The 71174-nt window shown below is 46.9% G+C and overlaps 1 protein-coding gene across 2 annotated transcripts; it reads left to right on the forward strand.

Moving 5' to 3' along the window:
• The first annotated feature begins 6328 nt into the window (after positions 1-6328).
• Positions 6329-28721, forward strand: GATA6 (GATA binding protein 6). 2 transcript variants are annotated; one of them, XM_063326695.1, is made up of 8 exons: positions 6356-6437; positions 6838-6960; positions 7851-8782; positions 12340-12506; positions 15829-15954; positions 17372-17459; positions 17553-17659; positions 26115-28721. In XM_063326695.1, the coding sequence occupies exons 3-8, from the start codon at positions 7870-7872 to the stop codon at positions 26280-26282; spliced, it is 1569 nt and encodes a 522-aa protein (XP_063182765.1). In that variant the 5' UTR covers positions 6356-6437; positions 6838-6960; positions 7851-7869; the 3' UTR covers positions 26283-28721. The 2 variants fall into 2 exon arrangements, with proteins under 2 accessions (XP_063182766.1, XP_063182765.1); XM_063326696.1 differs by lacking the exon at positions 6838-6960 and having other exon boundaries at positions 6329-6437; positions 26115-28720.
• The last annotated feature ends 42453 nt before the right edge of the window (positions 28722-71174 follow it).

Raw genomic sequence — 71174 nt, forward strand, 5'->3', positions numbered from 1 at the left:
ATAAAACGTATGTATGTAAAAAAAAGTACGAAATTATTAAAGCATGAAAAAAAAATCCTCATGTCTAGCAGACTACACTACTTCTTGCTCCTATTTATCCAATAGGAATTAAAATTAAGTCGTCTGACTCCTTAAAATTCAGTCATCTGTGACCTTTTAAAATAAGTCAATAGCAGTGGAATGATACATCATAGCCACCTAACTATAAGCATCTTTTGGGACAACCGACTTTTCAGTTGTTCTTTTAAAAGTTTGAAAATACTGGTGTACTTTAACAATGAATCATAAATTCAACCCGACCAGCAATAACGGCTGCACAACACCAACCTTTTCCCAGAGTAATCGAAAAGCGCGAATTATTTGCATAGCCCTCTTTGGTCCTGGAGGCTTAAACGAAATGGATAAACACTGCCGGCGACGAGACGGACGAAATGGAAATTGAGGTATTCACACGGCGAACGTATATATTTATACTTTTAACTGCAAATAGAGGGCTGTGTCCGCGAAGCCATTAACACCGGGGAGGGAACAACAAAAAGGATAAGAAAAGCAAAAAGGGAAGGGAGGCGTCTCCCCCTCGGAGGTGAATTAGCAGCATCTCTTATCTGCGCGCCGGTGGGGATGGGACCCGCCTGGCCGGGACCTGCCTCCGCGGCTCCCTCCGAGACCTCGGTGAATCAAATGAAGGGAAAACCCGGCGTCTGCGGGGTGTTGGGCGGGGGGGGGGGGGGGTGCAAAGCAAAGTAGAGGGGGGGGTGTCGCACATTCTGCCTGTCGGTGGGGCCCCACGCACCTCGTCGGAAACCTTCCTGTCCCTCATCTCCCCGGTCTCTATCCTACCTCCCGCGGTATGCTTGCGCATACCTTCCCAGGCAGCAGCCATCCACCTACTTTTTATAGCAGCGGGGAGCAAGGCTATTAATAGGCTATCTAATTACTCCGAGCTGTTAACTCTGAAGTCTCTAATTCTGTGATGTGGTTGTTTTGATTTGGTTTTTTTCCAACGCAGTAGGACTTGCATTTACAGAACTGGTCAGACTCGCTCTGGAAGATGTTATTTTTAATGTTTTAAAATCAACTTTCATTCCAAGCAGGAACAAAACCCCCAATTTTTGACACTTCTCACGAAAGCAGCAACTGAAAACACTAGTAGTTCGGATCAAGAGAAGCGTTATGCTTAGCTAAGATTACGAATTTCGTTTTTTTCTATTTTGTTTGGCATTTGGTCTCAGACCTTTCGGTAAGGCAGGTAAATGGCAAGAAAAACGGTTCCAAGAGAGGAGGAGAGGGGTTTGCCATGAAGCCAACAGACACGGAGCGGCTCCGCGGAGCTCAGCAGGGACACGCGTGAAACGGAGCTACTCCCGCAAGATGCCTCCAGGAGGACGGGTTCATTTTGTGTTGTGGAAAACATTTCGCTGGAAGGTTTTGACCAGCTCTGATGATTTATTTTCTTTCCTGGGTAGAGAAATAAGAAGGCAACGATGCGCGGGGGAGTTTGTCCGGCGGGTTTCGGTGCAGAAAACGATATTTTCTTAGCGGTTTGCGGTAGCGGCGACAACCGGCCCAGGGAACACTTGGTGATGGAGGGTTTTGTTTGTGCGTTGTGTTTTATGTTAAGCGAAAAAGAATTAAGTCTCTGCAACCTCTGCTGTGGGGATGGGGGCGGAGGCAGAATAGCTAATCGCAGATCGGATTTGATATTTCCTAACATCCGTGATAAGGAACGGGGGAAGGATGAGGAGCAGCCTTACTCTGAAGCGGTGGGGAGGAGAAGCGTGGCTCCACCGTGCCCCGCGTCCCTCTGTATCCAGCTCTCTCCAACAACAAGCTGTCCCAGCAAGAAGCCCGAGAAACTTTCCCCCGGGCTTTCCGTGCCCGACCCAGCAGAAGAGACCCCTGAAAGCCTTCGCCGCCACCCAGACAGGAGCTGGCAGGGACCCCGGAGGGTCCCCCACCGCCCCGGGCGCCGGCGGCTCCCACCCGCCCCGCGGCGAGGCCTCGGTGAGGCGGGGGGGCTTTCCTTCTGGCCTCACCCTGCAATTAAAAATAATATATAATATAATAGTCGTCACAGCAAGGAACACATGAAACGCAGCCCCACCGCTTCGTACCAAGGACATTAAAGCAACCTTAGTCAAAAGCATCAGAAATAGGCCATTTTCATCACTTAAAAACACAGAGTAGGTCTTCATTTTCAAAGCCTCTGGGCATCTGTTGGAAAGAGAGACAAGTTTTTTTTTTTTTTGAGAAAAGCAGCTAAATAGTAACCCACGGGTGCTGCGTGGGTCCCGTCTGTCGCCGGGTCACCCCGAGAGCTGGAGAGCATCGCCCTCGGCCTGCCCGCCCCGCCGGGGCTCGCCGTGCGGGTACCGCGGAGCGCCGGCTCCGGGAGTCATGTTACGCGGCAGCAGGAGCCTCTCCTCCGCGCGTTTTGTTGATTTTAATACTTTTTTTTTTTTTTTTTTTTAAGGCTGAAATCATTAACCAGGCGGACCTCGGAGACTGGAGGGAGGGCAAATAAAAAGAAGCTGCAGATCATTATTTTTTAAAAAAATCCAACACAAACTCCCCACTCTTAAGCACCTATTGCATAAAAGTCTGTGCGGGCTCTCTGCTGCCTGTTGCTTGTTTGAGCGTCAGGGGTTGAAAGTCACCGTGGAAATCACCCAAAAGCACGGCGGCAGCAGGTCACCAGTGACGGGGTGGCCACTTACTGCAGGGGGGAATAACCTCCTGCCCTGCTCCCCGCTGTCGGGCACGGCTTCAACCCGGGGGAGAGCCAAGCCCCCGGGCGGGAGCGGGTAAGGCTCCCCGGAGCCGGGGCAGGGTGTCCTGCCCGGGTAGGGGTAGCTGGGAGGGAGGATGGGGGCCCCGGAGCCTGCTGTCTGCAACCAGCAAGAAAGGCTGAAGCTCAAGCCCGGCCTCTTGAGCACCCGTGAGTCCTTTTCTAGAAGTTTTGGGGAAATAAAAAAAATAAATAAAATAATCCCTCCTCATCCTTGGGAACTGGGGGCTCCCCCGCGCCATGTGACACATCTGATCGCTGGCGACGGGCACCCCACCCATGCCCCCCTCCACCCACACCTCACCCCCCCGCTCTTCTTTGCTGTGGTGTATACAGGACCCTCCTGCTTTAGGGGGTCGAGTTTCACGAAAACGCTGCCCCGGCTCCCGAGGCTGTCCCGCCCAGCCGGACAGGGAGGTGATGAGCGGCGGCAAAGGCCCCTCTCCCTCGGCTGCCGCTGAAATCTCCCCTTCCCCCGGCTGGTTGCGGATTGCCCCGCCGGCTCCGGCCGCCGTGTCCTGCGGCGGGGGGGAAGCGCAGAGCCGCCCGGCCGGCACCTCCCCGCTGGGCTGGGCGCGCCTGTGCGCTGCCGATGCCCCGATCGATAAGTCCGCTTCAATGTCACAGCCGCTGGGGAATGGAAACACTCCATATCATGGGGTGGCCTTGATAAAAGCATATTTTAAGTAGCGCGGATAAGCGAACGGGAGAAGAGAGGGGGAGAGCTGCCGGCACGTCGCCTGTAATAACGGCTGCGCTTATCAGCCTGGCCTAAACTCCCCAGCAGTTTCTAAAGTACATTAAGTTACATAAACACGGGTCGGAAAAGAATACACTCCATCCTGCGATAGTCACCAAAGTGACCCCTCGTACCGCCTCGCACCGAGCCCCCACGGCCGCAGCGCCCCGGGGGCACCGGGACCCGGCCCGGCAGGCGATGCCGGACCGGAGCTTCCCCCCTCTCCCTAATGCACCCCTGGTAAGGGATCACATTTGCAGAGACCCGGGAGTGGGGCAAGGAGCAACCACACTGCGCCTGCACACGGCTTTCCCCCAACCCTTTTTTGGGAGGTTGAAGTGCCCATGAGGAAATTTGCCTTAATTGGATAAAAAAACTTTTTTTTTTTCTTTTCTTTTTTTTTTTTCCCCTCCCCCCCGATCTGTCTCTCTGTCTTCTTCCCTCTTTGGCCACAGCGAGCAGGAGCGATGGTTACCTCGCCTGCACCACCTCCCTCCCCAGCGGTTACTTTCCACGCCGAGCATCCATCCCCTTCGCCCGCCTTTCCTCTGAAAAAAAAAAATGCCTCTGCGCCCTCCCCGCAGATACTTCCCCTGGGTGCCTACCCCAACCCCGGGGCAGGAGACACCCGCCAGGCTCCCGGGGTGAAAGTTACGTCAGAAGAGTGGGATTTGGGAAGGGAGTGACGTCATGAGGAGCTAGGAACCGAAGGCTATATGATTTGAGCGGTTCGGGCGCAAACCTGCAACGACAAGGAGCGGGGAGGAAGGGGGTGATTTAGAATGGTTTCTCACGCAGGTCCCAGTTCAAGCCGAGTTTTCTTATCGGGTCTATCGGAGGAAATAAAATGAAACTTGTAGCCCGGCTATAACGTAAACAGGCTAATCAGCGGTGAAAAAACCCGAGGCGCCTGAAGTGTAAAACACAGGTCACTTTGGAGCCAGGGAAAGAGGCGCCTGCCAGGCCAGCGCGGCCGTTCTTCCTCCCAGCCATCCTCACCTCTCGGGCAGGCACCTCCCGGCCCGGGCAGGGGCTCTGCCGCCCACCGCGGGGGCACATGGGCACCCGCACTCTCCTCACAGCGAGCAAAGCCTGCCTTAGAATGCCCGTCCCTTGAAAAAAACCAGACCCAACACGGTATTTCTCGCACTATATCCACCCAGATCTCCCCTTAGACGTGTTTGCAATACCCTCGGGTTTAACTCGATAAGGAGCATTCAAAAGCCTTAAACGAAATGCGGGGTTTAAAGCCGGTAGGTCGGCGCTTTTCAGCGCAGAAATTTGCAGTGGCAGCACCCAAGCGTTGGGAAGAAGCGGCGTGGGCATTTTTTCCCGTGGCTTCCCCTGCTCTTGACGCGCTTTTGCAGGTAAAAAAAAACCACACGGGAAAATGTTTTACGTTGGAAGTTCGGGTCGGAAGGCACGCCGGTGCGCTTACAGACAACGATTCGCTGCCTTCGTTTGCAAAAGCTTGTTTTCTATTTAATATTGCACCCACTAAAATATATCTAAAAGTAAAAAGAAAAAGAAAATCACTTCAACCTGGCAGGGTGACCAAAAGAAAAATATTACTGACAATTGAGAAGAAAGAAGTATCGCCTTTAATTATACAATTTAATAGAGAAACGGTTTCTCGGGAAAGCGGCTATTTCCCGATCAAACCCCTGCCGCGCTATACTGCGAAAATTAACGAGCACAATAGAACTGCGAGGTCGCAATCAGTTCACCCACGCCGGCAGAGCGGGCGCCTCTAGCCGGAGTTTTACCGTACCCCCAGTATTCCAAATTCTTCACCTCCTCAGCACCTTGCCTGGAAAGACGGAGAGAAAAGCCGTGCCTACCCCAGGAGCGACAGCACCGCGCATCAGCAGCAGGTTTGGGCTCGGTTTCTGGCCGGAGGGCTCATGTCCGCCGGCTGCCGAGAGCCGGGCTCTGCTCTAGTCCAGCCCTTTGCCGCAGATGACTCTTTCTGTACAAACTGATGATGACAGATATCCAGCTGATAACCTCTGGTGAACGAAGTTATTTTAATTTCCAGTCACTTTCCTGCTAAGTACCATATCAGTTTGTACACAGCTGAGATAAGAGGGGATGGGGGGGGCAGGGGGTGGGGGGAGAAGAATAAGAAAGAAACGGAGGAAAAATGCCTACCGCCTGCTGCTGGGGTGGACACATCCCACAGCTCGCTTTGGCTTCACCTGACGGTTGGGGCAACTCAAGGAGGAGCCACATTTTTTCCCCTCGGATGGCTTTGATTTTAATAAGAAAAATACGGAGATTTAACACGGGGTGGTGGTGGGGGGAGACGTTCATCTGGTTGCTTAGGGAGACAGCCAGGCACACATCCTGCGGCGAAAAAAAAACTTATAAAAGGTGCATATTCACCCTAAAGAAGATATTATCGTGAGAGGGCGGGGGGAAGTGTGTATTATTTCTGGGTTTGAAAAAATAAAGAAAAGAAGAAAAATGTCACGGGCATCTGGGAGGGCGAGTCCCCCTCCGCTTTTTCGTGCTCCTCGAGCAGGGGGTCCTCTGCCGGCACCCCAAGGTGGCCCCCCCCTTCCCCTCTCCCCCGCCTTGCCCACCCCCCCCTCCCCCTGCGCCCGCTCCCGCCCCCGGCGCGGCCGCGCTGCGGGGCCGGCTGGCCGCGGGGACTGGCACCCCTGCGGAGCTCCCTGTTTGTTTAGGGCTCGCCGAGCCCAATCAGGGCCGGCTGCCTGCAGTTTTCCGGCAGGGCTGCGAGAGGCGCCTCCTCTCTCCTTTTTATACATCGGCCGCCGGGAGCAGCCGCCGGACTCGCCGCCGCCGCTCGCCCCCGCCGGACTCGCCGCCGCCGCTCGCCCCCGCCGCACTGGATTTACCGCCCTCCGCGGCCCCGCGCCCCGGCCCCATGCGGGGCACCGGCAGCAGGTTTGGCCCCTTCGCTTCTCGTTTCCATCCTCCCCCACCCCCCGCCCCGATTTCCCTTTTTCTTCCCCGCTCTTCTGCTCCTGCCTCTCTGCCGCTCCGGGAGGCGAGCGGCGCGGCGGCGGCTGCGCCTGGCTGGGGGAGCCCGAGGGAGACTTTGTGGGCAAACATCCGACGCCTGGAGCCCTTATCTGCCGGAGCCTTATCTCCCAGTTATCTCGCAGGAGGGAGAGACGTATTTGGTGCCTATCTGCGAGGGGGCTCTGTGTGTGTGTGTCCTGTATTCCTGTGCCTATGGTTATCTGGAGAGCCCCGAGATGGGCTGAGAGCGGGGAGACTCGCCGCCCGCTTCTCTTGCTGTCACTTCTCTGCCTCCCCTTTCGCTTTCTGTCCCTTCTCCCAGGGCACCGCGGGCTCTGTGTCTGTCTGTCCGGCCTCTCTCATGCTGGCAGCTCTGGGATGCGACCGGTCTCGGCGAGGGTGCCTGCGCCGCGGCTGGCTGCGAGATGGGTGCCATCCCCCAAAGGTGTGCTCGGTCTCGGGTGGGGTGGGGTGGCCAACCAGGGCTACCGGCTGGCACCGGTCCCTGCGGCAGCCACAGCCCGCCCGGCCCGGCCCTTTGCCGGGTCTCGCTCCCTGTCCCGGCGCCGCCGCGCACACGTCGTGGCCCGGCCCGTGCGCATCTCACGGCTCCCGGGTGCCTTTCCCTCCTCCTCCTCCTCCTCCTCCTCCTTTCCGTGACCTTGGGCTGGAAACAAGCAAACAAGCGAGGCGATGCGCGGAAAAGCTAACATCGCTCGCCGGAGAAGTAACCTTAAAGGGATCGCCTTACTAATTGTTTTCTCCGTGGAACCGAGTCAAATGACTCATTCATTGAAATAATCATAGTAACAACAGCAGCAGTAGACAAGGAAGGGGCTTTGTCACAGACCGGGAAAAATGCCCCTTTTCCCCCTTCGTCCTCCTCTCTCCCCTCTCCCTCTCGTCCACCTTCCCCCAGCCGTGCTTCATGTTCAGATCCGCAGCCCAAGATGCGGAGGGAGAGGGGAGCAGCCCGGGAGCAGCCCCGGGGGCGGCGCGGGGAGCGGGGCCAGAGCCCGCAGCCCTGTCCCCGCGGGACCGCGCTCCGCGGCCCCCGGCCCGTGTTGACCTGGGCTGCCTGATCCCATTCCGCCGGGGCGAGGGACAACAGCGTCGAGGCGACATGACTGATTAAGCGCTCAGAGGGTCCAGATAAGCCCTGATGAATCTCATTAAGGGAGGGAGACGGGCTGTCCTGTTTGCTAACTTTGTTATTATTATTTCTCTCTCCCCCCCCTCCCCCCCCGGTCTTTTGTGTCCTCCTTCCCCGCCCTACCCTGCGGACCCCCCCTCCACTCCTCCTTCTCCTCCTCCCCCTTCCCTATCCACACCCAGAGCCTAGAAGGGGACCTGGATGGCCGTGGCTGAAGGCGGCTGGTGCGCGGTGAGGCGGTGCGCTGCGGACGCCGGCGGTTCCTCCTGCCCCTTCGCGACCAGGGAGCCGGGCCCGTCTCCTCCTTCGCCTTCCTCCTCCTCCTCCTCCTCCGGCGGCTCCCAGGGCGAGCGCGGCTCCTCCAAGACTCCTCAGCCGGAGCCCGACGGCAGCCACCGGCCGGCCCCTCCGCCACCCCTCGCCGCCGAGGGCAGGTCGCTGCTCGCCCCCTACGTGCACTTCGGGGCCCCCCACCCCTCCGGCCTGCCCAGCTGGGAGGACATCCTGCTCTTCGCGGATTTAGACCAAACCAACAAGCTGATCTGGTCCAGCCGCGGCTCCAAGCTGAGCGCCCTCGGCGCCGAGCAGCCCGAGGAGATGTACCAGACCCTGGCCATCTCGGCCGCCCAGGGCCCCACGCCTTACGACGGATCTCCGGGCGGCTTCATGCACTCCACGCCTAGCTCGCCCGTCTACGTGCCCACCACCCGCGTGGGCTCCATGCTGCCCACCCTGCCCTACCTGCAGGGCAGTGGGGCGGCCCAGCCCAGCCACCCGGGGGGCGGCCACGCCGTCTGGTCCCAGCCGGCGACGGAGAGCCCCTCGTACAGCACCGGCGGCGGCTCCCACCCCTCCGGCCGCTTCCCCTACTCCCCCAGCCCGCCCGTGGCCAACGGGGCCTCCCGGGAGCCCGGCGCCTACAGCAACAGCCTGGGCGCCAGGGACCAGTACAGCCCCCTGGCCCGGCCGCTCAACGGCTCCTACCCGGGGCCCTACACGTCCTACGTGGGGCCGCAGCTCACCCCCGCCTGGCCCACGGCGCCCTTCGAGAACTCCATGCTGCACTGCCTCCAGGGCCGGCCCGCCCCCATCCCCGTCCGGGCACCCAGCGCAGGTAGGACCCGCCGTCGGGGTGGGGGGGGGACGTGGGCAGGGCAGGGTGGGCAGGGGCTGCCCGCTGGCCGGGCGCCCGAGGGTGCCGGGGGGCGAGGAGGCGAGACGGCGGGGCTGCCCCGGGGTGCGGGGTTCGCTGGCGGGGCGGTACGGTGCCCTGCCGACGGCAGGACGGCGGCGCCGGGAAAGTGGCTTTTCTGGAGTGGAGGTGTCTCTCGTCGTTTGCGTTGAGTTGTTCGGGGGGGTGGGGGGAAACAACACACCCCAAAAAAAACAACGTTGTTTGAAGTATAGCACTCGGTGTTGCAAACCCGCCTTTCCCAAAACGAATCGCCCGGTGTAAACCTCGCTTTTAAGTTTCCGTACATTTCTGCTTTCCCTAAATGCAATAATCTGGCCGCGAAATGGTGACAAATTCACTGCGAATTAACCTTTCTTGTAGCGTAGAGGAAAACTGCAGGGGTTCGCTTAACCCAATTTGGAATATTTCAGCTACAAACCACTTCACTGCTTCGTTAAACCAGAAAAGCAGCTAAGCAAAACCTCTGACATGAACGAGAAACCCTTTTTATAAACTGCTGTTAAAATGTGGCACCTCCTGATGGGATTTTACTTTCACTTCCGAGGTGTCCCGTCTTTTTATTTATTTATATATTTATTTAAAATTTAGGAAATTCTCGGTACCATTAAATTAATTGTAGAAATCGAGGCTGAGCTGCGGTGATTTAGAGCTAGAAAGATTAACGATTATTGCAGTCTCTTCAGCTTTAGAATACATGTATGTATATATAAATACAGATGTATAGAGAGGGGTGTGTGTGGGTATGTGTGTGTATATGTGTATATTTATATATATATTTATGTATATTTATATATATTTATGTATATATGTGTATGTATACACACACGCGCACATACATTTGATCAGCATTTGCTTTAATCATAAACTACCCACCAGGTAGGTATATTTTATATACACTGTGATTTTCTCGTTCAGTGCAGTATTGCAGAAAATTACTTTTCATCTTTCTATAGGGGTGCACACAGTGCTCCTCCTGTCTCTCGTGATACCCGGTAGATTTAAGCATTTTAAGCCTCCCACATGTTTACTAGCATGACAGAGGGAAGAAGACTCAGTTGTAGTGGTGGTAGGAGAAGGGCAGAGCAAAGCCGACAAGCCGCATCTTAGGGCGACACGAAAGTTGAGGTTTTTAACTCAATTTCCGAAAGTTGCAGTGTAAAACTAGATGATGGAGGAAAAAAATCCTGTTTGTTTTTGGATTTATTTTTTTTTTCGTGAGAGAGGTGGGGTTGGAGAATCTCAGGGAAGAGAGAGGAGAGGGGTGGGGGAGAAAGGGCAGAGGAGAGAAGGAGAAGGGCGCTGGAGGAGGCTGGGGCAGGAGTGCCGAGCCAGCCGGGGAGGGCCACGGCAGCTTCCCCTGCTCCGGGGGGTCTCTCGCCCACCCCTGGGTCTCTGGAGCCGCTCCCGCTGAGCCCCGGCACGGCTGGAAAGGCGCAGGCAGCGGAGGCAGCGCGGGCAGCCGCGGCGGCGCCTTCCTCGCGTTTCCCTGGACGGTGCCTCCGGTCCCCAGTGACGGGAACCGGAGGGGCAGGCAGGCAGGGGTTGGCCCTTTGGGGAGGGGACGGAGGGAAGAATGGGTGCCGGGGGAGCCGCATCGCGCCGTAACGTGGGGCGAAGCAGCCCCGGAGCTCCCGGGACACGCGAGTTTTCTGCTCCCGCAGGACAAAATGCGTCAGCAAAGACGAAGCCACGCGTGCTCACGTTTGAAATAATCGTGCCAGCGGTCAGGAGCTACAAATTGCTGCCGCAGTGTATTTTTATAGCAAAACTTTAGACGGTTTGATACAGCTTTCTTAGCGTTACTCGTAGAGCTACTAAAACAATACCTAAAATTGAAATTTTAATTTTTCTTTCCTTGGAGATAAATATATTCCTCACGCACTCAGGGAAAAAAAAATATTTTAAAATGCCCTAGAAATATTGTCACGGCAGAATTTCTTTCTGCAGGCACGAAGGCAGTGTTCTAAAGTAAATAGCTGAGACAAATAACTGTTTAACTTCCAGCGTCCTTGAAGCCTTAAGTATTTTCCTGATTACAGTCTTCAATGGCGCTTTGGGTGCAAAGATTAATAAATCTTAGCGATGTGCTAAGACCTATAAGCTGACAACGTAAGTTGAACTGTGCTCTCTGGACTCTGCCGTATGCCCGTTCCTGTTTAGCGCCTAATTTGCAAACGAAAGAAGGAGAGAAATGTATTTCGGTGGGTGCGGGCCAAAAGGCCGTTTCTTCCTCAGCTCAATGCCCGCCGTGTCATCGCAGCCCTGTCCCCAAAGCTGCCTGACATTTCCGAGCTCTCTTTCGCTTTCCAGAGCAAAGCTGCTAAGCGAAACGTAAAAGAATAACCCAATGATGAATTAAGGCAGGTAGTGGAGGGGATGGAAGGAGCAAAAAAAATCGATGCCGAAGCTGTGAGTCTGAAACAGACTTTCCCAGCCTTGACTCGAAAGCTGCTGCAGAAATCCAAACACCCCCTTGAAATTATTTCTGCACAACGTGGCACGGTGTTTGTAAAACCCGTATTTATTTTTTTTCCCCCCGAAATATGGGGAGGTTAGTCAGAACAAGAATTCGCAGGCGTGAAGGTGTTTGCTTTTATAGGTGGGTTCTCTTTATTTTTTTGCCGTGCATTTAGACCCTTTTTCCCCCCCAGTGTTCAGTAGCTATGGGAGCAGGAGGCAGAATACCGCATATTTTTCCATTTCCTCCGTTTCCTACCAACCAGCTCGAATTTGTCCAAATAGCCGTGGCGAAGTGGTCGCTCCCCGTCGCTGCCTTGGCACACCAGAGTCCCAAACGCGGTCTCTAAATGTGAAGTTTTTACTGGTTGCGACGCATTTAAAATGAGAGCCGGGGTAAAAACTCCTTGCCCAGCCTCGACCCGGGGCCAATATTGGGCAAAACCACCGCTTCTTATATCCCGTCCCTATCGTCCGGCTCCCAGGGTGGGCTCTGGAAGCGGGCTATTCTGGCAGGCACTTAACTCCCCCGACCCCCTAAAAAACCAAGTGACCCCCCCCTCCTCCTCCCGTTGGGGACCACGACGGGGGTTTCACCCCTCGGGCGGACGCCGCGCCGCTGCAGCCAGATTTCCGAAGGGCCGAATCCCGACGGGAGTGCAGGGCTGTCGGGGGATCGCCGCTCCGTCTGGCCGGTGCGCCGCAGCCCCGTCACGGGGAGAACTGCCTCCGCTCCGGTTTGTAAAGCAAAGGAGCCGGCAGCGAGTCTGGTACATTTAAAGACACTAAAAAGGGTAAAAAAAAAAAAAAAAAAAAAAAGCGAGGATTTTGCAAAAAACCCCACCGCATGGCCGCGATCACTGCCGGGGAATTGCTTTTTCCGAGGGCTGAGCAGCGCCGGTTGCTCGCTCGCCCGGGGCCCGTCTCCCGGCGCGGCGGGGCCGGGGCAGCGCTCCGCGGGGCTCCGCGCCCGCCGGCCGCCCTGTCCCACCGCCTCTGCTCCTGTCCCCCCCTCCCAGAGCTGCTGGAGGACCTGTCCGAGAGCCGGGAGTGCGTCAACTGCGGCTCCATCCAGACCCCGCTGTGGAGGAGGGACGGCACCGGCAACTACCTGTGCAACGCCTGCGGGCTCTACACCAAAATGAACGGCCTCAGCCGGCCCCTCATCAAGCCCCAGAAGAGAGTGGTGAGTGGGGATGGAGGAGAGGGAGGGGGGCGAGAGGAGCTGCACCCCGAGGGACCCCCAGTCAGGGCTAGCCAGGGGGAAAGCCGGGGCAAGGATGGGGGAGAGTGTTAGCCGGGTGATCCCCCTGGGTTGCAGAAGTGAAGAGGGTCTCCTGACCAGCTCTGCAGGCCAAAGGGGTCACAATGAGGGGCGACAGGGCTGGCAGCCCGCTGCGCACTGCGTCAGGCCCACTGCCGGGCCCGACGCTGGTGAAATTGCCCTCTGCACACCGGGCACGGCATGGCTTGGCTTTTTGAGTTGATGGACCCCGACGGTGAGGGGGGCATCGTCAGCTTGGGAGAAATTCATGCTGCTGATGTTGGACGTTTCCAACAGAAAAAAAAATTAAAAAAAAAAAAAAATCAAGGTTGGAAAGTGTTTGTTCAGAGGGCTAGGAATTTCTCCAGACCTGCTTTGTTTGCTGAGAGCTCGATCCTTGGGAATGTAAGCAAGTTTTGTATATAATTCAAAGAAAACCAATTGTTTAAACAATGATAATAGCCTTTGTTTTGTTTTACTCCTAAGAAATGAGCGGCAATTTTTCTAAAAATATACTCCTAAAACTAGGGGGGGAAATAAATAGTACAAACCAGAACCCCTGTTTATAACTCAGGCTGGCACTGAATAGGCAAGGAGAAAATTTAACAAGCGGGAACTGCACATTATGTTTAGCAAATCTGGGTGGAGGTCAGCAGAGAGAAAGAATACGTTCTTCAGTAATGGCTGTTACCGAGCGAGCCACAATAAATCATGCCGGTATAATCCAAGCTGATGTTTGGACCCTTGTGTATGGAGACAGTGTATCAAACCCATCAGCCTTTCAAGCCCCTTTCAATCATGCCAGCTGCTTTGCTCCATGCCTGTTTTCCTAGCGTTAAAACACATCCCGTTCTTTATTTCACAACCGTTTGAATTTAATGCCCTTCTGAGGGGGGAACAAAAACCGAACACACAACAATCAGAGTCAGACAGTAAGCGCTCACGAACCAACCTCACCTCTGCTTAAAGACCTTTCTTTCAGCCAAATAATTCATTTAAATCTAAGGCAGAGGTTTACCGCTGCTGGCTGCCCATTTTTTCTAGGTGGTCGTCCACTAATTTTCATGACACAAGGTGTTATCTCATTACCAGGGATGAACGCAGTAGACGGGGTAGATCTGCCGCTTGTTTCAAGTGTCAGAGCTTGTCTGGCAATGGCACCCCGGTCCAATGCAGACTTCGAGTAGCTGATACCCAGCTCTGCCATTTTGGTGTTTTTTTTCTTTATTTTTTTTTTTTTCTGAAGGAGGGGTGGGGGTGAGGAGACTAAAACAGAGTCAAACCACAGCCCGATTTCAGCCTGACACCTCAGCGAAATAACTCCGAAATAACTCTGCGTAACAATCCCTACCGAGTACCCTGGCCATAACTATAAATCAACCATGACTGTGTGTTCATACAGTTGGAAAAATGTAGGTGAGAAGGGAAAATGTTTTGAAAATGCTAAACATGTTTAGATTGCCCCAAAGTTTCTGATAAAATTCCTGTGGCAGAGAAGTCATTTTAGCTTCAAAATATGCCAGCCCCCCTCCCCCGTTTGTTTAGATACAGGAATGAGCAAAAGCTATTTAAATAAAATCTATGAAGATTTATACCTGTCTGCATACAAAAAAGAGAAAGATTTAACAGAGTGAAATGTCTGATGGTATTTTACTTGCAAAGAAAGAAAACAAAGCATGTGTGTTAAGACCGTTTTTTTTTAACCCGATCCAGGTAAAACTTGTATTGGATCGAGGAGTGCAATTTGGACACTGTGTGCATACGAATTTAATAACAGGGTCAAAAATTCTGTGTTCATGAGACCTGGATTTTTAAGATTAAAAAGTACATGTGTGTGTACTTCAGCCTATATTGCACTTGGCTGGCTTTTTTTTTTTTTGCTGTGCAATTAATAGTGGATTACTGATTTGAAGTTACAAAATTCATATTTAATCTGGAGTTCTTTCTGAGCTGTGGTGTAAGACGACAGTTTACTGCTAAAGAAACTCAAACAGATGAAATTCAAGAAACTCGGTTATTACTCTGGAATATTCTTCATTCTCAAAACATTTTTATTGGTTTCCCAAGTGGCAGGCAGCTCTGCGGTATCAAAGGTGACTGAGTTACGTCTAACAGCCCAGCAGTAAATGATTCAAGAGGAAGGGCATTGTACCCTTAAGTTAGTAATTTCGGTTATGGGCGCTTTATAGTCAGAATAAGATTAATGCAATCCTCTAAAACTGACTTCTCCGTGTAAACTTGTTCGGCTGCCAGACGCAGAGTTAGGCACAGATTTTTTTATATTTTTTTTGACAATGCGATACTTTGAAAAAGACTAGATTTATGATGTAGCTGGAATTCTTTGCTTGTGATGAACGTAAAAGAGATCACTTGTTACAGGGACTTTTATAACCCATTCACCTTCATTTCACATGTTTATGAGGACTGCCTTCACTTATGATATACAGCCTGCAGCCATAAAGCTCTGGGTTATACGGTTATTTCTGATACAAGGTTGCTTCATCTTGGCTCCAAACTCCACAGAAGAGTGTCATAAATGGCTTGTTTGCAGTGGGGACCTTGTCGTCACCCACCAGCTTTTCTGCTGGGCGAGGGGAAGCTCTGTTCTGTAAAACACGCTCCTGAGGCACGGTGTTTTTCTTGCGCAGATAAAAATGGGCGGTGATAAAAAGATGTTTTTACAGAGATGCCTGTTGTATGTGTTACCCTCCGGCACCCAGGAAAGTTTGTTTTCCAGAGCCGTGGTGCCACAGAGGGATGGTGATTAGAGTGGCTGATTTTTCTGATGAGTCGGGAGTATCGGTGGCAGGTTCAGAGCTGCCTCTTTGCCCACCGCACAGGGGAGAGGGTGTTGGACCGGCTGGAGAGGCGGCACAGGAGTGATGTGCCCTCTCCTCAGATGGAAGGAGCTGTAATGGAGATGTTTTCTATCTTCCTGTTGGAGGAAGAGGCAGTGCCCACTGATCTGAACAGAGGTCCCCACGTCAGCGTCTCCCAAAATGTAAATTTTGCCTCTGCCGCGAATGCCCAGAGTTGCAGACCCGCAGTGCCTCTTCATGTCAGCTTTCCAGTCTCTGAAATGAGGATAATCTTGTTTTAAGTCTGTGGCATCACCGACGGATGCTATAAAAACCCCTCCTACTGTCCCCACTGCACGTTTAAGTACTTTTTTAAACTGTGAAGGCATAAATCATTTTCTCCTGCCTGCCTGCTTACACCTGTGTTTGCCTACCCTTGCCTCTAGCCCTCGTCCCGGCGGCTGGGCTTGTCCTGTGCCAACTGCCACACCACGACCACCACCCTGTGGCGCAGGAACGCGGAGGGTGAGCCCGTCTGCAACGCTTGTGGCCTCTACATGAAGCTCCACGGGGTAAGTGGCCGCTTTGCTAGAGGGAGATTGCCCACCAGCTCTGATGTTCCTTTGGGGAAGGGGTGGTCCTCCTGCTGGTGGGCACCCAGCAGCTTCGAGGGGTGGCATTGGGCTTCCTCAAGTTGAGGCAATGTTTCTGTTGATGCTAATGGTCTTGACTCACAGTATCAATCGTGGAGTTAAAAAAGGATGAACGCATAAAAAATTGATAAAATGACTAAAAAATGCCTGGCATTAGAAAATGATTATACTGTTTTAGCCAGTTACAGTTTTGACAAGTTATGTGTTTGCCGTTGTAGGTCTCCTGACAGATTTGTATAAAGAAAACACCTCTGGATGAGTGGCAGAGGTCTTTTTGCTGCTGGGATTTAAACCAGCTCTTCACTAGGGAAAAAAAACCCCTATATCTTTAATAAGACAGCTTTTCATGGGCAGACAGCTATGCCAGCAAAACTTTAAATGTCATTTGAGCCTTTGCTAGGCAATAATAGAGGAAGAAAATAGCTCTATCCTGAACGTGATGGAGTATGTTTTGTGTGAGACTCAGAACCTGTTACGCCTCTGTGGATTAAGTTACATTCAAGCACAAGTGTTTGAAGAGCGGGGGCATTAGGAGTGATTGGGACTTGGTCTAGTCCTCAAGAAAAAAAGTAAATTATATCACAGGTTTAAACATTATAATGATAGTAAGCATATGCTTGAATTTTCTTTCCCCAAACTCATATTATCATTAAGTTAAAATATATTTTAAGCAAATGTTTTCTGTATAATGATTACTGTTGTGATCACATAGAACCCAAAGCTGGTTTTTGAGCACATTTTCCCTATAAATATAAATTTGGATACTATAAAGCTGTATCACAGGCAGACTGCTTATAAGAACAAATACTAAGTTGGTTATGGCTGACGTTTCTGTCCTAAGACAATTACAGACGATGATCTGTTTTGCGTAGCTGGTCCGCAGGAAGAGAAGTATTTTTCCCCCCTCATATGCATTCTTGCTTTCCAGAATCAGCCACTGGAGATAATTCCTAACTGACTGGAACAAGGAATCGGGAATCAGATATACCCCATCCAATTTAATTTCATATGACCTATGGCCATATGACACTGTTTTCCCCTAAAAGTGTGCTGTTTATCTGTGGACTGATTGAGGTGATGGAAAAACTGTTTAGTTTGCATCAAGAAAAAGTTTTGCTGGTTTCTTTATTTGGCTAAAACTCTCCTTGAAGCAACCCTTCGCTCTGCCCAGATGAAATGCAAAGGTTTTTTTGGAATCGTTACTGTGACGCAGGAAAAATTGACTTGCTACACAAGCATTTTCAATATCAACATTTGATCTTGTACTGTATTTTAATTTTTGATATTAGAGTGTATACACAACTCTGTGATTGGTGTGGAAATGTAATTTTTTCAGGTTCCCCGACCTCTTGCTATGAAAAAAGAAGGAATTCAGACCAGGAAGCGAAAACCTAAGAACATAAATAAGTCAAAGGCATGCTCTGGTAAATATAAAAAGATAAGACAGTTGAGCTGCAACAGTTTTTTTCCCCTGGCTGGAAAATATTTGGTTTTAATACCAGTTCCCGATCTTTCAGGTAACAGTACTACTGCGGTTCCTATGACTCCAACATCCACGTCTTCTACTAATTCAGATGACTGTCGAAAAACCGCTTCCCCCAGCACACAGACTGCAGCCTCCGGGGTAAGTTGTAAGCCGGTGTCCGTATCTGTAAGCAGGCTGATCACTGTGCAATGTTATCACAGCTTTTATCTTATCTAGCAGAACAATAATCTAAACAAACTTTCCAGTTTTGTTAGCTGATACTGGAACAAGATTTTCGGAGGATATTACATATAGCTGTAAACAGAACGACAAGCTGAAGTACTTTACAAACCTCTTAATTAAGATCTATATAATTTTTATGATTAAATTAACCACAGCTTAACTCCAGACATTTTGTTTTGAAATGTTCAGGTTCTTCCATTTCAAAGGTTTTCTTTTGGGGCAAAGACAATAAATCATGCCCAATTGTTTCTTTCAAGAAATAATCGGGCATGTACCTCTTCTTTTCTGAAACGATCTGATAAGAATTTTTAATTCAAGGCGCTGCTGCTCTCACGTTTTCCAAAAGCTGTTTAACATATATATGTATGCATTTTTACGCATAATCCCAAATGACTGGTAAACCCTGGCAAAACGTTACCCTGCTGTATGAAGGCAAACATAAAGGCTTTTGCTTTAAACTAAGATGTGCACTTAAACCCCGGACCAGACCCAACTGAAACCAGGCTGGGGTGCCCTGCCGATCGTATTCCGTAGGGGATCAGACCTCTCCTTGCAGAGGCCTCTTCAGGGGACAGATGCTCAGCATCTGGCAGCACCGAGCCCCAGAGGAGCCCCAGAGGAGTGCTGATCATCCCCTGCTTTAGTTTTGATCCTTATTTTACATCATGTACTCAAACCATCTCAAACTTCCTTTCTTCACTTAGTTAGCATGTGTGATAACAAATACTACTGCTAAAGTTGTGAAGCTTAATGTAGATTAATTTCTAACCCCTTGGCTATACGTATCCATATCCACACTCACTCCTCGGGCCTTCTGTATCCTTTAATCTGCCACATCATTTCTTTGAAAAGCTTTCCTAATGTGGCTTTCTCTACTCCTTTATTAATAAAAAGAAGACATTGTTTATAATGACTATTTTTCAATATGTCTCGGCGTTCCCACATTCAAATTCCTTACAATAGTTTAATTCCTGACGTACGAAGTTTCATTGTACAAAAGGAGGAAAAAAAAAACATTTTTAGCAAATGTGATTGTTCAGGACTGACAGGGCCACCCAGTTTCAGAGGCACTGGGTTTTGGGTTCGGATGCTGCCAGACAAGGATATTGCTAAAAGGGCTTGTCTTTGACATGAGAAAACCCTGTCAGTCCAATAAAACAAACAGATCACGTCAAAAAAAGGGAAACACTAACCAAAAAGTGAACTGTTGCTGGGTTTCAGGCTCCCTCCAGTGAACTACTATGCACTACTTTAGGCTGTCCCCCTAATATTTTCCAAGGGAAAAATGCGGCCAAATTTTCCTTAAATTCCCCCTTACATTGCCTGAAGCAGCGCTACCGATCCTGAGGAATGTCATGAGATTTATATGATGGACAGCATTAGAAGCAGAGGCCCAGCTGAGGCCGAGACAGCAGTGTAGGCCGCAGGCAGCGGCCTCCTCCGGGGGCCTCCTCCCCCCTCCTCCGGGGAAGGAGAGGCCATATAGACGTGACCCCCTTTCCCCTACGCTGTTGCCTTCTTGGCTGCCTGAAGCCTGCCTTCCTCTCCCTAGGAGAGCATATCAAACCTCTTATTAATAATCTTTGCGTTATAATTTTAAGAGTACCATTTGTAATATAATTTTGCCAGGCGGAGTTGTGTGGGTACCAGAGGAGCGGAAGGTGGGGGCACAATTTGTCAGCCAAAAGGCTAGTTGAGAGCTGTTACCTACTAAGGGCAACTCCCAAGGACCCTGAGGCTGCTCTTAATTACATGTCGGCATCCCTCAGTGCCAGGATTTCAGTTCTCCCTGATTTTTCTTTAGTAGATCAGGCTGGGAGAGGACACGTGCATGAGGACTGGGGAAATCTATCCCCTTATATCCAGCAAGCAGCATGGTAACATCTGCACAGCCTTTTCCCCACCATGATTCGATCAGATGTGCGCTGCATATGCACTTGCAAACTACCCCTCGTGAAAAATTTCAATGAAAGGAAGCGATGGAAGGAGGCTGTGAAACGTGCTGAAGTGTGGAGGTTGCAGCAGCGGCCAGGTGTATGGGTGTCCCCCTGACTCCCCCATACCCTACACGAACGGCTAGTGATCTCCCACCCCTGCACCCCAGCCCCAAATGTACGTAAATGAGGACGGGATTTGCAGGGGAGTTGTTGTCAGGACATGTCGTGGGTATGGCCGCATCCTTCCCGTGGGCTCCTGCTTTTGCCCGAGCATCAGCAGCTCAGTGGAGTGAGGACCAGGGAGACTGGAGGCTGAAAGCAGAAAGCAGTGGCTGCTAAGATTTGCTCCTGTTGCCCCAGACGTCATTTGGGAACAGGGTCGCCAGCTTACCAAGGAAGCGAAATCATTGCTTGTGGGCCTAAATCCCATGGGAGGGGCTGAGTGCTCATAAGGGCCATTGAAGTTATCGGGAATGAAGGGATGTTAGTATTTTAGAGCAAGGCAGCCTGTAATCTGGTCACATGCCGAAGCAAAGATACTCTACTAGACTTCTATTTTCCATGATTTCTTTTTTTCATTTGAATTGACACATCGATAGCCTGAAGGTTTCTATTTATTCTTAGAACATGCAATGGCTTTACACAAGGAGAATAAATTTATCCTCCAGGCTGTGTCAGGAGGGAGAAAACCCTCAGATGGATGAATCCAGGCTCTGTAATCTTTGGTCACTTTAACAAGAACGGAGTTGATTCCTGCCAGCGGCGCTGGTGACACTGCCGAAACATGGGCACCTGCTGGAAGAGCGAACCTGGCTCATTTCCTGCGTGTTACACAACCAGCATGGCAACTTGTTTTTTGTTTTGCTCTGTTTTTACTTCTCCAGCCCTTATTCTGTGAAGAGGGGAAAAATGCCAAATTGACATTAGGCAGAGAAATCTGATGACGTTTTAGAAACTGTTGTCTGAAATTCACAGCAATGTTGTTGCTAAATGAAACAGAGAAAATGAATTCCTCTACTGGTACAAAAGCAATTTATTATGCCTTTTATGGGAGGCTGCCAAAAGACTTCCCAGCTATGTAGAAATCTAATGGAAATGAAATTCAGCAGAATTCATTTGTGTCAGTAATATTCACTTTTTGCCCTACCTTTCTTTATCTCTTTTAAAGTAAAATAAAGATGGGAGGGCAGAAAAAGCAAAGGGCAGCAATTACTCTTGGAAATGTCTTTGAGACTATCCATTTCATGAAGGCAATCTTATATGATGCCAATTTTGAGACAAATTAGCGAGAACCTTAAATGTTGATTTTATGTTCTAGCTGAAGTTTAAACATTTAAAAGATATGATTAATGAATTGCTGTGGGTGCAAAGTTGATTTCAAACATCCCAAAATGCAGAAGTGTTTGGATCGGAGATATTTCGCTGTCCCACTGTAAAGAGGCTATTTGCCAAATTCACATCTGGATCTAGGATTTAGGCCTATTTCTGTTTTCCTAAGCAGTATAAGTACTGGGTGTCCTGTGTTACTCATATGGAGAAGGTCCAGCTGCATGATATATGAAGTTGCCTTACATCCCCATAAAAAGCAGATTTGAAGGTTTCAGACAGCCTGCATCTGCATCTATACCTGCTCTCCCTTTGATGCTGCTGAAACTGTACAGAGAAAAGCTACGTGGAATAATTTGCTAAACGAAGGGCACGGTCTGTAGTGCACACCCATCCATTTCCATGCTGGGGCTCCAACTAGTGTGATTACCAGAAGGACTTTATTCCCTTATTAGGATAAAAGGCAGTATGAAAACTGCTGTAAAATCTGCTTTTTATGGCAGGACATGGTGGCTCCATGAGCCAGGGCTGATGTCAGTAAAGGCTCGGCAGCACCAGGGCAGCTCTTCTTTCAGAAGAACTTTGCCTCCAGTTTGGAGCTTTCTCAGAAGGACAGTAATCACACACCATAGAAAAACTTAGGACAGTTGTCTTCCAGGTAAAACTAGCGCTTGCTTACCTTGGAGATTTAATATGAGAAGCGGTTCAGGCCCGTCTCTTCAGTGTTGCAGGCTGCAAAGTGGAAGACCTGACTGGAATGGCCTCAGCAGGTGGTGAGCTAGCAGGAATTGCAGTTCTAACTGTCCCCAAAATGTGCATCAACCTGGACTGAATTCACTGAATAGCTTCCTCTGCATTTGCTTTGTTTTGTTTTCAGAAGAGGTTTCACGAGATGGTTAGAGGTGTTTTTTGTTGCTCCTTTTTAGGTGCTCCTATTTATGTTTTGCTGCTTTTTATGTTGTAAAGTTGAAAGACTGAGGCTCCTCCAGACTATCTGATGATAAGATTTCCATCGGTATAGAATAATTCTGTAGCCGTCAGGACAGAGTTTCCATGAGAAAGGGAGAAAGGCTCACCAGCACAGTTGGTAGGACTTTCACCTGGAAAATGGGAACACAGTGCCTCAGTCCTGGTATGAGTAAATATTTATCTAAACCAGGTGGAAAAAGATCAACAGGAGGCATGAGCAACATGGCAACCTAAAATACCAAATAGTCCGGTAGTCGGGGCATTATGTTGGAAGATCTGATGTTTCAGCTTAAATCCTCTCTTGGTCTCCTACCTCTTCTGAGTTAGTCCTCACTCCTGGACAAAACAGGATACTGCTTCTTCTCTCCACTCAGCTTCATAAATTCAGTCATTCATTTTCTTTGTTCCATGTACGTGTATCCAAAAGAAAGCATTTAATTCTATATCAAACAGAACAAGGCAATCCAACTTTTTTGTGTCAGCAAGAAAAAACAAGGAAAAAGAGTATTTTTGGTTCTATCCACAACTTCTATATGCATATGGACACATACATTTTGCTTGGTTTTGTTTTATTGCCAAAGCAATAAAGCCAATTACTCATACAGCCCTCGACAGCAGAGGGGTCATCAGCTTTCCCAAGCAACACTGGAAGTTGCCTCCCTTAGGAAATTAATGAAGTATTAACCACAGATTTATGTCATTATAATACAAAGGAGAGGTTAGAAGATACGTAAACTTATACATCTGCAATATAAACAAAAGGATCAATTTGACTAGCAAGAAATGACAACTTTACGTAGAAAGAGGGTCACTAAATCAGAAAAAAAAAAAAAAGAAAGTGCTCTTGATGGGGATGGCAGTTATTGCAGGGGGGCTGAGGCTGGGAAATTAAGGACTTCACTGCAATTTACCACAACACGTTATATGCAAAATAAGTTTTTGCAAGTGTGTTTTGGCTGACTAGGGTTATCATTTAAGTGTAGCAAAACTAAACTATGCTAACCGAAGAGGAAGAGAGTGTTGGCTGAGAACTTAGCTTGCTACAGACCTAGTGGGATGTCCAGAATTCGTGGAGCATTTTGAACCTGCGAAGTGGTTGGAGCAAAGGTCTATCTGATAGAGCAAAGGTCTACATCAAGGCCGCTCGCCACCCCCTCCAGCTGTTAGCACAACTCCTTACCCGGAGCTTTTGCCTCTTGGCTGCGGAGGTGTGTGGGGAAGCTGGGGGGGGTGGTGTGTCCATCCCCTCTTCCCTCTCTCTGTGGTGGACAGATGGAGCAGGAAAGAATGGGTGGAAGAAAGCAGGAGTCCTGCAGCCAGAGATACCAGTGCTGTTCCCCAAGCGTCCCCCAGCCTGGCCAACAGCACAGGCTGACCAGCCTGGTTTCGATCTGTGCCAGCTTTAGTGGGGGTGAATTTGGCTCCAGGGTGCTGACGGCAGGTTTGGGTACAATTTAGGTGTCTAAGTCCCTCTGCAGCTCTAGTTGAGGTCTCCTTGTGAGCATGGTGAGCAGGTTCTCTATGAAAGGACCACCTCCAATCCAGACAGCCTGCCTGAGAGCTGCCCCATGACCAGCTCCTGCCGGTTTGGGTAAAAAGAAGAGCCTTTGCAGATACAAACACAACCTTCCTCTGTTTCTTTGGGAGGCAAGCTCTTCCCAATAGTCTTCATCATTTTTTCCTCAGGAAGCTGAGCTTCACAATTGATTATCTATCCTGTTATCAGATTTCAGCAATAAAAATGAATCCATTACCTTTTTATTGATAGAGCCAGCCAGGGTGAATTAGAAGAGCTCATTGACTTCAGCAGCACTGTTCAACTTATTTATTCCAGCTGACAAACGTCCTGTAATAACTAAGCGTAGCTTCTGTCATCTTTCATCCCTTAAAGCTGGAGAAGTAAGAGCAGAGGTAGGCAGGCTCAGGAGCAGGGCTGTGATTCAGCTGCAGCCTTTTCATGAGCTAAAATTTGTTTTCCATCTCTCACTTTGGGAGCTGCCCGAGCTGCCTGAATTTGTCATGACATTACCGGGGTGGGGTTTCCAGGCCTGGCGGTCCTGCCCAGGTCCTGCCCGCCCTGGCTTAATAGAGCCAGGATCCGGCCTTGGTCAGGCAGGGACGGGCAGTCTTCAAACAGGACGTGCCTCCACGTCCTCCCTTCTGGGGTGCCCGAGGGAGGGGTAGCTGATAACCCCACATGGAAACTGCAGGTCCCCACGCCCCACCTTTGTAGGTAGGGCTGAATCAGGAAAAGGGTGAATTACACTTTCCGAGCCCAGAAAAAAACAGGTAGTGATAAGATATTTGCCTACCGGAACAACAGCGGCAAATATGGGCAAACGGGAACCTTTCAAAACAGCTCCTAGTATTTTTAGCTCAGGTTGAGCAAACACTGCTCAACCCTAATATAAACCGTTCTTCCACGGTGGGGAGTCTCAAGCTGTTAAAATGATGTCTTTTGTGCTAACAGGAGTCTATTTATGTGTTAGAAGTAAAAAAAGCCTTTTGGAAAAACTAGTCTGATGCAAGACCAAAACCGGACCCAAAGGTTAGCGTGAAACCTGCCTCACTGAATTTTCCAAGCATAGTCACAGGGAAAGAGGATACGGAGGTTCGTTGTCACTGATTGGCAATTGTGTATTTGAGAGGGCAATAAAATGTATTTCTTAGGATTAGAGCTATTTTTGCTGTTTTTTGGGGGCAAGCAGTTGTTTCTTCCATTTCTGGGTAGTCACTGACGGAGCAGGGTCCTGGTTGATGACTGGGTGGAAGAATAGCAGCAATCGACCATTTTAATAAAAGCTAAAGAAAATACTGGAGTCCGGGTTACTTCAGATGAAAGTGACCACTGATAATGAGCATCTCTTTCAGAAAGTGAGGTTTTCCCTGGGTTAACCACGGCAACAAGAACCCTGCACAGCACCATTTGGAAATTACCTTTGGATAAATGAAGCCTTGCTTTTCCTATGTCAGGACTGCTAGCTTGGCATGGCTCCAGGAGAGCCAAGAGCTCTACTCTTGTAAAATGATTAAATACGTATACTTTTCACTTAAACAGCAGGCAGGAAGCTTCTGCAGTCACAGTTGAGGATAGTCGTCTTTTTTTTTTTTTTTTTCCTTTTAAAGAATCTCATCCGAAGACTATCCATTAACAAGTAAATTAAGGTTTTAAAGTTGACATATCCAAGAGTTAATTTTGCATGAAGTCAGCTCTTAAACATTTCCTTTATCAGGTGAAAATGTTGCCCCTTCTCTGTCTGGCACTGCAAATTTTTCCTCTTTGGCGGATCTGCTCAGCCTCATGGAAAAAATGATTGTTTCTTTGTCTTTGTAACTCTCCATTTCTCTGTTAAAATAAATGGACTGGTTCCAGTGCGGTTCAGAGGTTCATCTTCGTGCCTACCAGGGCTCCCCTGTGTGTTGTCTTGTGCGTGTAGATGGTGGAACAAAAAGGCTCCTGCTTCAAAGGCATACTGTTTCTCCACTTGAGATGAAAGAAGCATCTCCTTTAGTGGCCAGTCTTACATGGGTGAAGTGGTTGTGGCTAGCATTTTCAAGGGTGAGGAATGATTTTAGGCATTTCAAGGTCTGTGGGAGCCAAATAAGGGTCTGTGGGAGTCACATAAGGCTGATTTCCAGGAGGTGCTCTGCACCCGCTGCTGGAGAACTGGAATGTATTGGGCTTCTCCAACCCAATAGGTGGGTGGGAAGCAAAACTATATACAAAGCAACACTATAGATGCCACCACTCCCGGGTCACATTTTTGGTGTTGGCATCTGTGTCCCTTCAGTAGGGGGCAGTGGGACACATGCACATTACCTTATTCATCATGGTTTGATTTCCAGATTTTTCTGCATGTCCTTGAGCTTTCTTTCCCACCTTGCTGTGAAAATAACTGCGTGCTGTTCTCCAAACGCGGTTGTCACCCGTGCCAGACCTCGCCAGCGCAGTAAAGTCACTGTTTCACAAAGGGGAGAATGAGCAGGCTGACCCTGAGAGATTTTTTCAGTTTCATGATTTTAAGGCACGGGTTGAGCAGAGGGTAAACCCCAAGCCCGCTGTGCTCCGACCTGCACTTGGGTGCGTGCAAAGCCCACACACTCAATTAAATCTCTTTTTCCTTTCCCCCCACCTCCAGGCGAGCTCGTCAGTGATGTCTGGCCCAGGAGAGAGCACCAGTCCCGAAAGCAGCAACCTTAAGTATTCAGGTCAAGACGGGCTGTACACAGGAGTCAGCCTGACCTCTACAGCCGAAGTGACGGCATCCGTGAGACAGGATCCCTGGTGTGCCCTGGCTCTGGCGTGACCTGGCATGAGGGAAGCTGGATCCCGGCGCTGCGCAGCAGCCCCAAGACGTTCGCGCACGGTTTCTTCTGCGGAGCAGTCATGGTGGCAGTGAGAGTGCTGGCAAAGACCACTCCTCTGAAATTGTTTCTGTGCCTTGGTGGCAGAGGTGATTTTCAGCCTCCAAAAGAGGCTCTGCCGAAGCATCCAGTTCCTCATCTATGCAAGAAAAATATAGAGAAAGCAAATATCCACTGGGGATATAGCTAATGCAGCCTTACACTCTCAAAAAAAAAAGAAAGAAAAAAAAAAAAAGAAGAGATAAACCTAGACCTATTGATAGATTCCAGAAATACATCCTTGACTTACCCAGCAGCACTGCCTTTCTGATTGTATAGTTATTTTCACTCTCTCATTGCCTCCTCCCCCAAGAAATTGGTGGAACTCGTCAGTGTTGGGGAGGGAGTACCAAAGGCTTTAATTACTAGAGGTAGCGAGATACTTTGTAACGAGCATCAGAAGTGCATACTGCTTGAGTCGACGCCAATCTCTCACACCGAACATTTGATGTCTTCGCCCCGTCAGTTGTCTCCTCCTGCGCCCTCTGTCTCCAGTGTGCCTTGCTCTGCTCTTCAGAGCCCAGCTATGCCCCTGGAAGAAATCACAACATTTGGTACAAGTCTCACAAGGTCCAGCTTGTTAAGGAGATTTTGGGTTGGTGGTTTTTTTTTGGGTTTAAAATATTTACTCACTTTGCAAGACTGCGATATAACTTTTAAAGTACACTGTGACTGAGGTTTATGAAAGTTCGTATTTTCTGGCTGAACTGTATAGAGTCAGTCAAAATTTGTAAACAGGGTAGCAATCAGATATTTTTCTTCCATATATACAATAATTTTTTTAAAGAAGTGCAATTTGCGTTGCAGCAATCAGTGTTAAATCATTTGCATAAGATTTAACAATGGTTTTTATACGAATGAATGAATGTAAACATTTTAACTTAATGGTACGTAAATAATTTAAAAGAAAAACTTAACTAGGCATCCTTAGGCTTTTTAGCGCAACAAAACCCCATCCACTTTCTGTATTTCTAGTTGTTAAAGCAAGAGTTTCAAAGAACAAGCCTTCTCTCAGGAAAATTGCCCTAGCCGTTCGCTTGGAAGTGTTGTACAAAAATACAAATGCATCCCCAGGCTTTTTTGGCCACTGAATAAGTATGTGCTGGAAAGAAACAAATCGCAATGAAACTTTACTACCTAACTGATACATATGTAAATACTCCATAAGATATTCAGGCATCTTGAAAATGTAGGATGCAATCTGTATAGTGTGACTGACGCATAGTTAGGTTGGTTTCCATTGGTTTTTAAGTGGGATGTCATTTGGAAAGTTGTTTCATCAGAGCTTTACAAATAAAAGGGTATCATTTTGGGATATTTTTTTTTTCCTGTACACTGTGCCTTCTCCTTTGTCTCCAACGCAATTGTTAAGCTACATTAAAAGCTATAGAAATGTACCTGATACGGGCGGCGTGTCTGATGGCTGCAAGGAAGGTCTCCAGCTGAAGTGCCTGCTGTGGCTAAGCTGCTAAGTCTGCATTGTGTGTGGCTTTTCTGCAGCTCCCCTCACTATGCCTTCTGATGATACGTTAAACTAGGGCCTCCACTTACCAACACAAGCCCCTCACGGGCACGTGGGAGGTTTTTCTGATGAAAGTCTGGGGAACTGATCCCGTGCCTTGTGAGGACTGTCGTGGTTTTGCTTGGCCTTCACACCATGGCTAAAGGGTCTCACCCTGGTCCCCTGTGTGTGCAAATATCTGCCTGTCACGCACTGCAGATGTAACTGCATAAGACCAACTGGGTGGCAGAGCCATTGCGTGGCTGCTGACATCCTCCGGTGGCCAAAGGTGAAGGGCAGCAAAAACTGAAGGTTCTGCAACAGAAAAGAGAAGACGTCGAATTTTAGCTACTCAGGGGAACGAAAAACCTTTCACTGGCTCTAAGGAGTGGTCCTCTGCATTGCTTGGCTGACCGGAGCAAGACAACGCCGCACGTGATTTCCAGCTGTGTCGGTATTACTACTGGACCGGGAAGCTGGGATGCCCAATCTCCATACCCAGAGATCAGAGGAGTGGCTGCGAGACATGTCTTCACCTTTTTCACCCAGAATTTCATTTGGGGTGAATTGGGATAGCTCCTTGGCCTCCAGTGAGGCTGTGCTGATTTGCACCAGCTGAGAACCTGGTTTTTCAACCCAGGCAGTCAAGGTCACCTTCTTGCCCTGGGGTTGTCATGAGGACCACGGGATGAATGCTGCAGCACAGCCCTCAGAGGGGAACGGCTTCTAGCAAAAAGGGGTCAGGTCAAGCATCACCTGGGGTTTGGGCTTCTCAGGAGTGGGGACGTGCTCATCTTTCCTGGTGGGGCCATGACGCCAGCCTTGGTGCTGGGCCACAACACGTCCTTGCTCCCCAGGGTTTGATGCGGCGGGGTACCCCAGCCCTTCTAGCCTTGGGGCCAAGTGGGCTTGGGTCTCATGATTTACAAAAATAAATCCCTGTCTAAGTGGAATGAGTCATGCAGAGAAGCACTGTGTTTAAAAAGCAAAAGGTGTGCAGAAGAGTGTGAATATCTTTCCTTTTGAAGCATTAGTTGGCTAACATGCCCTTTTCAGTGATATTCCAGTGTTGACACTTAGATGGCTAAAAAAGCTGTTGCTAACTGGTGTTGAAGAGTCTTCAGCCTTAGCTGGGGTCAGCATTCTTTTTTTTTCCTTTTTTTTGGCCAGGGGCGAAGTTTAGTGTGTTACTTCTGAAAAGCCTAGTGCAAAACTCACTGCCAGGTATGTCAGAGCCGTGTTGCTCAGAGCTGTCACAAAATAGGAGGTTTAGACCAGTGTGTCCCAGTTTGGGGCTGCTGACCCAGCAGAAAAAGTCAGACAGCTGCTGATGCTCTTGCCAGCAGCTCGGGGAAGGCACAATATAAGAGAGCTCCCAGGAGGCCCTGGTCCCTTCTCAGCACCAACCTAACCCAGGGTCTGGCTTAGGGTGGTTCCTGCAGATAAGAAGTCTAGCAGGGGACATAAAAGGATGCCCTATGTGAAAAGACTCCTCTTGGATCTGAGGCTGAAAATGCTTTTTTAGGTGATATCAGGAAAAAAAAAAAGGAAAAAAAGAAAAAAACCAATATTTCATAGGGAAGCTGTTTCCCGTTATTTCTTACCAGCAAAAACATCAAGAATGAAATACTTTGCCTCCTTGGACCAGAAGCAGGGCTAAATCAGGTTTTTATCCCTCTGCAAGAGGCAGAGGGGATGCAATACCATGTTGCCTTAGTATACAGATGCTGAGGAGCTCAAAGCCAGGTTCTGTGTTATGATTTTACATAGAAAAAGATAGTAAGAACAGTATCTCCCTACTCACCAAAACTGCTTTCCAAGTGTACCGATTGCTGGAGTGGCTACTGCCTGACAAAATAAAGATATCCCTTTTTTAAATTTTTTTTTTTTTTTTAATTTTGCCTTTTAGTCCTGATGAGCCGGCACAGCTCTGGGTGTATGAGCTGGACTTTGCTCTGGCTCATACATCATCAGTAGCACTGATACTGATGGACGGCCTGGCCAGATGCTTTCCTCACTTATCCCTGTTTCTTTTCAGTGACAGCCCCTGGGATGGGCTGAGAAAGAACAAAGAAAGAGTTACACCATGAAACTCAGTTACTACTGAGGCTGAACGAGCCAGACTGACCCCAGTGAGGCTCTCTAGTTCCAGAATGAAGCTTTAGAACTGACATTTGTTGGAAAAAAACCCCATATGGTTACTTGTCACTTTAACACCTTTTATTTGGAAACAGCCAAAATTAAATAGCCAATCACAGAATCATAGAACCATAGGGTTGGAAGGGACCTCTGGAGATCGTCTAGTCCAACCCCCCTGCCAGAGCAGGGTCACCTCGAGCAGGTTGCACAGGAACGCGTCCAGGTGGGTTTTGAATGTCCCCAGAGATGGAGACTCCACCACCTCTCTGGGCAGCCTGTTCCAGTGCTCTGCCACCCTCAAAGTAAAGAAGTTCCTTCTCACGTTTAGGTGGAACTTCCCATGCTCAAGTTTGTGCCCATTACCTCTTGTCCTGTCGCCAGGCACCACTGAAAAGAGCCTGGCCCCATCCTCCTGACACCCACCCTTTAAGTATTTATAAGTGTTGATAAGGTCCCCCCTCAGCCATCTTTTTCAGGCTCCCCCACCACGCAATAATTTTCATATTCAAAAGTTCATATTTGTTTGGGTGGCCCGTCAAGAGCAGACTGCTCCTGGCCATGCGTGTCACCCTGTGCTCCAGCCTTCCCTAGGTCCCAGTTTTATTTTTAGTAGTGTTCTCATCACTCTCACCCATAATCATATTTTTTCTCTTCACGGTGCTTGAAATAAGTTGAGATCCCTACTGTGGTCCAGAGTGGTATTTTTCAGCATTGGCATTGAGGGCATACACTGGTGTGGGACAAGTGCTGTGGAGGTACATGAGGGTGCAACAGCTGCTGGACTTGGGTTCTTCATCTGGGTAAAAGCGAGAGAACCAACCTTGGACAGGTTGCCCAAAGGGAGTAAGAGGCATCTGCCTGTTTCCAGAACTGCAGGTGGGCTTCATTACATGTGGATGATCAGAGGGCAAGGACCTGGGTGTGAAATGAGGAGCCAAAGTAGCTGATTTGTTTTGCTTTTCTTGCTGCAAAGCTAGACAGAGTCATGCGCCAGCCCTGTAACATTTGCCACATAGAACTTGGGTAATTTACTGTCTGTTCCTGCATAAAAATAATATCACTTCTGCTTCTTTCCAAGAGAAGAAGGGATTTAGAAGTTACACCGTGTCCCTGTTACCACGAGCTCTAGCTGAGCGCAGGCTTTAGAAACCCAAAATGGACTTCAGCTCTTCCTGTGTGTTCACAGCTCCAGATCTTCCTTATCCAGCTGTCCTGAACTTCATTCCTTACAGATCCTCCAGTTCCTAAATCTGTATACACTGGACATTCCATAGTTGTGTCAAACACACTAAATTCAGTATTAAAATATAGGGCAAGGGTTGTTGCAGTGGGCTGGGGAAGAAAACTGAGGGCTTGAGGAGCAGTTTCAAGTGGCCTCTGCTCCATATGTTGCAAAAGGCTTGAGGTCTTCGTTACATGTTTGCAACGTGTTTTGGAATCACTTAAAGATATTTCATGAAAGTTGGTATAAAATATAGGACAGGGGAGTAGGATTTAGGTGCCCAGGTGGACATACAGTCAAAAAAGAATTGTCAGAGCTACATAGTAATCAAATGTATTTCTTGGAACAAATAATCAGGAAAATACTGAATAGGAGTGAAGAGGTAATTTTACTTGAGGATGCTGCGTCCAGACCTGGCATCCACATTTGAAAAGGATGTTGAAAAATTGGCAAGGGTAGGGAGAAGAACCGCAGAAATGACTTAAGGACTGGGGAAAACATCTGGCCTTGACAAATTTAAAGACCACAGTGCGCTTAGAGTATCCAAAGGAAGAGTAAAAGGTGACTAGTATAGTGAGTCCCCTCATGGGGAGAAAACTGTAGGTGTTAACGGGCCTTTAATCTTGCAGAGAAAGACATAACAAGATTAGTGGCCAGAAGGTGAAGCTGGATTCATTCAAATGAGAAATTAGCCTCAGCCAAAACAATGAACATAACTAGCAATGGGAGCAACGGCAAGGGAAGAAGACGAGTGCTCAATCTCTTGATGCCTTCGCAACAAAGCTGGCTGGAAGACCAGCTTTAGCCGACCAAAAGTGACTGGGCACAGGACTGAGCGGGTTACATCTGCTGCATCGTGATTTATAGGCCGGATTAGTTTCCATTTGGCCTGAAACTGTATTACTTTTTGGGATGGGACCCAATGCTGAGGTCTTGAATTTTTGTCGTTATTAAAAACCCCATGGCACTCTTCCTGAGAGCCGTGGTAAACACTGTGGTGTCTTGACCCACTTTCAGCATAAGTAATTATTTTTTGCCTACCTAAAATGTCCTACTTCCTCTCCAAAACTGTCCGGCATCTTTATTGTTTCCTGTTGAATACATCCTGAGTTCCACAGAAGAAAAGGCCGTGTTTCAAAGTTGAACAAACAAAACTTGAAAATCTGTCACCTCTTACGGCATAGCACACAGGCAGGGGCTGCTAAGCAGCTTCTTGGAGAAGCAGGAAGGAAACCTTCTCTGAAGACCACAGTCTGTAAGCCTTCAGTCTGTGACCTTTTGATGCTGTAAAGACCACAGCCTGAAGAATGAAAAGAGGCGTGCGGACCATCTTGCAAATGTGGCAATTTTAAAAAAGTGAGGGCAATAGTAGGTTTCTGTAGTGCACCGAAGCCCAACTGTGATCCAAATCCTACTTGCTTTGCTCATGAGAACAAACGACATTTAAAAAAAAAATAATGCTGCTTTTTGTGCCTTGCTTACAGAGAACCCGGTCTTGTGGCATGAGAGGCAGAGGGAGGGGATGTGCCTTGTCTATTTGGCTGGTCAGTTCTCTGATCCCTTTGCAGTACAGTGGACCCCAAAGGCAGGTCCTGGTGAGCGTTCACTCTCTGGAGGGGTTCTACATAAGCTTGGCAGATGTGACTCCCTGCCTGCTGCACCAGGGGCAGCAGTGGTTTTGCTGTCAGGAGAGGGCGTGCATATTTGGCCAGGGGCCTGGGGAGAGGAGAGGGAAGGAGGCCTTGCGGAGGGGAGATCTGTTGTGCTTCAGCTTCAGCGATAGGGCCACAGCAGCATCATGAGGAGCTGCTTGTGGGCAGCCCCTGCTCGCTGTCACTCAAGGTCCCTGAGGATTAAGAAGTTGAAACGGGCTTTTGCCAAGCCTGCAAGGACCTCTGGCAGGCTGGGGGTCCCCATCTTCTATGTGTGTGTGTGTGCACGTACATGCCATCATTTTCTTAAAATTAGATCTTCTACTCTTCTGTCCTTCTACCATAACCCACATTTGCCTATAGTTGTTCTGTTTTGCCTAAATTGAAGTTTGTTCAGAAAAGAAGCTCTGAGATGATGGGACATCTCCAGATCAGGGACAGAGGTGAGGAGCATCGCCTGTGAGGTCTGTGCAGACCCACCTGCCCTGGCACTGCGTACATTGGAATAGGGGCACCTCTTGGAATTTCCATGGCTTGGACGACAAATGAGACATACCCTTTGTTCTTCACAGGATAAATTAAATATGTCACAAGTTTCATTTAATTTTATTTTGTTTTAAGCTATTAGGAACATTTCATCCTGGAACAGGCTCCCAAAGACAGCAATACTCCCTGTCTTATAACATGATGATGTCCTGTAGTTTTCAGTAACTTTAACTTGACTTCTTTTTTTCAGATCAAGGTAAGGACCTGGAGACTGGAAAATACTATTACTATTTTATCTAATGGATAAAAAAAAAAAAGTTGCTTAAAAGTTTGACCGACAAAATGTGTATTCTTCATTGCAAGCACCAAGTGATTCCTTCAAGGCCTTTAAAAGCACCATGGCCACACTTAGAACAGACGTGGAGAAATTGTACTCTGTACAATTTCGTGTCTCTCAGGAAATTAAAAAAGGCAGCTTCTCCAAGTGTATTGTTAGGATTAACTGTGCATTAGGCAGAAGGAAGCCAGTGGTGTCTTTAAAGTTAGAGGTCCCACTTTATTACCCAGTCTTATGCTTTGCTCAGAGTGGTGATAAAATTCCTGGGACTAAATGAAAGCTTTGTATAAGCAGGAAATTCAGGAAAAACAGCTTGTCTTTCTAATTCTCCATGATCAGTTTTCAGCAAAAGTAAGAAACTTCAAGCACAGATCCCAGCAGATTTGGGCTTTGTAAACAAGTCACCGATATCTTAACATTTCCCTGTGTCTGAGTTCATCAGGGAAGGCAAGGACAGCCGTGTGCTGTACCCCTTCTCCACTGTAAACCAGTCCTGATCCCGCTGCCTTTAATGGTGCGTACAGTTTTCCTTTGTGCAAGTAGCTAGGGGTGTGAGCTGGACCCCTTGCTTCAGGATTGTGCAACAGGGTCAAACCTGTCACACTGCAAAACCCTTTCTTATCTAAAGCAAAGGATTAGCAATTCTGAAATGAGACACATATCAAAAACTCAGAGAAAAGCTGAAAGAAACTTATATTTCGCACCTCTTATGAACCGAGGCACTATGATATTGATGTACACTCTGCCTTCCCTGTTCCAGGCAACCTAAAAGGTGGTCAGGATGCTTTGCTCGTGATTCAACGTACTCCATGGATGGGGAAAACCTATGGGAGTGAAATGTTAACTCTGAGGTTTCAGCCATACATGGTTCTGAGAAATCTTAACCTGGCATCTCTGCCACTGCAGATTTACACTGAGATCTTCCACATCTCTCCCAGCCCCGGGCCTACTCTTGCTTCCCTTGCAGTCGGGAGCGAAACTCCTCGCAGCTCAGTGGCAGAGGTGAACTCTGATTTATAAGGACCTTTTAAAGAGATGAGCCCAGCCCTAAATTATGTCCAGCTAAAGCGGGCAAGCACACAGGAAGCAGCAAGCTGTCTGGTTTGGTGTAAAAGCTATGTTAGTTACAAAGGCAAGGAGTATGTGTTTGACACCTTTGTAATTTAATGAGATTACCTAAGGCAGCCACCTAGATCAAGCTGCAGCCATTGGGAGGAGCCTTGTAAAAGGCAGAGGAATTCAGGACAGGCTTCAGCTAGCATTCCCAGACAGTTTAAGCGGGGCAGTCTGTGGTTCAGGGGCTTGCCAGGTGCCAGAGCTATCGTCAAAAGCCCAGGCTAGCACCTGTACCTGGGGGAGGGCACGTCAACCCCTTGCCATTGGGGCATCAGGCATCAGCTCCCACCTCCACCAGCTAATTGAGATGCTGCTGAGATGAGCCACCTGAGATGCTGCTGAGAGAACTGGCATTCTGGGGCCAGAAATTCTGTCTTGAGCAAAAATGGCCTGTTTAAAGGAGAATAAATATTCCCAGTGGTTAAAAAAACGAGTGTGTGCTACGTACTCAGTGTGGGCGGGAGGGAAGCAAGGTAGTAACTGTCAGATGGAGCTCTGCTAATAAAAGGCAGTGCAACAGAAGGTGGTGGGAATATACCTTTTTAGGGAGAAAATTTAAGATTAAGGACAGTTGCAGCACAGCAGAAAAGCAGGATGAACCAGAAGCTGTGTGATCAGAAGATCAAGTCTTTTCAGCAAAGGTTTTTGAAGAGCTTCCATTTGTTATTCTCATTTAATGAGTTGGAAGTATCTGTTTTTCAAAAAAAAATTAATTTTCATCACAACCAGGCTCCTTTGATAGGAATACAAACAATTTGCAGAACCTCTTTGGTTGAAAAAGTGCTCTAGAATTTTTGGTTATATCTTGCATTGCACATTTTCCAGTGTCAAACTTCTTAGTGGAGCTAATGGAAACTTATAATTTGCCCAGCTTCTTTTTGCAGTAATTTTGGCATGGTCTGCACTTGCCCTGCTTACATCAAGGAATACTTGTAGGCACTCACAGGCAGTGTGGTTGCATGTTGTCCTGAAGACAGATGCCCCCAGGAGAGAGTCCCCCAGAAGGGCAGAACCTGGCCCATAAAGTCTATATGAGTTTAGAGATGTGTAGAGAAAAAAGATCCCAGATTAAATGGATCTTTTAGGTAAAATCACTCTGAGCAGGGAGGGGACTTTGCTATGGAAGCAGACAAGGTAAAAGCATTGGTGAGAGAGAGTAGTGACTACCTGACCTCTCTTAATCACCTGACCTCAGTAGCCACGCTGTCTTCAGCCTCATCAGCAGGTGAGTGGGGGAAAGGGGAAGCTGCCGACGCTGTGTTTCTGGAGGATGCAGGATGGCATCAGCTGCAGGATGGCACCCCATATGTGAACGCCAAGGCTGTGTCTCAGCCAGCAGGGTTGGACAGAGCGGGTGCCGAGAAGGCCTCCCTGGCCCTACAGAGAAGGGAGCTTTATTTTCCAACTACAGATATGATTAGATTCACCCCTCTGTTCTGTGTGTGCTATTGTGCTTCTATGAACTAAATATGTAGCCAGGAGACAGGATGGCATCCTTCTATTAATAAATACAGAACAGGTAATTGAAAGAATGAATGTGAGAGTTGCATTGTTTCAAAAGTTGAGCAGTGGCCCTGAGGCACGCAGTATGCTTTTAATAAGCATTATTATTTAAAGCAAGTAATAGTGAAAAGGCTCCTTGAGTTCCCTGATAGCACATTCATTAGCTAATCAACAGAGCTATTATTTCCTTTGAAGTATGCCCTACTCTGCGGTACTAAAGTGCACATGCTGATTTACTGGTAAGGGTAATTAAAGGGCATGTCATAAACACCACTGACGTCATGGAATATTGTTCTTTAACCGTCTTTCCAGTTAACTCTTCCACGTGGAAAAACAGATATTTTGCAGCTGACCCTCACCTGGTGTCAAGTGTTCTCCATCTTCCAGCAGTTTTGTGAATGCACAGCCATGGAAGATGTACTCTTGCATTTATGGCTTCCCACGGCCGCGAAGTATATGTGTTTCAAAGTCTTTCAAGGCTTTGCAAAAGCCTCCCTGCAGCACAGAAGCTTTTTCACAGAATGGTCGTGCACATGAGTTTCAAAGGAGAGCCTACACCTATGTAACATACATTACCCGGAGCTAAAGCCCTGCTTGGGGTGGTGGACTCTTCAGGAAATAACAGCTTTCCACCATGCTTCCCTTGTGCTTACACCTTCCCTGAAGGTGGAAATACAGCCCCTGGCTGGGCAACATAGATGGTATATACCTTTCAGGTTTTAAATGGAGATCTACTGTATGTATAAGAGGAAGGCCAGGTAGATCGGAAGAACTGTAGCTAAACTATGCATTTCAAGCATACTATCTCTATGTAGCTCTACATATGGGCTGCAAAATTTGGAGAAACTTCAGCACTGAAGTCTGAAAATCGGGGGGTGCTTTGCATCCAGCAGAGCTGCAGGCTTGGAAATGCCGCAGTGGAATGTGGGTGCATAAACGAGCAAGGGAACATAACCCCAGGTGGTTCCTTCTCCTTGCTTGCTTTCCCTCCTTCCTTCTTCCTCTCCTTCCCTCTTTTTCTCCTTCTCTCTCTCTGTTTCATCCTGTGCATTTTGTTTTGTTTCTTCCCAGCTACAGGGCTGCCTCCCATATATTTCTGGACAATTGAGGCATTGGAAAAAATCTTTAAATCCACAGCACTGAATAAAACCACTTCCTGATTTTTTTTCCCACCCCATTTATTAGGTTCCTCAATATAAGGAAGTAGTAGCCTCTCTCTACTGAAGTTCAGGTAGTGGTATCATTCCAGATAACAGCAATAAGTAGGTCATAAAAATAGAATGAATAATCGTCTTTCACTCACACAAATGAAAGAATAAAAAAGATACATACCAGTAGGAAGTAAAATGCAAAACACTTCATTTCAGAATATGGCAAAATATTTTTAACTATGTATTTTGAAGGTATAGATTCCTGTTTATCTCAAATATGCCTGTTTCTGATGCAGATGACTGGCTTCATTTGCAATTTAAATGCTTTTCCATTTCTATCCAAGCTGGAAAATGTTCTGTCCTCCCTCCACTGCTGAGATATACGGTGGGACTTATTATCCCCATTTTATGGATCAACAGGGATGAGAAAGCCCTATAGTTTTCCTGAAATCTCACATAAGAGATTCTTCTCCATAGAGAATACATTTACTGAGTATCTTCCAGGTCCCAGGCAATGTCCCAGCTGGTGGCCTCTGGTGGTATCTCACCAGCACCAGTACATGGGCAATGGTGTGTGACAGCTCATGCTGGTGACTTCTTGGCATGGTTTTGGTTGGGATCACGTAGCACTTTCCCAGCTGGTGGCCTCTGGTGGTATCTCACCAGCACCAGTACATGGGCAATGGTGTGTGACAGCTCATGCTGGTGACTTCTTGGCATGGTTTTGGTTGGGATCACGTAGCACTTTCCCAGCTGCTGCCCATGGTTAGGGAATAGCAGCTGGGCCAGGGACTGCTCCTGGTTTGGATTGCTGCCCCTCTGCTTTGTAGAGAGAGAGCGCAGCTGGAGGGACACTACTCCTCCTTTGACTGTTTTATTTCCCAGCGTAGATACAACCACTTGGTGTGTATTCATGGTGTGTGTCTGTCTGTTTGCATGGAAGTGACATATTTCAAGATTGGTTGGTGAAGAAAGATGAGGAAACATGGTATGAAAAGTGGATGAGTCTTATGTGACCCTGAGCCAAGTCCTGCCTTAAGACTGGGGATATTTTTTCATGAAGGCACGTGATTCTCTGCCCATGCAGTGTCAGCACAAAGCAGAGATAGGCCCCAACACGTGACTCTTTAGTGACTAGTTTGAATGGAAATGTGTGATTTCTGAACAGATTTATTGTGCAAGCAAAAATGTATTTGCTAAAGATCACAGCAGCGTGTTTGCTCTGAATGCTGAGCCTGGGGAATAAAGACTGCCCTGTGTGACTTTTCATAACACGGTGAAATAAGGTTTGTGGTGTCAAATACCTGTTTTAACTTTGTTATCCCTGACCCATGGTCTGCAGCACAGGGACTAGGCAATGGAAGCAGAGCAGAGCCAGGGATGCAGAGACCTCTCTATGGCTCAGACTCCAGCTCCTGTATCCCTTGTGGATGTGGACAATAGACCTATATACTACTCATACGGCCTCAAGGCCTGTGTCAGGTGGGGACAAACAACCTACATGCCCACTGCTCCCCGACCTTGCCAAAATGCTTCTCTGCACCATGTGTAGGGGGACACCAAGGAGCTCCGTGGCCCACTGGAGGCCTGGAGTCCTTCTCCAGGGTGTCCTCAAGGCTCCTTTCTGCCACCTCCCTCTCAGGGTAGCAGGGACCTATGAGCCTCTGCTAATGAGAACCAGGACTCAGCCTTGGACCTCAAATTAGTCATTATCGCTTCAGATAGCCGATGTTATTACCTTTTATGCTAGAGGTATCTTACGCTGTATAATTACTTAGATGGAGACTTTTGCAGAAGTTTGGACTAGGATTCTGCTACTGTGAGGGTTATCCCTGAAATGCAGCAGTTGAGGAGCTGGGTCCCTTTCCCTTCAGAGCTGTATTGCAAAGGGGGTTCATGAACATTTCCACTGAGGATAACTTGTAGGCCGCATAGTCTAGTGGGCAACCAACCATCTTGGTCTGGGAGCACACATGTTCTGGGAGCGTGAACCATGTGAGTGGGTGGGCGGGCGTCTCAGGCTATTTGATGAGGGAAAGTGAATGCAGAATGTCATTTGGGGAATTTTCACAAGCCAAAATCCACCCTGTTTCTTTTGTCTGTTTTTCATTTTTAAAGCACTCAAGTGACTCATCTGCAATGTGTACACTTCAACTTGGTTTGGAACTGTGGTTCAGATGCACTTGCAGACAAAAATTAAAAAATATGATCTTATAGGTGTGCTCAGGGTTGGTTGATAAAAATAATTCTTTTGCTGGTGTGTTGAACCCAGTTACAGGTCCCATCGCCCAATTTCCCTGGCAGAAACACTCCTGAAACTTTCTTGTGCTGATACTCCGCCGCACTGTTTGGAAAGAGAAACTCAGCCAACTGCTAAGTTATCTTGGAGTTGTCCTTGTACAAGGGAAAATGGGTCTTGATTTGGTCTGGCAGTCTGCTAATATCTGCTGCCATGGCATTTTTTGCCAGTCTTCATGACGCCAGCGAATGGAGGAATGCTGCAGCACACGTATTTAAGGGGGTTTGTTTAGTGTAAGGGTGTCTGTAGGAGGAGTAGTTTCCTGAAAGGAACAACCAGAGCGGCTGACCTTGCACTGATTCTGCTGACAGTTCCTGCTTGAAATAAGGTTGCCCTGGTCTGGTGCAACATCACTCACCTCCAGCAAGGGAGTTTCAAACTGTTAGAAGACACGTAAGAGCTATATAAGGAGTAACACGTCCACAGGGATCCCTCTGTACCCAACATGGGATCTGAGCACATGCAAGCTCTGAAGGAACTCAGATCCAGACTGAAGGTTGCACTGGGTTTATAAAAGAAGTCTCTCAACTCTGCATATCTTCAGGCATTAGATTTCAAATCTAGTTCCAGATCCCAGGTCAAATTAAAAGCAAACAAAGGGGAAATATCCTGAAATAGGAATCAAAATTACCTTCTGCAAGGCTAGCAGGAACAGCATCTCCATAGCTGCTACTTAAAAGCACGAAAATGTAAAAGCATTGCTGAAAACTGATTTAAGGGGCCGGGCTGATTCAGGTGCAAGGCAGGAGATTGAATGATTTGCCTCTTTGCCCTCCTCATGCTTTATGCCTTGGAAACCTACCTACGTCTCTGCCTGTTAATGAACATCTGCTTTTGATTGTCACAAACCCATATATTTCAGTAAAATAAACATACCTGATCTCCACTTGGGAAACAGCCTATTGTTTCTGCTGTGCCAGGTTCAAGCATTGCTTTTAAATCAGAGATGGATATTTTTTTTCTCACTTGCCTACTGGTTACCTTTAAGTGCTAAATGACCCCAGCAGGAATTATGCTTCTGTGTTTGGACTAGCTGCAGGACATGGGTTGAAATGTTGCCTTTTCTTTCATGTCTGATGTGTCCTGTGTTGAAGGACTATCTCCTGGTTATATCGGCTGTTGGTGTTAGAGAATAAATACATCTTTCCTGTCTCTAGCTAATTCTCTGTTGGTCCAGCTGGACGCTGGACTAAACACAAATGACAATGCTAGAGCTAAAAAGCATGGCCTTACCAAGTCCTGCTCTTCTCACCTAGTAACACTAAACTACTGTTTATACTAGCTATAAGGTGTTACCATTGTGGCTGTCTATCTGTCTGTGAGACTTCATGCCTGATAAAGGCTCCAGAAACCTGCACAATAACCAAATAAGAAAAAAAAATAAATGTGCAGAGTCACCATGAAAGCTGTACAGAGCAGGAGCTCCTGGTTTCCCAGAGCAGAAAGACCTTCACATATCATGATATGGTGTTTACTGCTTGATGACCTATTGATCTTGTCATACAGTAGGAAAATAACTGTTTCTACATGACTATTGGACTGTATGATCGCAACCATTTCTGGCATGGTTATGGTCTTGCTTTATAACACTGCTGAGAGAGCAGCTGAGATTCCTCACCTTCACCTTTTCAGTCTCAGTCTCAGCTAGTCTTCATAACTAGTTGTTGTGAAATAATGGAGGTGGGAGTGACTTTCTGCTCAAGAGAGCACAAGGTTCAAGAGTTAACCCCCCCCTTTATTTTCTTTTTAATTTTTTTTATTATGCCCTACCTGGATGGCAAAAAAACCCATTCAGCAGTCTAATTGTCTGTAGCGAACACATTTGTGCAAATGTACTGGTTCAGACCAAGGATCCTTCTAGCCCATTACTCTGTCTGTAAAACTGGCTATGAAAAACTGGCTACATGCTTGGGGAGCGTGAGAACATGAGAACAGAGCAAGTATGTGTAATATTTTCCTTAAATTCCCTCCCACTCTCTGACCATTTTCAGCTCAGAACCTTTTGGACTTTCCTAGCCACTGCAGTTTATTTACATAGTAGCTTGCAGTGGATTTCTTGTCCAAGGCTTGTCCTGTTCCCCCTTGAGTCCGTGTAAACTGTGTACATCCACAGGGTCTTTTGACAAGGAATTGCACAGGTCTAGCACTTGCTGCAAGAAGAACCGCCTCCTTTGGCTTGTCATAAACCTATGACTCCTATAAACCTATGACTCCTATTACCTTCATTTGATGGTCCCTAGGTCATCTTTTGAAGATACTGTGGACAGCAGATCCCTGTCAAGCCATTTCTGATGTACTACTGCCTTTAATATATCAAAAACCAGGCGCCCCAACAGCATACTGTCCACATCATTTTGACGCTACTTATAGGTATTTGAGAGTAGTACGGTTGCCTTTATGCAGTGTTATTTAATCCTCCAGAGGGGTACACACAAAGACCATCTTGAGATCGGGAGAGTTAGTTGATAGAAAATGGAGAGAAGTGGTTTTCTCCAGAAGGAAGCCCGTGCTGCAGAACTGGTATGTTCATGCATGGCAGGTCTCTCAGGGACATCCAGAAGCATCAGGCCAAGAGCACATGCAAAATCACTGTCCCACACACTGAGCTTGCCTGAAGGCACTGGACTTGCTGCCGAGGAGAGCAGTTGACCAAGGGCACGCCATACCTGGTGTGGGAGAAGTTCAAACTCTGCCTGGACAAAATGCCAGCTGAGAGAAATCCTGGTAGCTCTGGTTAGGTAGAATTTTGTGTGTGGAGGCGGTCTCCACCCTCTCTGTTGTGTCCCATGCTTGTAGGTCTCCTTCTTGGCTTACCAGTCACCAGTCAGTCCTTTAGGACATTTCCTGCTTTACTAAAATTAATGCCAAGGCTGCCTCCAGACAAACACCTCTGATTTCCCAGATATTGAAGAGTTTTTCACCAACATCCCAAATCTAGGCCAATCTAAAACCAAATCTGTGCTCAGACCAGTGTTCTTCCACCCCTGCCCCCTGGTTTCCTCTAGAAGGTGTTCCAGGCTCTTGGATAAAGGGTAGGCATGCCTCAGGCATCTGCCTCAGGCACCTGCCTCACCAGCTGCCTGACCCGGAGGACTAGCACAAATACAAATATAGTCAGCATATAGAAATGGTGTAACTGTTTGACTGCAGGTAGCACTATGGATCAGCCAGGGACTTGCTGGAAAGGTGGCTGCTGGCCAAACCTTTCTCCCCGGTGGGAATGCCACTAGCACATGGCTGATGGTGAGGAAGGCTGGAAGGTCTGTGGGGATTTGGTGCATGCACTGCAGACCAGGGTTGAGTTTGTTTAGGGTCCTGATGACATATGGAGACACATATGGCCTGGGGTAGGGTCAAAACACCTTGACACAAGAAAGCAAGTGTCAAGAAAGGAAAAAATGAACAGACAGTACTTTTATTCAGGCTTGATCTGGGATCAGGATGAAAATGTGCATCATTCCTTTTCTTTTCCCCTTCTCAAGCATCCACTACTTTGCATCACTTATGATTCATGTGGCATGTGGAGTCGGCAGTGGGGGGACACTCTGCTGTTACTTGCTATCACAGCAACTGAGAATAATTCATGGGATGATTCAATGAACTAATATTCCCTCATGGTTGTCATTTGAGCAGCATAAGGTAAAGGCTAGAACAGCAGCGCTTACCTTCCCCTACCCCCAAAGGCAAACGAACCATTAACGCTGCAGTAAAGCAGCAGAGCAAAGGTGTGTTTGCTGCACAAGGTTGGTCTCATAAAACTGAACTTTGCCCAAGACTGAACAAAATGGTAAGAAAGACACAGTCGACAATTAAAGGCATGCTTTTTATAAGGACAAGTTATTTATGACCTTCGTCTGACATTTTATAAAGTTTTAATTTTGTTACACAACATCCATTCCTTTCATGCTTTGGCAGGAGAGATGTCAGGGCATTAGGACAGATACAATAACCACATTTTTTATACTTACTTGTTACTGAGCTACCTTCTCCCCTTTAAAATGTTTTATGGTTAAGTTGCTCTATTTGCATAATTACTGCCACATCACCAGTCAATCAATTTTATGTGTTTCTCTCCCAAATCAATCTAAAATACGATACGTATATAAAAACATCACCCATGATCATACATACTTCACATTTGTTATTGCTTCAGGTCAAAGAGATATGATAAAATTACCCACTGTTATTTACCACCCCCCCCAGCTTCTTTCATTCACAATTCCAAATACTTTATATCACACAGTAGTATTGTTTATCAGCAATTTTATTTTTCTCTGACTGGGAGACAAAAGAAAATAAGTAATAGAGCAAGTCAAACCGAAGTAACTACCACAGGCAACTATGAGAATTGCTCATTTTTACAAGTGTGTGGAATCACAAACAACTGCCTAGATTGATAGGCTTGTCTTACAGACATCTGCAGGAAAGACAAAAATGCTCCTGCTTTCTGGGTAAATTCCAGACTTGGAAGTATGTGGTTTCAATGGAACCTGGACTCCAATGACAGGAGAGACTTGGTGATTCTATTTCACGTCTTGGTGAAATAGTAAAAAAAACCCAAACTCAAGTTAGATGACATGACTGACACAAGTGTCATCATAAGCCAAGATGAACAAAGTCTTTTCTAGAATTTGCATATCAGTAAAGAAGCACGACACTAGTCGTCACTGTTACAAGTTACACTGGCTGGATCTTGCTGCCAGTCCATGTGATAGGGAGAAAAATCAGAGATACTACAATCATTGATAATAAGAGGTACATCTTGATGGCAGGAGTTAGCTCCCAGGTACAAATTATCATAGAATTAAAAATCTGATGATGTTCTTCAAAATTTTTTGCTGATCCATCCAAAGCACACCACAATGGACTCAGCTTTTCATCCCTTCTTAATGCAGGCTTACTGAGTGTAAAGATCACTTTTGAACATCTGAAGGAGAAATGAAAAACTAGCTTGCTTCCTGCATAAAGTAAAATATGAGTAAGTATATTCTCACCTTGAAAAGATCCCAAACAGAGCCAAAAAAGACATAATATCTCATTTCTGCTGACAAATGAATTTATCTTGTTCTCCTCGGTGTCCAAACTGTCAGTGCTATATTTTTTGTGTTTAGATTCAAACTCCTATGGATCAGATTGTAGCAGTTTGAAGTGAATGCCAAAATTCCCACTGATTTTCACCAGCCAGGAATTTATGTCTGCTTTAATAAAGGGCTTTCTTGCTGCCCTTGTCTGGGTGGTGCAGCCCTCTGTTTCCTTGTGCTCTTCTTTAACTCGTTGCTGATTTCAAGCACTGTCATTTGCATCCTGCTAGAAAATAATCCAGTATCCTTTAAATTGGAAAACTCATGAAGGAACTGGAAGGTGAGCTGGTTGCTCTCTGTGGTTTGAAAGTAGGTTCATTATCACCGATGAAATTGTTATAGGCAAATAGCTATTTCTTTCAAACAGCTTTCATGGCAACTGTTGACAGTTTCCACCAGAAAAGCCAAGCCTCACCATTTTACAAATAATGGGTTCAGTCTTATCCTGACGTGGACAATACTATCAACAAGATTCTGTCTTCAGTTCAATAAAAAAGGCTTAATAAAACAGTCTTTGTAAAAAAACATATAATGACAAAAGCAGCATGCATGCTAACACAAGGTAGATCATTTGACGAACTTGTATTTGGCTGGAGATTTGGGGTAGATGAGGAATGTTGCTGTAGCATGCATTTGTTTTCCCTCCTGTATGAGATGAAGATGTGGTGGGAATGCTGATTCTCAAACATCATTGTTCTGAAGCTTGAGGTGACAGGAGCATGTCTATTAATGAAAGCCAGATAAAGCTCCATTCCAGTTGCTTCTTTCTTTCCACTTGGAGAAAATATGGATTATTAATTTTTCAGCTGTGGGGTTTGTGCTGTGTTCTGAATGCATATAACCTGCATGTTCCTCTGAATGTGAAGCTGAAAAGGGAAGCAATCGGTCAATATGCCCCATGGAGGCATCAGCACCTTGCTGACCCTCCAGGTGACCAACCTGCTATCCTACACAGGCAGGGCAACAGCTCAGTTCTCTTGCCAGGCTGAAACGGGGGGGCTGAAATGACAGTCCTGTGACCGAAAGATGGAGAGATGCTGGGCTGTGATGTTCTACGAGGGCAGTACTAGCACAGGTTGCGCAGAGACATTACAGGGTCTCCCACCTTGGAGGTATCAAAAGGTGTCTGGTCATGGTCCTGGGCAGACTGCTCTACAGGTGTCCCTGATTGAGCAGAGACCTTGGACCAGGTGACCTCCAAAGATCTCTTCCAACCTTAGCAACTCTGTGATTACACAAGTACTTAGTCCAAGCGACCACTACCTTCACAACCACGTGTTTTTCCTCTTCTCCAAGTGGCATTTTCCTACCATGTACCAATTTTGCAAACATTACCGGTGGTTTTACAGGCCTTCCTGGGTTGTGGCAGTGTGCTCACTTGGTTGTTCCTGAAGGGCTGGGCTATCATATGCATAGCTATACACAACGTAGCAAATGTGTAATGCAAAGACTAATCTCTCTTGCAGCTCATTTCCAAGTGTAACGCAAGTGACTCTTCTCTGTTGAGCCAGATTCTCGTAGGCTCCAGGGTGCTTTCTTGGACTTCTCCTTCTGGAGGGCTAAGCAAGAAATCACACTAACAGGCTGTAACTCTGTACTTCCCAGGGTTGTGGGCAGGGTCTCCTCGGGAGAGAAGCCTTGATTCAGGAATTCACTTCCCCCTTCGTGTGAGAGAGCCCGAGTTTGTTGACTTTCCCAACGCGTTGCCCAGGCTATCTATTTACTCAGGCTTTTTCTAAGTGGGTGGGTTTTACGTGGAGGATCTTCGACATTTCCTTGTGCTTTCATTTCTTTGAGAGATACCCATTTAAATGCTTATCACTTTCCAGACTTAACTACTTGTCCCTTATGCCTCCTAAAGAAACGTGGTAGATGTACAAAGCTGCAATAATAATAATAATAATAATAATAATAATAATAATAATAATAAAAATAGTAATTACCCTGCTTCCCACGCAAGCCTCTCTACCATTTCTTTGGTAATCAAGGGAGGAAACCAGACTTCCTCCTTCCTGGCAATGCCAGACGTTGCTGGCCCGGTCCTTGGCAGTGCCGGTGCAGGAAGCATCCCTCATCCTCAAACACTCACATCCTTATGGTCTGAGGAGAGGCTGGCAGATGAGTGCAGCAGGGCCAGCCTTACCAACAGGAACAATCTATCTGTCTCCTGTGGAGCGCTTTGGAGATCAAAAAGGATGTGCTGTTATTAGCTGTGCTCCCCACCGGCTGCAGCAGGCCAATGTGGGCCGAGGCAGGACTGATCCTCCTGCCTTGGGAGGCAGAGGAGGGAGGAAGGATGAAGGGAGAGGGAGATTTTTGGGCTGGGTTGATAGCAGAATAAAATATTTTTCAAGCTGTAAATCTGTTAGATAAACTAATCTCAGATATTATGAGATTCCAGATGAAATGCTGTAATATGCCAAGCTTCTCATTTTTATTTCCAAATGTTGAGTTAATTTGGATCCAAAGTGAGCCAAATTTCGCCTTAGTGTAAGCAGGTGCAACTCCACTGGCTTGAACAGAGTTACACCCACTTGCAACAGGGCTGGATTTGTCCTGAAGTGATTTAAATAGGGCAGAGCAGAGCACAGATGTTTCCAGTGTTTCATCTTTGAACCATGAGCTACATGAATAACAAAAAAAAAGTATTCTCAGTCTCTCTCACACCGAACTGCGGCCTGGTGGAAGGCTCTGTTTAAGCACAAGACCTTACCATCTGTCCCTTTTTTGTTCATTTGCTGCCACTTTTACCCACTTTATTTTCTTCTTCCTCTTTTTAATCCTTTAACTAGTCTGGTATATTTTTTGGGAAATACATGCCGCAAGAGTGAATGTGAGTTTTATTGATGAACTCACCTGAGCTAGATGTTATCTCATTTCCTTCAGATTTCAGTGTAATTAGATACTGAAATAACACTTAGGTTGTCATTTTCACTGCAATTTTTGTGGGCACTGTGTTTTACCTATTCTCTGTATTATTTAAAATATAAGACAAACTTATATATACGCTTCCCATCAAAACCAGTGATTGTTGCTTCCCTCCTCACTTAATAGTAAGGCTGAACACAGAAGCAAGGTTACGTGTAGAGGATAATAAATGATACATTGGCCTGGCAACACTACTTGATTTTAAGACAGATGACAGGTATATAACCGTAGATAAAGTGACTGTATGGATACAACTATTGTCTTGGGTGGTTTTTTTGGGAGGAGAGCATCTTTTTGGATAATTAAGTTAATTTTGAAGGTTCTCCCTCTGTCTCCTGCTTGGGTTTTTCCTGTCACAACACCAAATGAAGCAACCACCCCACTGCCTCCAGAGGTCTGCTGAAGCCTCGGCTGAACTTGTCATGCCATTTTCCCCAGCCTGAACGGTTTGTCCCCGTGGCTCAAGTCAGAGGCAGGATGGCAGGACAGGAGGATGGCAGGACAGCAGGACGGCAGGACAGCAGACACTGCTTGAGAGGTGCAGGAGGGTCTCAGCTCCTGAGCTGTTCTCACAGACCTGGCAGCGGCGCTGGGAGAGCTCGGGTCACATCTGGAGATTGGTATCACCTGGCTTTTATTCTCCAACCCGGATATTCACAGCTCACAACCACTGACTCTTCCTCCACAGCCCCCTCGGTGTGTGCAGGACGGCCGCGTGTTATCCGCTTCCTTCCTTCATCACCCCCTGCCACGGCACGGCCGAGGGAGCCCCACAGCCCAGCAAGGAAGGAAGCCACTAACCCACCGCCCTCTGCCTTCGTGGGAAACACTCTCTGAGCCTTAAATCTCTTCTTCGGTGCATGGTGGGGGAGTAGAAAAAAAAAGTGCATGTATTAGGTTGCCTACTCATGCCTGGTAACCACGGTGCTTTACTGACCGGAGGGCCAGCTATGATTTGCATGAGTCACTGTTTTTCCCATTTCAGCAGGTCTGTGAGCAGCCCCAGGAATGCTCAGCATCGCAGCCAGGGTGTCAGCGGGTCCCTGCCTGCCCTCCATGGACGGACCCCGGGACAAATGCCTGTGCGGTCCGACACCAGGGCAATTACCCAGGGCAGGTCTTCAGCCAGTCGCTGGCCTGGGACTTGGTCTGACACTGATGAAACTGTAGCTGGGCCTGAGCAAAGGCTCTGAGTTTACCCATGGGAAATGGAAGGATGCACTTGTCCCATGGGAATGAAGGAGTGTGCAAGCCGAGACACTTTCTTTGCTCTGCAGTCTCCTGAGGTCCAGCTGATCCAGGCACCAGGATCCGCTCCTTCCCACTCCTCCAGACAGCGCGGCTGTCTAACGGCCTGACTGGGTGAACTTCAGACATTTTCAGGGCTTTCAAAGGATACTCACTGTTAAGGAGTGAACCCTTAACATCTAGGAAAATATGAACTTTCATAAAGATGCATACAAGACTATCTTCTGGGTCTTCCCAAATGACAAGACACTCTTTTCACGCTGTGACTCCAGTAATTTACTCTCCTTGAATTTCAAGCCATTTAGGCAGGCTTGCTCCTGTGTCCCTGAACTGACAACAGGCTCTTTAGCAACAATAGCAGCTTTGGCTGCAGAAAGTACTTTAGGTTCAGGCCTGGAGGATGTTAAGCCTCATCTTGCACTTCCCCTTCAGCCATCCCTTTTGTTACTCGGGTTAATATTCTTGGCTAGAGCAGCTTGTGCTGAAGGAAGAGGAACAAAACATTCTGTCTTTTAAGCGATCAGCCTTACAGTTGTTTTTTTTTCTTGAACTGCAAAATTTTTACCTAGTCTGCATTCAGCATAGGACCTTGCAGGATTCGTATCCTGGGCACAAACGAATTGATGCCGGCTTGGACTTCAGTAATACAAATCTGTGCATATGCCATAACAAATCAGTGGTCAAAATGAAGCAAGGTGGGAAACAAAAAGGATATTTGTACAATTTCTAGCTTTTCTTCCTATAAGTTCAATACATTTGAATTAATAAAAATTTACAAGGGGATGAACAATACAGAATATGATATTGATTTGCTGCCAGGCTCCCTGGGACAAGTTTCCTTTAGAGGCATTCAGATTTTTTGCTGAGCTCTACCTGGAGTTCTCAACCTCTGTCTTTGAAGGAAAATGAAGGTGATAGCAACTCCTTCCCCTTTGGAATACTAAAATGGATTTGACTGGGGATGGTCCAGACTCCATTACAGGCACCTCACTTTCTTCTGTGGCACTCTTTCAAATAATTCACAGTCTTGAACACTAAAGAAGCTTGATGATACTATGACTGACTTAACTTTAGATGAGACAGCCAGTTCATCTGAAAGCAATTGCTCCAACTAGCTGTGATGCAGGCTGCTGCATGACACTGCAGACTGGGCGTTTCCTTGGGTGTTTTCATTTTTCATGTTTTTTTTCAGAGGCAGTGGAAACTCAGACCTGGACAGGATGCTGGTGTGGAGAAGCATATGATAGCTGCAACCCTGCTGCACAGCATCCCTGTTCAAGCAACAGCAAGGCTTACTGCTCCATTTATTTTTCAGCCTAATAAAGCCCAGTAATTCCCAACTTTCATTGATTTAGAATAATTTAAATGTTTATAATAAATAATATAATTTATTATCATGCTATAGTTGCCTTTTATATTAATTCTTCTAGGACCCTCAGTGAAATAAGCTATTGTTCTGTCAAATCTTCATTCCTACCTACAGCTCCATGCTTCAGTGGCTGTGCTTTGGGCAGGAGGCTGAGCCAGGCAGCCTCCTGGGCTCCCTTCCAGCCTGGATGGCTCTGTGAGTCTAAGACGTGACTCTCTTGCAATGTACGTAGGCATTAGACACTATGCAGGGCTTTCCTGACACCTGAGTGGGATTACAAAATACGTCCTTGTCTCTGTGGCACAGCTATCAATATTTTTGAAGTCTGTCAAGCTAGGCATCCCCTTCAAAACGCAATCCCATCACCTGACTTGGCTCATGTGGAGAAATACTGCCATTAACATATTATAAATGTTTCATGCTTTTACTGCAGTGACTTCTGTCTCTGTAACATTCAGGCAAAACCCTGCCAGCCCTGACGTTAACACACATTTGTTCTTGTTTCCATTTCTCATGTCAGTAATGCTTTATTCCTTGGGAGACATGCAGGCTTTGGGGTCCCTGCAGTTCTTATTCAGTAGATAGTGCCTAGTCACTGGGAAGGGGCTCCTGGCATGGGCAGGCAGGGTAAGGACGCACAGAGTATCTCCAGAATACCCAACAGTCAGTTTTAATACCCACCCCAACGCACACATGTTGCCTTCTCCTTCACCCAGAGCATGCTTTAAAGGCAGAGCAATGCTGTCCATCTCCTGTGAACACGTGTGAAGCCTGTGGTTGGATTTGCTTCCCCTTAAACTTAGCCAAAAAGAGCAACTTTCACTTTGCAAGTGCTCTTCAGGTGATGGGCACAGGTAGAGTGAGGAACACCTCCCTAGCAAGTGCTTGGTGATGCCTCTGGGATGTGTGCTAACAGAGCAAAGAATTCCCATTTCCTGCAAGAATAAGGCAAATTCTGCTTTTAAAAATAACAAAGTCTATTATATACATGCACAGATACTTGATTTATTGGTAAATTCAAATATATGTAAATCAGTAGTACACAGACAACCAATTCTGATACTCAAATAGGGTTGCTACAAGTGAAAGCGGGATTCAATCTCATATTTTCATAGATCTAATCTGTCCCGTTCATCTTGTTCCTTCAAAATACCCAATTACATCTGACTTAATACAATTGGAAGGTGTTTATTACCATCATTAGTGGCTTGGGTTGAAATTGGCCGTGAAATTGTGTGCACGTTAACTTGCAGAGAACTGAGCAGGCCAGAAACCCTGGGAATAGATTTTCTAAATGGCTGATGAGCTCTCATACTGGGTACAGAGCCACTGTCACACGTGGCTGGCGTGTGCTCTGGAAAGGAAAGACACAAGAGAAACAGTCAGTCCTCTTTCCCAAGCCCTTCCTTGTGGCTCTGACCTGGGCTGGACCATCTCCCACCTTCTGCTGAGCATGGGGAGACTGAAGGTGTTGAAGAGGGATGAATTTTTGTTGCATAAGGCTGGGCTATTAATTCTGCAAGTGAGAAGGTAAATACAAAAGACAGGCTAAATGGAATCGCTATTTCCATTTAAAGTATAGATTTATCAAAGAAAACTATAAGGAATAGGAGAACATGAAAAGATCTCATTTTCTCATGTGTTTCAAGACAGCTAACGAGGCTGAGCCATCTGGGAGATCTTGAAAAGAGCATTATTCCACAGTCTCACTCAGCTGTAAGGTACCGTATATATTCTTTATCAATTGCTAAAGTTCCCAAGTGTAGTTTTATTGTTGGCTGTGCCTTCTTCCTTCATAATTTATCCATAAGCAGCATTTGGTTCTTCCGGCAAAGCTCCAGCAAATGCTTGCAACAGGGAAGTTTCCCATCATGATGCCGCAAACAGCAAATTGTGAGAGGACTAAAGATGTGCTCAGATAGACCCAGGTATAGACAGCTGCAGGGGTAGATATAGATGCATTTTTCAAATAATCACCACAACAGGGAAAGCAAGCCACTTAGCAATGAGTAATTACCAAGAGTTCCTTCAAATGTTGCCTATGGGGAGAAAAACTGGGCGTTTTGCTGCAAGAGCTGTTTTCTAGAACATTTTCCTGCTTATCTATACTAATTCTGCCTGCAGCATCTCAAGACTCAGTCCATACCCATGCCATGTCCATTCCTATTTATCCCATCTCTCAGCTAACCATCTTTTGGAAGAAAAAGAGTCCTTTCGCATACTCACAAAGATGCTGTGAGGACAAATATATTAAAGATCAGGAGGCGGTGTGGATACTGCAGTTACTGGATCGTACAAATCCCTGAGGAATAGAACTAGGACATTTTTATACTTTCATGGATTTTTAAAAAAAATGCTTTTCTTTTTCAAAAAAAAAAGAAAAGCTCAGTGAGCAGGAGGTAGAGTTTTCTAGAGTGTCACATTTCTGTTTCACATTATTGGTAGTTTGGAAGTGTCATTAAATAATGTTGTAGAAAGTTAATTATTTTTAGTCAAGCAATGTAACATGGCAATAAAATTTTCAACAAGAGACCTGTTTGAAAGGTCGATGACCTCATATAAATTGCTAAGCGTCAATAAATATCTTTCAACACAGGTGGAACAATATTTGCATGGTTATGGACAGAGCTGTACGGACAGAGTTTCACTTGCTCAAGACCATTAATGATCTCATGCTTATAGCTGAACAATAAATGTGATCAATGCAACCCATAAAACTATGCCCTCTCGCACTGGATTTTTTCAGAAACAGCATTGCCAGTTTTGAAAATTGAAGGTCACTGTGAAAGCAGAAAGGTTTTCTTGTAAAGAAAAAACTGGCAAATTTCTTAGTAAAGTTTGATTTTCTTTTGATTTCACTGAAACATAATTCCTGATTCATTGAGCTTTGCACTTTCCCAATTAGAAACAACGCTGTAACAAGCATCTTCTTCAGCATCTTGGACACCTGGAAGTAAGTTATTACATGATTACTTATTAAACTTGGAACACAGAGGAAATTTCTGATTTCAGTTTTCTCGTGTACCTATATAATCTCTGGGATAGAATTTACTTTTCTGTAAGACGCATCTATACCTGCTACTTACTGTGCCACTAACAGAAATGTGAGATTAAAGATATCAAGTGCTCTTTTGCAAGGACTTTTCAGCTTCATACAGTGTTTGGATGCACACGTGCTAGGTGATCAACGTGCCGGGTCTGTATGAATGGAGGAGAGTATATGCTGAATTATCTCACTGGTATTCTGCGTGCAATTTCAAAGCTAAACAATGCGTGTCTTTTATATATGATTCATCTCCTAGGAATTCATGCCTTCATAGCACCTTTTCTAAAACAGGAAATAAATACATGTTGCTAAGCTACTTTCATGCTTTGAAAAATCCCACTGCCATTTCCATTGTCCAGTTTGTGTTCTGAGGGCTGTGCTCCATCACAGGGACTTTTTTTCCTCCCACAATGAATACCTGCTCTTTTTACCTCTGGCTTACTTTCTAGTGAAGGTAGAGAGTCACATGGATTCCCTGCATGTTTTGCCTCTTACACCTGTGCCAAAAGTGTTCTGGCCTCACATTGTGCCACCTGGCTGGGAAGCGCACAGAAGATGCAGATGAAAATTCTCCAAGCACAGACGGAAATCCTCCGGGCTGCGAGGCACCAAGCCAGCGCTGGTGACCTTATACTCCTTGCTGGAGCACTCCCTCAAGATCATGTCGCTGTCTGGGCTGGGACACTTGATGCTCCAGCCAGCGCCAGCGCTTTTTTCTAGCAGCTGAAGTAATCTGCATCTCAAGGATCCACTCCCCCATCTTTCCGTCTTCAACTTGGCTGCACATAAACTTAGTAGCTGTATTTAGGTTAACTAGGTTAGGAGTCATAAACAGGAATGGCTAATGTGATCGTACAAACTTCCCTCCAAGATCCTGGTCAATATTGTAATTCTGACCTTTAATGCACTCTCCCAGCAATTCCAGTACTGGGCGTCTCTTAAGCAAATATTGCTAATCACTTCAACAGGTTGCTGACTTTTATGAATTGAATTGCATAGCAAATAGCTGTGACAGTGTGTACAACATTGCCAGACAAGAAAACAACATCATTATGTAGGGAAGAATGTGCCCCATCCCAAGAAAAGAGCAAAAAAGTTTTATGCTACTTCTTTTACAAGAAGGGTGTTAACTTGGTGCTGGTGGGCTTGGGTTTTTTTGTTGGGTTCTTGTTGGATTTTTTGCACGTAGCTGGTGCTGAAATGATGGGTCAGACACCTGGAGAGCTGGATTCTGGCTCTCCATTCTCCCAGATAGGCGCTCAATGCTGAATAATGTGTGATAGTGCAGTTGAGCAAAGGCAGATAAGAGGCAAATCCTGTAAGATACTCAGCTACCTCAGCAGCGGCAGAGAGATGAAACTCTACACTGAACAAATCAAATGTACACTGAGACAGTGGCTTTCTCCCAGTACCTACCGGGGTTTCAGATATCTCTATGCTCCTGACAGCTCCCTTCACTTCTGCCCTTGCCTCACAGGCACAGAGATGCCCGGGAAAAGGCCAGAAGCTGCCGGCGTGCCATGCCAGGCACCCAAAAGGCTCCTGCCCACACCACCGAGCCTCCATGCCCTAGACAGGCTTCAACAGCTAGGCTAATCCCCCCATTAAAGAAAACATCTTATTTCATCAATTCTGCCATTGGCAATCTTCTCCCATTTCCATTTTTCACCTCTTGTCCCAATTAATTTCTATGACTTCAATCTTGTCACACATGAAATACATTTGGTCACATCTTTCTTGCAATATGGAGACTGGATTTTCCTTATAGTAATTTCTTTTTCTGAAAGCTTTGACATAACTCGCCAGTCAGGCCAGCTAAGCTGTATAGAGTGCTTTCTACTGTATGTTAAAAGAGCATCCAGAGCAGTTGGAATACTCTGGAAATCATTTCCCTGCAATTTTCAGCAATCTAATACAAATTCTTGGTAAAATGATACATTAGTCACATATTACACAACATGTCTTTCTCTAATAACTTACAGCTCGTTTTAGCTGTACTAAAAATAGTGGTTATGGCCCTCATTAATTATAAGGATGTTGGATAGTAAATTGCTACAGAAAGCTTTCATGCCAGGAACTGCAGCTCCCTTGTTTGTATTTGATGTCTGTATTATGAGACAAATAATGTTTCCTCTTCCAAAACCACAGGCCCTGGCCCAGAAGATCTGGCAAAACTTTCCTGAAAAAAACAGGGGACTGACTACAGAGACACACAGGCTTTGGGGGGGATCTCTGATACCTGGAGTTCATGAAGTTCTTCTCCATCCAGCTGCCCTGAGCTGACACAAAAGTACTGCAGAGAAAGACTGGGAGATCTGGAAGATCACCCTGTCTGTTTGAAAAGGGGTTACCTCCGCAGCAGATTTTCTCTTTTCATAATTTAAATGATGGAGGGGAGGATAGGAAAGTTGTAGCAGGCTCAAAATGAAACTGAGAACCATCTGGGCTTTTTCTACCTCCTGCAACTGGAAACGGAGAGTCTGCTGCCCAAAGGCTTCTTGAGCATATGTGTGCCACCCCATGGTCTTCCAATTTTCCCTCGAGCAGCAGCGATGCAGCCTTGCAGCGCGACGCCAGTGATGGCAGAAAAGGCTGCAGCAAGCTCCAGGGCTTGCCCCGGGTTTGTGTCACCAGCTCCAGCGAGGTCGCGCAGCTGGACGTCTGGGGTTGCTTGTGGCACTTGCAAGCAAGATCTTGATTAACACTGGAGAGAGCGCGACTCTGCAGGGAATCCCATTGATTTCAGGAGGCTATTTTCAGCGTGTGGGACCAAAGGTCATTAAAATTGGCAGCACTGCACTGAGGTTAAACGAGCAATGTCCCTTCAGAAGAATTTTGCTTGGAAATCTATTTGCATCCAGTGGGAACAGAGGCAAGTGGGAAAGAGATGGTATTAGTCTACAGAAAAATGACCTGTGTGAAAAAAGTGAATAGGGAACGACTATCACATTTCTAAAATGAAAGTTACATTTCCACAGCAGCCTAAGCTGACCTAAGACAGGCCTTGGCCATCCTCTTTTCTCCCACTAGGTTGGAAATCAGATCAAGTAAATAGTATCCTGATGGACTAGCTCCACGAAGCAGCTTAATGTGGAGCTGGATGAACACCTCCTGGGCTTGTGTGCGGCCAAGGCCAGGGCCAGGCAGAAGGGCAGGATGCCCCAGCCCTGGTGCCTCCCCCTTTAACTCTGGTGGGACCTGCCCACCCTTCCACAGCAGGCAGAAAAACTCTTGTCAGCCAGCAGTGCAAACCCCTGGTCAAACAAATCTGGTGCAAAGCCCAGCATCAAACAAACAAAAGGAGATCCTTTTCTCCTGCAGAAATGCATAATGAAATGCTGGCACTGTTCCCCCCAGTACATAATGGAGGGATGAGGCCTACACAGGTCTAGGGAGGCGTTAGAGATATTAAGGGAGGACACATCCACCAGCCAACTTCTGAAACCTGAGAAGTTGTGCTGGGGAAGGAGAGTTTCATACAAGGTCCAGTCTTCTCTGCATACCACCTCGCAGTCCCTTTGGTGACAGGCCGGGGGACTGCTGGTAGGACAGCACAGGCGCTGCTGTGCCCCTCTGTGTGCTGTGCTCATTGGCACCTTCTCCTTTGTCACTCTGATGGCTCAGGCCAGGAAAGCACGCACAGAAATTCACTGTAGCAGAAGGATGACTCCCTTTTCTGTAGTTTTCTCCTCTGTAATTCAGCTTCATCCTGTATCTTATGACATAGGGGTCTTTGGGTAAGTGTAGATTTTCACTGCGGGAATCATATAGTATAAAAAAAATCATCTTACCTAACACCATTACAGTACAATTTCCTTGCTAAAATACAATGGTGTAAGCTGGTGTAATATGGCACTCAGTGATTTATTGTGATTGAGGGCCAGGTCCAGAAAACTCTCAGTCACTGCATTCTTCTTTCTCTCACATTTGATGGATTTTTCTGAATATTTTCAAGTTTCATTTGTGTTTGATTTTGTCACCTAAGTATAGTGGTGATGATTGTTACAAAAGGCAGAATTTATTTCCTTTGAGATGGCCAGTAAAATCCAGATTGTTCCCGGGAAACCTCTTTTTGTCTTCAAAACCCAGAGGCTCCAATTATGTTAGTATAATATGTTAAAATGGGCTAATCACTTGAAAAACAGGATCTCAGACACTTGCTTTATTAGAAGTAGTCAGAGGGCACAGGTCTATCACAACATGTAGTTCAACAATGGCAATAACACTCCACAGCCCACATCACCTAAACCAGTTAGTTAATGGGAGCTTGCCAATGTCTGTTAGTGCATTGGACGAACGGGATCCATCCACGGGACATCCAGAGTAGCCACATTAGTTTTGAACAGTCCCATCCCTAACCTCTTTTAAATGCCAGGAGTCAGCTAAAAGTTGAGTGTTGTGAAGTTTTCTGTCAGCAAGCGCAAAGCTGAGCGCCTCCTGCTCCTTGCCCAGGCGTGGGGAACATTCCCAGACTCACTCCAGTGGCAATGACTGCGAGTAGAGCAGCACTGAGAAGAACTCCTCAAAAACACCCACTCAAGGGCCACGTCAGCTCCTTGGTCTCCTGCTGCTCCTGCGCTCCCACTACGGCAGCTACCAGAGAGCATTGCGAAACCGTTGCTGCATGTAGGCAAGGGATCTGCCAGAAGCTGTCAGGTTTGGAGGTCACGCTCCAGACAGGCAGGGAACAGTAGCCTAGAAGGATTGCTAGGTCATGTCTTCCTGCACGCCCTTCAGCGTCACGCTCTGTTAGGTGGATGCTACCTGGGTTAAAAGCAGGGAGTATGTGATTAAGGAGCTTTCAGGCTTCTTGAAGAACACCTCCCAGAGGAAACTAAGTGCTTCTGAGGGCTAGCAGACAGGTGTTTGCTTTCTCTTTTCTGCAGCCTGGTACCAGGGTGCTGGCTAGCACACGAGAAGCTATTTTTCTTATTTGTTCTTCCAAGCTTGACCAGATTAGTCTTCCCATCCAACATGCTGAAAGAAAGTAATTTGTTCTTGGGGTCAGCCTTTTATTCATCCCTAAACTGTTAACCCAGACCATACTGCGTTTGTATCCTGACCTGTCTGAGCGCCCTGTCTGGGCTGGTAACAAGCACACAAGGAAGAGGCCTAGACATTGCAAATGATGTCGCCAGAACTTCTCCATGATTAGAGCTATTTTCATGCTTTTTATGCTTTCTGGCACTGGACCTGTCACAGGACCAACTGGCCCCCTTCCTGGTTCAGCCTTGGACACAAGTTGCCTACAATTTCTAAACACAGGAAACAAATAAGCTGTAATCTGGGAAAGGAATATAAGGGTTCCCTCTTCCACCAAGGAAAGATGTCTGTAGACCTCCTTGGTGAAAATGCCCCTTTTGGTATGGCCCTACCCACTTTTTTGTGTAGGAACAAGCCCATTTTCTCTCCAGATGAGCAGAGCAGGGAGGGTACCAAAGAGGCAAGCCACCAGAAGAATGCAGAGTGGTCCCTGAAGAGCTGTGGCCTGGAAAGTAGGCAGAAGATCTCTTGTAGCATTGTTTGTTTTGTATGGCTTCTGGATTTCCTTTCGCTTGTGGAGGCTTTCCATTTAGCACAACTGGCAAGGAGCAGCAGGGGCCATACCAGTTAGCCGACCCTGAAATAAAAAGCTCCATACAACCTATTTATGTTGACTGCTTTAGCTGACAGAAATAATGAACTGCGTTTTATTTATACCCTTGTCATAAGATGACCACTGCCTCTTCCCAGGCGGCAAGTTATAAAAGAGTCATTCACTAATTCGTTGGCATTGAGGGTAGCAAAGTAAGTCAGTTCTAAGTTGATGATGCTAAACTATCATGGAAATAAGATAAAACTGTATTACGGCCAAGACACTGCCAAGTCATGTTATTATGCCTAAGTGACAGCTCCAAAATGAACATAGAATCATAAAATCATAGAATCATAGAATCATTTTGGTTGCAAGAGACCTTTAAGATCACCAAGTCCAACTGTTAACCTAGGACTGCCAAGTTACCACGAAACCATGTCCCTCAGCACTACATCTACACGTTTTAAATACCTCCAGGGATGGCGACTCAAACACTTCCCTGGGCAGCCTGTTCCAACGCTTGACAACCCTTTCAGTGAAGAAATTTTTCCTAATATCCAATATAAACCTCCCCTGGTGCAACTTGAGGCCATAACATAATGGGACCTCAACCTTTTAAGACCCAAATTGTGAGGTGGAAAACACATATCCTAGAGACCCATAAGTGAAAATCTGCAGGCACCCAGCCTCAGCAGGTCCCTGCGAGGGTTGCGGAACTGTATCACCGACCTTAATTCAGATATCTAAAGGCCCTGGGTGGAGGGGAGGTGGTGAATTAGGGTTTAGACCCACTTTGTGCGAGTGCTTTTTGCTCACAGGCAGTTTCCAGCTCATCAGGGAGATATTTTTTGCCTGTCCTTTGGAAGTACCTATCCCTCTTCCCTTGTGACGTTTAGCCTTCATCCTTAAAGCTCCATTCTGGGTTCTACCACTACTACCCATTACGTGTACTTAACTTGTGGGCGCCTAGTCTTTCCTGGATGTATCCTAGGGTTTATTAATTACATTGAGTGAACAGTATCCCACAAAAACATGTTTTTAAATAACTTGGCCCGTTTTGTATCTCTCCTTTACTGAGTTTTTGCAAATGATCCCCTGGCAGGCAAAATGACACATTGTAAGCATATATTGCAGATTATTCACACCACAATTCACACGCTATTCCAATGGGCCCTAGAGGGGAAAAAAAATCCACTAGAGTGGGATGCTGGGAAACTGTCCTTTATTCACTGTTAACTTCAGTGAGGGTAAGGCAGTCCAAGAGGCTGGAGAAAAGTCTTGTGACATGTCCATAACATTCCCTGCTGCTCGCTGGAAAAAAATCTGCATTTAGAAGGAGTAAGGGATTCCTGACTGATGGAAGAACATGACTCTGCTCTCTGCTGAACTCTTAGCATTGTGACTGGTCTGCGTTTGAGAGTCAAAAATAACTCTGTTTCAGAAGTGCTCCAAGACATGACATTTCTTACTGCCACCTTATGCTACATCAGAAACCATAGATTGCCTTTCTCCCTCTCTTCGTTCTCTCCAATCCTGATTTCCCTGAGAAACCAAGGCATATATACTATTTCCATTTACCCCATCTATCAGACTATTATCAGTTAAAACCATTTAAAGCCATTAATGCTTCTGCTTTTACCATAACAAACAGCTTACTTTGTGAGCCCATTCATGAAAACGAAATTAATTTTAGGGGCTAATAGTGACAGACACAGTGCATGTTATTTTTACTGAAGGAAAGATGTCTAATTCTAGGCTTACTGGTGGTGCTTACGTCCAAGCCATGCCTGGGCCACAGCCACTGGATGCTGGTGAGGTTCCCCTGATGCCATGCCAGTTTTTCCCCAAGGGAAATTTGTCCCTCTCTTTAGGTACGAGCATCTGCCTAACGTGCTATTTATAACATATTTATTTCACAGAATCTCATTTAGAGCTGTAATTGCATTCAGAAATGCAATGAATGGAATTAATATATTTCTGAAAATACTTTAAATGCTTTGGGAGTGATAAAAATGCAAATAAAGAGATCCTTGAATACATTAATGAAATTAGGTCAGCATAAACAAGATCAGATAGAAATTCACTGGTTTCGGTGGCATTATTTCTAACTTTGATAGTGATACTGATGTAAGCAAGAACAGAATCAGGTCCTCGGTGTTTTCCAAAGTTTGGAAGGACATCACGCATAAAACTTAATGCTTTTCAGACTTTGTAGTTGCGTACACTCGTCTGAGTTCTTCTTTTATAATGGCCAAGCCATTAAAAGGAGACCTTTTCTACCCCTCTAGCATGTAGCAGCATTAATAAATCAAGTGATTTCTTGCGGGCCAAAGTAAGTTCGCCTGAAAAAAAGTTTGTATAATATGCAGGTTATGTAGTTGTGATCTTCTTTACCCTAATAATATGCATCTTTATACTGCATATGTAATAGTTGTTTAAAGAAAATATCAAATCAATATTCTTTTAGAAGGCAACTTTTTGGTTTAAAAGATGTAGCAATAGCCATGCATGTAATATAGTTTAACAATCTTAAATATTCCAGACAGGAAAAGTTTTTTGTCAAAGTCTCTGACAGTTTAAACTTTAAAGCTTCAGCAAAACTTTTAAACTTTTAAACTTTGAACCTGTTTGAACTTCATTTGATTTATGAATTATTAAATGTACCACTGAAATTCACCGTCTTTATTTTCATCTAGTAAAGATTTTTTGTTTAAAAGCTACAGATGAAGAGTGGGAACTAAGGAAATGCAGCCTGAGGAGATTATAGCCCTGTTTTATCAGAACAGCATTCCTCTCAGCTGTATAAAACAAAACCCCAGTAAAATATTTAGAAGTGGGAGAGATAAAGGACTAAAACTGGTATATACAAAGGGTGGGGAAAATGAATGCTAAACTGGAAAGCCGGATTAGGCAAGATTCTGAAATTTAGATACCTCTAAATTAATTATTTAACTCTTCCTTCGTGTCGTGCTCTGTTTTTCTATGTCAGGATTAAGAGAAGGGCAGCACCAGGTTAACAGTGTCTTTAACACGAAGTCGAGGGCAGCGGGAAGGAGGAAGGCATTACTTTAGCAAGTCGCTCTAGAGGAAACAAATCTCTGGAAAGGGAAATGCCCTGAATGGCTCCCAGAGTCCCGCGCCAGAGTGCCGGCTGTAATTTATGTCCTGGTTGACGGGGAACCTACTTAAATCACGGCACTGAAACCATATAGGTATAAAACGGAGAAGGTGAGTGGTCGGTGCCTCTGCCGCAGCAGCATTCACACGCTGCTTATCACAGATCTCGCGTCTTGTCCTAGCGCAGTCTGGGCACCGCACAAGGATCTTTCCAAAAGCCTTTTGGAAAGTCTCCCCTGGAAGAGGCACCCAGGGAGCGTGGCGGCAGTCTGTGCACAGGCGGCGGGTATTTATAGCCTGTGTCTGAATGAGCCTGTACAGATGCAGTTTATCTGGGAGTGTTAGATACTGTCTGCATATTGATGATCCCTTGCTAGCAGGATAAAAGGAGAAATAAATAGAAGACAAACCCGCCTGTTTTGGTATTTAGTGAACCACAAAAGTCTGCTTTGCTGGGCTGCTTGGGGGTATCCTTGGCAGAGCTAGCTGACTTCCCCAAGGAAGACACCCATCTCCCTGCCAGGAGCAGAGCGGGGCTGGATAACTGCAGAGGGAGAGGGCAGGACGACAGCATGGGCTCTCCCGCTCTCTCCTGCCAGGCTACGGAGCAGCCACTGGGAGACACGGGTTGCTCCAGCCCTCCTGTACGTCTTCCAGCAACTGTTGTCACAGGGCAATCGCCTTAATAAGGCCAAAGATAAAAGGGATAAAGCACATAGGGAAACTGAATGAAACTGAATGAAACTGAATGAAACTGAATGAAACTGAAGCTGCGTGAACGCTGAAATACCAAAACTTGGCAAACATGTAATGTCAACAACCTAAGTTACAACCGAGCTTCTGAACGCGCAGCAAAAGGAATAGAAGACAAAGGTAACAATGAGGAAAAATTGGGGAAGAGGGAGGGCAGAAACAAGGTATTCCTCAACCTGCGAGCGCAGCCTTTACTATAATCCACGCAGCATCCAGCATCAGGTTACCCACAGAGAACAAGGTCTCACATGGCAGAGAAACTAGATATGTGAGTATTTTACTCTAATAAGGAGCTTTTTGTCTGCCTGTTTCCTTATATCTTGTTCAGGATGATGTTGTCTTACATGAGAAAAGACGTAGTGATTTCACCTGCTTCCAGGTGGAGCAGAAAATCAAGACTATTCACCAGTGAGGTGAACAACACCATGCAGGACACCACAGATGAGTAGATGCCCTGCAGCGTGCCTAAGGACAGGAGAATCAGGAGCCTTGGGAACTGATTTAAATCACAGCACTTCAATTTATCTGATGTTGAGTGGGTTTTACCGAGGGGCTGCCTTCAAAATAGGGCTACTCGACATTTTTTTATGCTGGAGTGTATTTGCTTAGAAATCTGAAAAACTGGAAGGCTTATGGATAAGGGGAACTGTAGAGAGGTGCACAGCCCAGCTACGGGATACTGAATCACAGGCAGAAGTCTGGACACCAGCCACTGCGTTAGTTCTGCGAGAGCATTCATGAGCATAATGGTTACAATTGCAGAACTGGGTATTCGGCACAAATTTGCCTACATTTCCTGAGCAGAAAAGTAATAGCACCGTTCTTTTGCAGCGCAAGATGAGTTTGCTCTTTTGTCGCAAGCTGTGGTCTAGAGGGTTTTCCTTAGCAAATGTGTGGAGGAGCACTAGCTCGAGTAAATTAGGGAAAGCAGCAGACAGCCTACTGGGTAAAGCTACCACGGTCACATCCCCTACACGGTTGAAACGCAGCACCCGTGACTCGGCGGTGTTTCAGAACTGCGTTTCAGACCCTGTGCGGTACCAGCCTTCAGCAACCCTGCTCTAAACACATAACAGCTGGAGACAGCTTCTTGATTCAGGAGAAAATAAAATCTTTCAACCTTATCCTGAAAACTAGGTGAATTGGGCAGTACTTATTTCCCTCAATAGCTATTTTCACAGCCACGTGCATGTGGCCGCGCAAGAGGACTGACTGGATAGGCCATGGCAAATCTCCGCAGCTGTTTGTTCCGTGGCATTTCACTTGTGCTGTCTCTAGGGATGCACTGACACAATAGTAACTCAAGACAGAGAGTGGGTTTAAAATCTGTGTTTTCTATAGAAGCCGAGAGAGAAAAAACACATTTAAATAAGGCCTGGCCCCAAAGCTCAGGAGACTGGCAACCATCTCAGCTCTCCGTGTGGAAAAGCAGCTACCTCCCACCCACACAGCCAATGCTCTTACAAAGCATCCTGCGAGCAGGCTCAGATAAAAGGGGCTTTCTGGATGAAATCGTCCCAGGTTTGTGTATAAACACATTCCCCTCTGATCCCCAACTGCTCTGGGATCAATTTCTCTACCAGCAGTGCCATTCAGAAGGTGGGCCGGTGAATGGCGATGGGAGGCTGAGCTGCTTGGAACAGCCATGCCACCTTTGTCGTGTGAGGGTTCAGCAGCTCTGCAGCAGAGGAACTACTACACACAGTTTTACCCATAGTGTTATTTTAAAAATAAACCAATTGTCGCTTTGGCTTCCCTGCAGCCTTTCTGTTTTGTGCACAGTCTGAAATTTCCATTGGTGCCCTGACCCAGCCAGGGCCTTTGAATCAGCTCCGTAGGAAATAGGTCAGTCCAGAGCAACCTGGTCTGTTGCTAAAAGCAAGCCTGTACTTCAGGAAACAACCGGACTGGAAAAAAAAAAGAAAGAAAGGAAAAAAAAAAAAAGGCTTCGCTCTAGGCTTTTCTGTGAAATCTGTGGCGAAACTCAAGGAAATTGTGTACATCGCAGGCATTTTAAAAGAAATATTTAACAGTGGAATTTGTGACTCATGGAAATGCATTTTAATAGTTCCTCCCCAGCACAAAGACGGAGGAAAACAGGCAGTCAGGGCAGGTAGAGTGTGAACTCGGCCACTTCAGCTGCTAACACCCTTGAGCAGCAGCAGGAACGCGGCTAGCAGGGATTAGACAACACCGCAACAACTCGTAACTAGCAAGGCCAAAAGACTCTGAAAATTTGACTCATAAAAGACTTTTTTTTTTTTTTTTTTATTTAAAGCGCTGAGACCTTTCACCTTCTGTTTCCTTTGCCTTTTATAAACGTGTATCGGTTCTTCTAGGGACCCCTTCCAGCGCTCCTCGCCCCCCCGGGAGGCCCGCCAGGCTGTGCCTCCAGCGGAGGTGCTCTGGAGTGAAGGGATGGGAAAGCAAAGGGAGACCGGTGGCACCCAGCGCTCCCGCTCCCCAGGGTGCGCCGGCAGTGCCCCCCACCCAAACGTGGCCCTCAAAAGGGGGTCGGGGGGGGGGGGGGGGCGCACGCCGGGAGGGGCTGCGGGGGCTCGGCGCCGGAGGCGGGAGGGAGGAGGCGAGGGGGGAAGGGGGCAGTCTCTCCTCCCGCAAATTTTGGCCGGGCGGCCTTCCCCCCCCACCCCCTCAGCTCTCATCCCGCGAAGCATTTGAAATATTTCCACCCTGAAGTGGACCAGTTTCTCCCGCCACTTGTAGTGCTTGGCAAACAGCGGCGGCAGCGCCGGGTCGGCACATCCCGTCCCGTCCCGTCCCGGGCGGGCGGGTGGGGGGGGTGGGGGGGTGGAGAAGGTGGGTGCCGGCCCCCAACCACCCCCCCCGGCCCCGGCGTGTCTCCCCCCCGCTCCCCTCTATCCCGAAGTGCGGCGTGGGCGTGCGCCTCCCCCAAGTGTGTGTTTTGGATGAGGCAGCGCATCAGCTGCCTGGTATCAGCGCTGCGGCTCCGGCGGGGCGGGATGGAGCCTGAGCAGAGCCAGGCTCGGGAGGGTCAAGTACAGGTTGCTGCGCAGGAAAGAGCCGGGGGAGGGGAGCCTGGGTCACTCCTCTCTCCCCTGTCTCTCCCTTTCTCTTTTTTCTTTTTTTTTTTTCCACCCCTTTTTTTTTTTCCTCGCCCCCCCCCCCCCCCCCTTCTCCCAGAGAAGGGGATGTTGGGACTATTCCATCAGTGTGGTATGTCTGTGTAAACATCATTAGCTCCTATGAGCTGACACGCTGGAGATTTTCATTTCTTCTTACAAATCGCTCCCTTCCACAATAAAAATACCACGCATATTAGGCTGGATATGTTCGGAGGGAAGATGGAGATGTTTATTCTCGCTGCCTTTGATCTCTCGCAAAGCAAAAAAACAGCCTCGGCGGAAGAATACCACCGAAGACAGGAGAGGGCGAGGGTCTCCCCGAGGGTGGCTGGGCACGCCTGCTGGCCGCGGCGCGAGTGGTGGCCTCGCCGTGGGCACCATGTGATGAGCCAGAGGTGCGAGGTGGCATCTGCCCCGGGGCACCATCCCGCAGTCCTGCCAGGCCAGCCGAGAGGCCCTGGCCATCAGCAGCGCCCTTCAGAGGAGCCCAGATGATGCAAGTGAGGAAAGGCTGTTTGTTAAAAATCTCGTTTCCAGAGCACATTTGGGAAAAATAGCTATAATTTTAATTTTTTATTTTTTTTTTTAATTTCCAGTCTCTGGGGTGTCTGGCTGCCAGTGGGGTTACTCCACGCAGGGAGCTGTGCACGTGCTTGGCTTGGCCGGGCTCCGCGGAGCAGAGCAGAGCAGAGCCGAGCCCCGCAGAGCCCAGCAGAGCCCGGCAGAGTCGAGCCAAGTGTGCTATCTCCCTTGATCCGCTCCTTATCTCCGGGAGCAGTCGTGACAAGCAGGGAGCTCCGGCACAGAAACTTCCCTCATCCACTTCCCCCTTCTGTCTGTTTGGCCTGGCAGCAAGACAGCACTTTAGTAACCAATAGATGTCCTCACCCTTCTCCCAAAGCCCTCTTCGTTTTGGTTACACTGATGCCTTAGTAGGTATAACTTGATTCCCTCTCTTCAGTCATTTTTGGGTGGGGGGAGGAAGCTTGGTGGGGTATTCTCAGTGTAGTGACAATAAAACCTGTGAAGTCTCTGCAACTGGTTTCAGCATTACAGGTTTGGAGGTACTCCTTTTTTTACACAAAACATAAAAAATTGATAAGGGCAAAGGAGTTGGAGAGAGGCAGGTCTTTCAAAACAAGACTCTCCCTTGTGCTGTGCATTCTCCAGCTCGTGCTGTGCCCCGCTCACCAGGAGAAGGCAGCAATCTCCGCATGGCTTGCAGGAGCCCTCGCAAACCTTTGTGGTGAGACTTCAGCCAATTTTGATAAGCCCTACATCCCAAAGGCAGTTTTGGTCCAGGGACCCACCCAGATCCCAGGCTTTCTCTTTTTGCTTTCAGTAACGTTTGATTTTGTCTCTTTCAAGTGGTGTCTGTGAACCAAGTTACACGAACAACCCGAGCCCGTGTAATTAAGGCCGTTCACAGAAGCCAAGCGTGCGGATGCTGGTCCAGAACCTTTTGTTTCCAGCTGTCCCTGCTTGCGTGAGCAGGCAGCCCGGCCGCAGGGCCGCTGTGCTGAGAGGTGCCGGTTCCGCTGCTAACACAAAGCTGGCAAACACCAAGTGTCAGCCTCTTTCCCTCCGCAAGGCTGATCCCCTTCCAAGTGGACGCATGGCGTCATGCTGCAGTGCAAACCCATTAGTCAGCCTGCATTGGGTAATCTCTCCCTTTTTGTCCTTCGGCGTTTGCTTTTTGTACCTCAAACCTCCTTTCCATAAATCTCCAGGACGAGGGTGTGGGCAGAAACCCCCTCGCTCCCCGGCCAGTTCCCCCAGTTCATCAGCTTAGTAGCCCGGTAGGGTTGTGTCAGAGCATTCAGCTCCTTCCTCCCCCTCGCTCTTACCGCGCTTAATCACCGAGGGCTCAATCAGGGAGCTTTGTTCATCTGCAATACTGTCTTTTCCCAGGCAAACCAAAGTCATTTGTACCAAGAGCAAGTCCAGAGGGTTTTTTTAACAGGTCTCCACACATATACGGTTGTGTGAAGTGGAAAATCCATGGCTGCGAGATAGCAGGCTATCACTGCGAAGGAGTTTCGCTTTCGACTCTACCTGTGTATCTGGAGGTATTTCATGGCCTACAAGCTCTCCATTTTAGAGAGACAGCTGGGTAACTAAGGACAGCATTTTGCTTAATAGGTGTCAAAAGTCAGAGGTCAAACGGAGTTATCGTTTTTCTAGTGTCTGAGAATCTAGCCCTCATTCTTTGAATACATTTATATGCCATGTGATTGCAGTCGAAGGAATGATAGGCCTGGAGCCCAAGTCATGACTAAATAGCGAAGGAGTTAGGAATCCACATTTCTCAGCTAGAGGTGGAAAACTGGAGCCTTTAAATCATCATGGAAAAAAAATGAAGAAAAAAATTCATCAATTAGGCAGAAAAATGAAATTATGAACCCAAAGCTCTTTGTTGAAATCACATTATTCCTTTTATCCAAATAAGTGAAAATGGAGATTTCAAAATGTAGTTCTCTAACTGCAGGGGATGACGTGCCCGTTTCCAAGTTTGGAACATCTGTTCTCATGGGGCCAAACTTATGATTCCTGTGGTGTAAGATTTTCCCAAAGGATAAGCGTAGTAATTCCAGCATCGCTAATATATGAATTATGCAGATAATGCTGAAATTACTAGATTGTATGATTTTAAATATCTGGTTTGTAAGACCGGATGATTTCCTTCCCTGCTAGGGCATGCAGAAGTGACTTTACTAACCCGGGTGCTGCACATCCCATGTTGGTGTCAGACCGTTCAGCCCACTGAGTGATCCCGCAGGCTCAACGCTCTTGCAGCAATGATAAAACGTCAGTTTTTCAGTGCTGGGCATCCGTGAATGACATCGTCCAGAAACAATGTGCCCTCCTTTTTATCACCGGAGCTGCCTGAGTACCCAAAAATTATCTTGAGTAAATAAAAAGGGGGGTTACCTGTGTTCACCTTTTTTTTTTTTTGGCTTCTGCATTTATTCTGTGTTAATAGTTTAACAAATAGTTAATTAGTAGAAGTCCATACTGAAACAGTACATTTTTTAAGATCGTATTGATGGAAAGACAATTTTTAATTCACGTATGCTGGTAATCACATAAAAATACGGCAATAATATTTAGTTTTTCGTAACCTGGGCTCAGTGAAATGAGCTGTAAATCTTTAGCCAGAACAAATGAGATCTGATCTCGGATCTGCAGTAGAATCACAAATAAGCAACTGTTTGTTAACATTTGTACAGGCCAAAGTTTCTTAAAATCATAGAGAAAATAATTTCGAATAAAAGCTCTTGAAAAAATCTCATAACTTGTTTGCCGACAGCTCACAAACAGAATAAGCCAGGGCCTCTAGATAAATTATTTGCAGTGAATTTTTTGCTCGGATCTAGTTCTCCTCCTCCTCCTCAAGCAGTATTTTTAAAGTGAACAGTCACGGATTACTTGGATTTTCAGCTCCAGAGATTTGGAAGAAGAAGAGGTCACAAAAACGAGTGCTTTTTCGCTCCCTTCATTTTGTCCATTAATGTGAATTCCAATGTAACATGAACGTGCCTGCTCTAAATTGTGATTGAACAGGGCTCATCAGGCAGATCATCTATCGCTTCTGTCCCTAAATTAGGAACGACTGGCTGTTTCTCCTGAAAGGGTCACCAGCGTGAACTCTTTGAGCAGTAGAAAGTCTTGTGGGCACACTTATTGTGCTGCCCACAAAGCAAGCTGTAAAGAACTAAGGCGGCTTTTCCCAAGGCTAGCTACCAGCACATAGCGTAAGGAATACAAAAATTATGGAACATTCAAAAACTAAAGTGGAACATTTTAAATGTGATTTTTCAAAATTACGTGAATATGTCAAATATGAAATACAATAAATTTTTCTATGGATATATGAAAAATTACAAACTCTCATTTAGAGAGTTTGTCTTCCAGTGGCGCATTTCGTTACACCAATGTCAACTGCAGAGGGGCTGTAGTACCATTTTTCATTTGTGTTCTCTGAAAACCTTTGATAATTGCAAAATCACCGGCTCTCTTGAGGCTTGCTGCATGTATATTTTATTTTTGTGTTTCCTGATTATAGTTATATAAACTGTTTAGTTTCAGGATGTTTCTCCATGGCACTAAGTTATTCAAAACAACTCCTGGTGTCGAACTGCTCGTCACAGTGTTGTGAGTATTTTATAGTGACCCAACGAAAAGCCCAGTTTTGCCCAGTCCCACTGGCCTCACTAAGCTTTGGTAAAAGGAACTGCTGAACATCCCCACCGTTGCCAGCTGTGCCTACGCTGAGATCCCACCTCCCTCTTCTTCCTTTGCATTGCTTCAAGTGGGGGCTGTCTGTACGCAGCCCCAGTCCTACAAGCATGTGTGCTGTAGCTTGGAAAGCCAAATCATCCGCTGTTTATCAGCTTGCTCGGCATGGCAAGAGCAGTGAGAGCATTCATTTACAGACAGAAAACCTCTGCCTTTCCCCTGCCCCTGGCTGCTCTAACATCACTACAAGAAAGACTTTGAGGTGCTGGAGCGTGTCCAGAGAAGGGCAATGAAGCTGGTGAGGGGTCTGGAGAACAAGTCTTATGAGGAGCGGCTGAGGGAGCTGGGGTTGTTTAGCCTGGAGAAAAGGAGGCTGAGGGGAGACCTTATCGCTCTCTACAACTACCCGAAAAGAGGCTGTAGAGAGGTGGGGGTCAGTCTCTTCTCCCAAGTAACAGGCGATAGGACAACAGGAAATGGCCTCAAGTTGCACCAAGGGAGATTTAGATTGGATATTAGGAAAAATTTTTACACTGAAAGGGTTATTAAGCATTGGAACAGGCTGCCCAGGGAAGGGGTTGAGGCACCATCCCTGCCTAGAGATATGGTTTAGTGATGGTTTTTGTCAGTGTTAGGTCGATGGTTGGACTAGGTGATCTGAAAGGTCCCTTCCAACGTAGGCAATTCTATGATTCTGTCACACTCCCTCAGGATGCCCAAAACTTTGTGTCTCCTTGTGTGTTTGCCACAGCCTGACAGACAGATGTGGGTGATCCCACAGCTGTGGAGTCTGCAGAGGGAGCCCAGGACAGCACCGAGCTCAGCCCCACGGCAGCATCACCGATGTATAGGTGCCATGGGAGGTACAGATGCCACTAAGAAAAAAGGACTGAAGACCTTCCTTACTCAGCAGCTGTTCTTGAGGAGCA

Source organism: Chroicocephalus ridibundus, chromosome 2, assembly GCF_963924245.1.
Source record: "Chroicocephalus ridibundus chromosome 2, bChrRid1.1, whole genome shotgun sequence".
NCBI classification, from domain to species: Eukaryota; Metazoa; Chordata; class Aves; order Charadriiformes; family Laridae; genus Chroicocephalus; species Chroicocephalus ridibundus.

What these genes read in the sequence shown, in the direction of transcription:
- GATA6 (XM_063326696.1), top strand. Translation starts at nt 7,870, where the DNA reads ATGGCCGTGGCTGAAGGCGGCTGGTGCGCGGTGAGGCGGTGCGCTGCG. An exon ending in CGTCCGGGCACCCAGCGCAG is followed by an intron (nt 8,783 to 12,339) that starts GTAGGACCCGCC and finishes CCCCCCTCCCAG; the next exon opens with AGCTGCTGGAGGACCTGTCC. An exon ending in TCAAGCCCCAGAAGAGAGTG is followed by an intron (nt 12,507 to 15,828) that starts GTGAGTGGGGAT and finishes CCTTGCCTCTAG; the next exon opens with CCCTCGTCCCGGCGGCTGGG.